At 38.1% G+C, this 72089-nt stretch overlaps 5 protein-coding genes across 5 annotated transcripts; 3 read left to right on the top strand and 2 right to left on the bottom strand.

The window, feature by feature from the left end:
• Positions 1-12884: 12884 nt before the first annotated feature.
• Positions 12885-13829, bottom strand: LOC128597505 (olfactory receptor 10K2). The gene has a single exon (XM_053607920.1). The coding sequence runs from the start codon at positions 13827-13829 to the stop codon at positions 12885-12887; it is 945 nt and encodes a 314-aa protein (XP_053463895.1).
• A 13768-nt stretch (positions 13830-27597) lies between these two features.
• Positions 27598-28542, bottom strand: LOC128595493 (olfactory receptor 10T2-like). Its single transcript, XM_053604159.1, has one exon. The coding sequence runs from the start codon at positions 28540-28542 to the stop codon at positions 27598-27600; it is 945 nt and encodes a 314-aa protein (XP_053460134.1).
• Positions 28543-44320: 15778 nt separating this feature from the next.
• On the top strand, positions 44321-45375 carry LOC128597370 (olfactory receptor 10K1). The gene has a single exon (XM_053607702.1). It carries the CDS (start codon positions 44389-44391, stop codon positions 45328-45330), a length of 942 nt encoding a protein of 313 aa, XP_053463677.1. The 5' UTR covers positions 44321-44388; the 3' UTR covers positions 45331-45375.
• Positions 45376-51020: 5645 nt separating this feature from the next.
• LOC128596482 (olfactory receptor 10R2) lies at positions 51021-58544 on the top strand. Its single transcript, XM_053606099.1, has 3 exons — positions 51021-51065; positions 51737-51772; positions 57549-58544. The coding sequence occupies exons 1-3, from the start codon at positions 51021-51023 to the stop codon at positions 58491-58493; spliced, it is 1026 nt and encodes a 341-aa protein (XP_053462074.1). The 3' UTR covers positions 58494-58544.
• A 9477-nt stretch (positions 58545-68021) lies between these two features.
• LOC128596481 (olfactory receptor 10R2-like) lies at positions 68022-68963 on the top strand. The gene has a single exon (XM_053606098.1). The coding sequence runs from the start codon at positions 68022-68024 to the stop codon at positions 68961-68963; it is 942 nt and encodes a 313-aa protein (XP_053462073.1).
• The last annotated feature ends 3126 nt before the right edge of the window (positions 68964-72089 follow it).

The raw sequence follows: 72089 nt of genomic DNA, 5'->3' as shown, positions 1-72089 counted from the left end.
TGAGCTATGAAGCCAGAGCACTCTGCCCAGGGAAACAGCTTGAGACTCTGTCTCAAAACAAATAAACAAAAAACCTATGCTTTCTAGTTTCCATATCTGATGCTCTGACATTCGGGCCCTTTCTGATCAGAGAAAAACTACCCATCCCAGAAATAACAAATAGGTTTCCTTTCATATGCAAATGAATCAATTCAGAGGTCATACCCCCCACTGCCTGCTTTCTCAGGCTTTGAGGCTGAGGGACACTATTACCTCAACCTAATCACCCCAGGGCCCAGCATCAGACAATTCAGGATACCTCCAGAGCCCAAAGAATTGTTCAAAGTAGACAAACCTAGCCCTGCTTAACTTCTTACCCACCCTTGCCTTTACTTTCCTCGAAATTACGATAAAGGCTCTCTCAAAGTTAACCTCACTCTCTCTGCCTACAACTGAGCTTGCCTTCTTGCGTTTTCTCCAGGGTGCTTCATGTGTGCTGTGACCTGCCACCCTACTGGCTCCCTGAAAGGTTATGGAGCTAAAGTTGAAAGATTGTTCCAAGGTGTGAGACAAAAGGGAAATGGAGGCCCAGTTTGTGCAATTAAAATGGCTTTATTCCACCTGGGTGGAGATGGGGTAAGATTTCCAACCAGGGAGAAATCCACACGTGGGTAATGCTGAATGGGAGTTTTAAAGGTCAGGAAGATGGAGGTTGGGACATTCCCTTTCCTGGGTTGGACATCTGTTGTAAGCATGGGGGTTGGCCCGTTTACTTTTCCCAGGTGGGACATCTGGTGGGAGAGGGTAGGGGGTTGATTCTTTTAGGTGGGTCCACAATATCTGGGTGGGATTTGATCCTGTTTTCTCCCCCAACTCGTGAACTATGAATGATAAACTGTCTTTCATTGGCAATTATCTCTTGATATGCTGACCTCATCATACCCTTATAAAAATAAAATCTACATTTTAAAACATTTTTAAGGAGAAGAGCCAAGTTGGAGAACTGATACTACTTGACTTCAACTTACTGTAAAGGTACAGCAATCAAGAGAATAAGGCATTGACAAAAGAATAGGCAAATTGAGAAAGGGGCTATCCAGACATGAAAAGGGACCTTAAACGGATATTGCTAAGGGAGCAATCTGAAAAGGCTATCCACTGTATGATTCCAATTACATGACATTCTAGAAAAAGCAAAACTGTTGAAATAGTATATTATAATTGAGGATATGTGATGTTATGAATTTGTGAAAATATGTAAAACTATACAACACAAAACCTGAAGTACAATATATAGTTCAATAAATACAAGAAATGTGCCACAATTATTTTAGATGTTAATAATAAAAATAATTGTCTGTGGGAGTCGAGGGACATAAGCGAACTCTGTATTTTCTGTGCAATTTTTCTGTAAGTCTAAACATGCTCTAAAAATAAAATCTACTAGAGAAAAACAAATAGAAAAACATCAAATTTTGATAGACTTGATATGTAGAGAAATAAGCCAGACATAGCATGATTCTGTTTGTGTAATCACTGAAAGAAAGGTCAAAGCTATGATGATAGAAGTCAGGATAGAGCTTACATTTGAAAATGTAATACTTAGGAAGGGACAAGATGGAGCCTTACAGGATTCATATAATATGTAATTTATTTATGGGGTAGGTTCAGTTTGTAAAATAATTTATCAAGTTAAGCACTTTTCATGTGCTTTTCTGTATATGTATTATGCTTTAATTAAAATATTTACCTTAATTAAAATCACAGGTAAGAAGTTCCTCTTTTGGGAATGGTGGACTAGAAAGTTTTGGCCAATCCACAAATTAGGAACAACTAGGAACACTATAAAAAATATTAGAAAAATAAGATTGAAGATATTAGATCCTAATAAGGGACTAGGATCCAGGAAAATCAGGAAAACTGTAGGTGTTATCTTGCGATTTGGGAAGATTTCTTCCTAATGAGAACCTGAAAATTCTGGAAGATAAAAGTCAAGAGGTTGACACACTGGTAGCAATAGTTCATGGACCACCGTCGGGTGGTGGGACAGGTGTATTCCTTACTCATCCTCACTAAGCAAGAAATAGATCAACTTTCATAAGGACTGAAGCTCTGTTTCAAATAGCTTTAAACTCTGATAAAGCTGAGTCAAAACTCCATTTAATATCCAACTTCCACAAGTCTCTACACTGAACAATAAATCATGGTGGTATTTGGGGTCTCTTAAGATTTTTCTAGGTTTACCAGCTGTATCCAGTAAGCCTCAGAAAGTCTGGGTGTTTTCCTTTACCAAGTACACAGATACCTTTATAAATGGCAAAGCTGTCTCTTGGGAAACATGGATCCAGAGCCTTGGGATATAATTATGGTCATATTGTAGTGTCTTTCCTTAAAATTACCCATCTTCTCTCACAATGAAGGAGTTTCAGGTTTGGAAACCGGTGTAGGATTGGCAATTGTGTTACAGAACATGAATTAAAAACTGGAAACTTACTTACCTGTCCATCAAATGTTCCATGTATGTCAAACAGCACTTCAATTGGTTGCATCTATTTTATTTCTAGAAATCCCTCATCAATTAGCCATTTCTATATATCTCTGCAGGTGAAAACACTAATCATCACTTTAAATTTTAGGATTGTATTGGTTATTGTCCATATCTCCTGGCTATCACCCTCTAGAATACTGTTATTCTTACTGATAGCGGTGAACTTAATTTCTTGGCAGCATCTACACCCTCATCTCTAGTCTACCAATGACAACTTCCATAGAACTCTTCAAAGATATTTATATTCTTCTCATTGATGCATTTATTGATGCATTTATTAATGAATTGGAGCGTGATCATTTTCAGATCTTTTGGGTAACGGTGGTTAGGGGTTGGCTGAGGAGTTGTCCAAAGTACTACTACTCCAACACATCCATTTCTCTGAGCCTTTGGATTAATTCCTTGACAGTGCGTGATTGCAAGAGGGACTTTACCTAACAATTGCAATCAGTGTAACCTGGCTTATTGTACCCTCAATGAATCCCCAAAAATAAAAAAAAAAAAAAAAAGAAAAAAATGGTGGTATTTCTAGATTGTTAGCTCTAAGTCAACGTTTAATTCAACTTTTGATTAGTGGCCTATTAATGCTAATTTTTATTTATTTATTTATTTTTATTATTAAATCATAGCTGTGCACATTAATGCGATCATGGGGCACCATAAACTGGTTTTATAGACCGTTTGACACATTTTCATCATACTGGGTAGCATAGCCTTCCTGGCATTTTCTTAGTTATTGTGTTAAGACATTTACATTCTATATTTATTAAGTTTCACATATACCCTTGTAAGATGCACCGCAGGTATAATCCCACCAATCACCCTCCCTCTACCCACCTCCCGTCTCCCCCTCCTCCCTTTCCCCTTTCCCTCTATTCTTAGGTTATAACTGGGTTATAGCTTTCATGTGAAAGCCATAAATTAGTTTCATAGTAGGGCTGAGTACATTGGATACCTTTTCTTCCAATTCTTGAGATACTTTACTAAGAAGAATATGTTCCAGCTCCATCCATGTAAACATGAAACAGGTAAAGTCTCCATCTTTCTTTAAGGCTGCATAATATTCCATGGTGTACATATACCACGATTTATTAATCCATTCATGGATCGAGAGACACTTGGGCTTTTTCCATGAATTGGGCTGCAATAAACATTCTGGTACAAATATCTTTGTTATAATGTGATTTTTGGTCTTCTGGGTATATACCTAGTAGAGGAATTATAGGATTAAACGGAAGATCTATTTTCAGATCTCTAAGTGTTCTCCAAACATCTTTCCAAAAGGAATGTATTAATTTGCATTCCCACCAGCAGTGTAGAAGTGTTCCCTTTTCTCCACATCCATGCCAACATCTCTGGTTTTGGGATTTTGTGATATGGGCCAATCTTACTGGAGTTAGATGGTGTCTCAAGGTAGTTTTGATTTACATTTCTCTGATGATTAACGATGATGAGCATTTTTTCAGATGTCTGTAGGCCATGTGCCTGTCTTCTTCAGAGAAGTTTCTCTTCAAGTCCCTTGCCCAGCCTGCGATGGGATCACTTGTTCTTTTCTTGCTTATACGTTTGAGTTCTCTGTGGATTCTGGTTATTAAACCTTTGTTGGAGACATAACCTGCAAATATTTTCTCCGATTCTGAGGGCTGTCTGCTTGCTTTACTTACTGTGTTCTTGGCTGTGCAGAAGCTTTTTAGTTTGTTCAGGTCCCAGTAGTGTTGAAACTTCCATTATAATGTTAAAGAGCAGTGGCATTTTAATTAGTGATATTGGTCTATAATTTTCTTTTCTTGTTGGGTCTTTTCCTGGTTTGGGGATCAGGGTGATGTTTGCTTCATAGAACGTGTTGGGTAGTCTTCCTTCTTTTTCTACATTTTGGAACAGGATGAGTAATATAGGTACTAGTTCCTCTTTAAAGGTTTGGTAGAATTCTGACATGAAGCCATCTGGTCCTGGGCTTTTCTTTTTAGGGGGCTTTTGTATGGTTGATGCTACTTCGGAACTTGATATGGGCCTGTTCAACATTGCCAGTTGATTCTGGCTAAGTCTTAAAAGGTGACGTGCTTCCAAGTATTGGTCAATTTCCTTCAGATTTCCATATTTCTGAGAATACAGTTTCTTGTAATATTCATTAAGGATTTTTTGAATTTCTGAGGAGTCTGTTGTTATTTCATCTTTGTCCTTTCTGATTGATGAGATTAGAGATTTTACTCTTTTTTTACTGATTAGGTTAACCAAAGGTTTATTTATTGACCTTTTCAAAACACCAACTTTTTGATTTATTGATCTGTTGTATGAATTATTTTGTTTTCAATTTCATTTAACTCTGCTCTAATTTTGGTTATTTCTTTTCTTCTACTGGGTTTGGGGTTGGAATGTTCTTCCTTTTCCAGTTGCTTGAGATGTCCCATTAAGTTGTTAACTTCCTCTCTTTCCGTTCTCTTGAGCAAGGCTTGCAGTGCTATAAATTTCCCTCTTAGGACTGCCTTTGCAGTATCCCATAGGTTCTGATAATTTGTGTCTTCATTGTTGTTTTGTTCCAAAAATTTGGCAATTTCCTTCTTAATCTCATCTCTGACCCAGCTATCATTCAGCATAAGGTTATTTAACGTCCATGTTTTTTGTATGAGTATGCAGATTCCTGTTGTTACTGAGTTCAACTTTTATTCCATGGTGGTCTGAGAAGATGCAAGGAATAATTTCTATTCTTTTAAATTTACTGAGGTTAGACTTGTGACTTAAGATGTGATTGATTTTGGAGTAAGTTCCAAGGGCTGATGAGAAGTATGTGTATTCAGTTTTGTTGGGATGAAATGTTCTGTAGATGTCTGCTAAATCCAAATGTTGGATGGTTAGATTTAAATCTAAAATTTCTTTGCTCAGCTTCTTATTGGAAGATCTGTCCAATACTGCAAGAGGAGTGTTGATATCTCCAACTATTATGGAGCTGAAGGAAATGAAGTTGCTTATGTCTGTCAGAGTTTCTCTTATAAATTGTGGTGCATTCTGGTTGGGTGCATATTAATAATTGAAATCTCATCATATTGAGTGATGAGAACAAATATGAAGTGACCATTCTTATCCTTCCTTACTTTTGTTGGTTTAAAGCCTACTGTATCTGCAAATAGAATTGCAACACCTGCTTTTTTCTGATTACCATTTGCCTGAAATATGGATGACCATCCTTTTACCCTAAGTCTATATCTTTTAAGGTAAGATGTGACTCTTGGATGCAGCAAATATCTGGCCTGAGCTTTTGTATCCAGTCAGCTAACCTGTGCCTCTTTAGAGGACAGTTTAAGACATTCACATTAATGAAGAATATTGATAAGTCTGGTGAAATTTGGGGTATTGAGTTTTTCAAAAGTCCAGTGGACATTTTTAATCCTTTGCCACTGTGGAAGTTGGAGTTTGATCAAAAGTTTCTGAGTGAGTTTACGTTTGTGGTAGAGGATTGGGATGGTCATTATGGAGGATAGGTCTGAGAATATCCTGAAGAGCTGGTTTGGTTATGGCAAATTTCTTCAACATATGAATGTCATTAAAGTATTTAATTTCTCCATCATAAAGGAAACTCAGTTTAGCTGGATACAGGATCCGGGGTTGAAAGTTATTTTGCTTTAGGAGATTAAAAGTCGATGACTACTCTCTTCTGGCTTGAAAAGTTTCAGCAGAGAGATTTGCAGTCATTCTAATATTCTTCCCTTTGTAGGTAATGGATTTCTTACGCCTTCCTGCTTTCAAAATTTTCTCTTTCATGTTAACTTTAGTGAAGTTAATTATGATATGCCTGGGGCATGTCTTATTCAGATTGAGTCATGCTGGTGTTCTGAAACTGTCCTGCTATCTGAATTTCAGAATCTCTTGGCATGTCTGGAAAATTCTCTTTTATAATTTCATGGAGAAGGGCCTCTGTGCCTTGCGAGGGCACTTCATTACTTTCAGGGATTCCAATGAGGCAGATATTAGCCTTCTTTGAATTATCCCAGAGCTCTCTGAGAGCTCTCTGTTTTTGCTCTCCGTTTCTCTTCCTCTTTGAGAGTTTGGGAGCATTCAAAGGCTTTGTCTTCAATGTCAGAAATCCTTTCTTCTGCTTGCTTCACTCTGTTACTAAGGGCTTCTGTATTTTTCAGATCTTTGAGGTCTGCAAATTCTTGCCTCAGTGTGTCAAAATCTTTGGTGGTTTTGTCTTTAAGTTCATTAAATTCTTGAGACAGCTTTTGAATTTTTCCTCAAATTTCTAATTCTGACTTTTGAATTGCTCCTCGAATTTCTAATTCCAATGTTTCCTCCATTCTATTAATCTTGTTTGCAATCCAAATTCTGAATTTGATTTCTGACATCTCGGCCAGCTCTTTATGAATGGGATCTTCAGTTACATCTGCCCTATCTTTCCTTGGGGGGGGGGGGGGTTGATCTATTCTGGTTATTCATGTTACCAGAGTTTTTCCACTGATTCTGCCCCATGATTGTTTTACACCATTTGATTTTTCCCCTGGAGCTTTGTTGAGGACCCATACAGTGCTATGGCCTGAGAAACTGGGGACCTGTTTGGTGTGGTGGGGCTAAGTGGTTCTGTCTTGTTTTCAGCCGGTCTCTGTTTGACCCTAGTGAAACAGTTACTCTGGGTTGAAGTCTCAGCTGTGGAGAAATACCAGCAATTAAGTCACCCCGCCCCCCACAGGCAACAATTGGAAAAGGAAAATCAAACCTTCCTGCAACCACATACCTTGGGCACCACCTGAATAATCCTCGGGCGATTGGCTCAGTTCAATAATTCTAAGTCAATTGTCTCAATCAGCACCTTCTCAGGTGGGAGAGTTTAAAAGGTCTCTGGCAACTGGATTGCAGGGGTCTGGTGACAACTCAAATATGGCTTGCTCCGGTGCTTTGTGGAGTAAGGAGGACCCACCCACCAAGTGATCTGTCTGGGAAGGTTGACGCCTCCTTCCCCACCTTGCACCTCTGTCACACCCAGTCACTGATAGCCCCGCAGGGCTGTGCTTCACTTGCCTGTAGTGAACTGCTACTCCAGGTGTTTGCACCTGCCTGAGTCACACGGAAACCTATTTCTGCTCAGCCAGGCTGCTGTGCTCTGCCTCTGTATAGCAGGGGGAGGTGAGGCCTGACAACTTCTGGCACTTGATGGAGGCTGCAGGGTGTTCACTGAGTTCCATCGCCGCCCCTGATTGATGTTACTGACAGAACATAACAGAACAACTTTGCAGGAATTTGTTTCTGTCCCTGCTAAATTTCCCTGCAGAAGAGAAGCTGTTTTGAGTTGCTAGAGCCTGGGCCTCAGGCCCTGTCTTTCCTCCTGCAGGTCTGTATTTGGTTAGCTGTCAGTTCTAGCCACCTGTCTTCCTTTGTCTGTGGACTGATGATCCCTTGAGGGCTGGGTGCGTCTTAGGCTCAGTAAAGCGGTCCTCTGGGTCAGTCCTGCCCTGGGACCTTCCTGGCTCTGCACGTGCATTTCTAGTCCCCGCACTCCACCCAGGCTGGTACTGCCTCAGGCAAACCCTTTACTCATGGAGCCTGCGTTTCCGTCCCAGATCTGTTCAGTGGTTGTTGCCACCTGAGTAGATGCCCAGCCTCTTCTGGTTGTCCAGGGAGACAGGGGGTGTGGCTTCAGAATATCTGGGAGTTAGCCCTATTTGCCAAAAGATGACTGCTGCTCTGTGCCTCAGGGCACCGCCGGTCTGGTGTGGTTCCCTCTCAGCCGACCATCCTCTCCTCACTCCCATGCCCCAGAGTCAGCACTGGCCAGTTGCAGTTTAGGCCCTGTCCACAACCCTCAAGAAATCACCCAAGAATCTGGCCTCCTGACCTCAGAATGAGAGTGGTGGGGAGTGCTGGGAGCTCAGAGTTGCAAGTAGAGAATATATACAGTTTTATACAGTTTTATGCCTGGCAGGAGAATGCTATGGTACCCTAGTAGGGGAGGTAGGTCCAGTTGTTAGAGGGTCTCTCCCGTGGAGTGTAGTGGGAGGACCTTTGAACTCTTCTCATTTGTTTGTGGGGCACTGCGAGCTGTTCCTATGGGGGAGGGGACTCCCATCTGCTTGGTGATGGATTTTGTATCTTTTGCTTGTATCCTTGGGGTCACAGCTCACCTCAGTGGGGTTGACGTACGTTCTTCAACCTTCTATCTTGGTGCAGCTCTAATCCACCAGGTTACTTGCTAAATTTCTGTCCTTTAACTCTCCTTCTGGATGGGAGCCTCTGTGGAAAGCTGGCTTCAGTCAGCCATCTTGTCTCTGCCCCCTATTAATGCTACTTTTAATGTCAAACTATTAATATCAGTTTTGAATACATGAATCAACATATTAAATTCTAAATCTCAAAGGAGTGCTTCTGTTGTAATGTGTTTGACTGGATTGAGGTTTATGTTTCTTCTCTCTTAGTCTAAAATCTTTGTAATTCTTTCTTACATCTTCTGTCCTAACTTCTATGGATACAAATTGGATGGTCTTTACTTTTTTTTTTTTTTGGTGTTTATGCTATCTGTTCACAGAGCTGAACTTGTACCTCTCTATCCAGCTTACACTGTGATATACCTTATATTAGGAAATATCAGGAAATATATATCACAAAATTTCTCACATCCTTACTCAGTGTTTGCACCTGGGATAATTGCCCCATCTCTTAACTTTGTTTGTAGGCCTATGACAGGATAGGAATTTAAATAGTAACTATTTTATATTACACATGAACTTTATGTTCACCCTGTATAGATACAGGTGAATTATAGATATAGTTAGGTCAACAAATGATGACCAGCATTATTCATAATACCTCTCCCTTCCTGAAACATCCAAAGGATCCTTGCCAATAAGAACAAAAGAAGGACAGCTGCAGTGGAAGAAGTGAAAAAATGACACAAGGAAACTTGTGAAACTAATTAACCCTCTCAAATCATGTTCATATAGGAAGTCCTCAACTAATGTTCTTAGAAACTGCAACTTTAAGTGAAATGACGTATAGGGAAACCAATCTTACCCTACACTAATTGATATAAACATGAGTTAAGTTCCTACATCATATTTTCTGGTCACAAAAAAATCATCAAACTTCTTAATAAAAACCCAAAACACTTTTAATATTAAACATAGAAATAAATATGGGCTATACATGCATGTAAGATTAATTTTTAAGAGCAAGATAATTATTTACCTGATTTTTGATGAATCAGTGAGTGACAGTGGTCATCATGGTGGTGAATTAAATCAAGGAATAAATGTTTGCAAAGCAAAAATTGTAAGGAGCTCCTCTTCCCTCCAGGCACTTCAAAACCAAACAATAACAAATTTGTCATGCTCTGAATGCTTTTCTACCACACCATTCATTTATGCATTTGCTTAATTATTGTAGACTTTACAAATTTTAATTTTACAATAATTTGTATCTATTTATTCATTCACTTCCCATCCTTTTAATTCCAGCTCACATGGCAGATGGTACATACTAGGTTGAGGGGGTCAATGTATAAATTCTGTAACTTTATTGTCTGTGTTCAGCTCTTCCACTTATTAGCTGAGTGACCTTGGGCAAATTACTTAATCTCTTTGTCTATTGCTTTCCACACCTATTATATTGTGATATAATATTATATACACAATAAGTTGTTGTGAATTATATTGACCTAATATATATTTTAGAGTAAGGTATTATAATAGTGCCTAAAATATATTTTCTATGAATGCAGTATCACTCCATAAATAGCCATTTTCCCTCATCATTTGCAGCATAATCTCTCCTTTTATCAAATGATATGAAGTACAACTTTTATCAGATGCTGTATTTCCATGTATGTAGCTCTATTATAACTCTTCTTTCATGTACGAGTAGCTCTTCAATTTCTTTTTTAAAAAGGAGGGACCCTCAGTTTCTGGAACTCCCCACCTCTTTCTCAAAAATCTTATGAATAATCCTTCCTTGACTTAACATAAAATTAAATAGAAAGTATAAATTAAGACCCCAGGAACTCACAAGGTGCTTCTCTCTGTTGGTCTGACAGATGGCTGTTGTCCTGTCTATGGCATAAGCCACCCTTTTTCTTACTTTAAGAAACTTGCTTTTGCTTTACTCTTTCAGCTCATTCTTGAATTCTTTTCCATGAGCCAAGAATCCATTTGGTCTTCAAATGGGCCCTAGTTTTTGGATCCACTTTCTTATATGCTAAGAGAGTCATTCTGATATTCATGGCCTTTTAACACACAGTGTTCCTATTCACTTGTCAAAGTTCTGGCATCTGATCCCATAACTCTTAGAAAGGGATGAAATTTGAAGGTCAATTATCTAAAAGCAAGAGTATATCTTTTGCACAGAGGACATATGGCTTAGTCTTCTATTGTTAAAGATGAATACTTATGCATTCTACCCTCTATTAACTAAAAAAAGTTATAGTCTTCAAGAGGACATGTGAGAGCATGGAAAAGGGGTATTAATAAAACAAATCCTGTGGGCTCAGTATCAGTTCTTTTACTCATTAGTAGGCAGGGCATTTTAATTATCTGAGTGCCAGTTTCCTCAGCTACAAAATGTGGATCATAATGTTTACTTCTCAGGGGTGCTCCAAAGAACTATTTTTTTGGCCGGGGCTGGGTTTGAACCCACCACTTCCGGTACATGGGGCTGGTGCCCTACTCCTTTGAATCACAGGTGCTGCCCCAAAGAACCATTGTTTTAACAGTGGTGTACAGTGCAGGTGAAAACACTTATCACAGTAAACTGACTCATATTAAAGTTATCAGTTCATTTCCTGAGCTAACCTGATAGGCCAGAGCAGGCGTCCTCAAACTGCGGCCCACAGGCCACATGAAGCGGTGTGAATTGTATTTGTTCCCATTTTGTTTTTTACTTCAAAATAAGATATGTGCAGTGTGCATAGGAATTTGTTCATAGTTTTTTTTTTAAACTATGGTCTGAGGGACAGTGAATTGGCCCCCTGTTTAAAAAGTTTGAGGACGCCTGGGCTAGAGGCCTGAAGTTAACAACAGAGCCCAGGAAAAGAAAACTTGGTGGCCTTCCAAATTAACTTTGATTTTAGTATTTGTAATCTTCAGGCCTTGTCCTTAGCAAGTCTCAAGCTTCCAGGAAATGGAACAAATGCAGCTGACTGACATTCTTGGCAGACCAGTTTGATATCCTATAATAAACAGGGCCAGTGAATGAAACATTCCTCTTTCTTCCCTTGCGCTTCAACCCCTGGAAGGTGTATGTTATTGATGAAGAGAATGGTGGAAGGAAAAAACTTAAAGGCAAAACAAATCAATCAGGAGACCTTTATTAACAAGAGAATCTTGAAAAGAAATAAAAGGTGAGGAGGTATCTCTATTGTGGAACTTTCTGTTTGCTCTTTATTCCTGTAGAAAGGAGAGAAGATTAAAATGTCTAATCCAAGTTCTGGCTTCAGTGCTCATACAGACCCCCCTCATGAGTTGCATGGTGAATAAACTCCTTACACAGAGTTTTCCATTTGGTAAATATATAATAAAATGGGTTTAAGCTTAGCTTGCCTTTCTCAGCCATTCTCTGTGATTGTAGGTCTTCTCTTTGACCCCTGCTCCTGCGATTATCTTTAAGGTATGTTGATCAAATTTGGATTTGTGCCAGTGCATAAAAAGTTAGAAAAACAAATCTCTCATTAATACACAGCGTATTTCTAAGTATGAATGGGTAACTTTAATTATAAATGGATAATTTTCTTTACTTGAACATTATGTGGTATATCTAATGCACCAAACGATTATCTTTAAGGTATGTTGATCAAATTTGGATTTGTGCCAGTGCATAAAAAGTTAGAAAAACAAATCTCTCATTAATACACAGCGTATTTCTAAGTATGAATGGGTAACTTTAATTATAAATGGATAATTTTCTTTACTTGAACATTATGTGGTATATCTAATGCACCAAACATTGTAACAGTCACTTTAAAAATATCTCATGTAAAAATTGCGATTTGATTGTACTGAAAGACTGAGTTTCAGGAAACACTCCTATCTACAGATAGGAGCTTCTCCAGTCCCTAGAACAGAGAATCAGGGTTGTACCATATTTTGAAGGGATAGTTTCTAGTCTGGCTGAGATTGGGTGATTGTATTTAACAGAGCCAGAATCCTAAATACATATATGCCTTCTAATAACAGCCATCCATTATTTTTCACTCAAATGAAAAACTGGGCAGTAACTCATGTGAGCATGACAAGAAGTTATGTTTTTCTGAACTTTATATTGGAGATGAAGGAGAAATGATTTCTGTTTCTGAATACAATGCTCAGTTGCTTGATCACTTCTGTTCCAAGAATTTTTCCCTATGTATCTTGCACTTTATTGTTTAGAAACAGCCAGATCCGGATTAATGTTGTGTCAGGGAGATTGCTCTTCCCACAGCTCTACGAAGAGCTGCTTTGAACTCTTTATTTCTCAAGCTATAAATCATTGGATTGAACAATGGAGTTAGGATAGTGTAGGATACTGAGATGAGAGCATCCTGGCCTGAGTAGTAGTTAGACTTAGGCCTTAAGTAGATAAAGGAGGCACAGCCATAGTGGACAGTGACAACAATGAGGTGAGAAGCACAGGTGGAAAAAGCTTTGTACCTGCCCAATGTGGAAGGAAATTGGAGTATGGCAAAGATAATGTGAACATAGGACATGAAGATCAACAACAGTGGGATAACAAGAACCAGAGTACAGAGTGAGAAGATGACAATCTGGCTAAAGTGGGTATGGTGAGAAGCTAGCTTGAGGACAGGAGAGATGTCACAGAAGAAGTGATGTAGATGGTTGGAGGAGTGGAAGGGCAGGTGAAATATCAAGGATGTGATGATCTGTGCAACAATGAAGCCACCAGCACAGGCAGTGGCTACTAGCCCCAGGCACACTCTAGGTCCCATGAGTACCGTGTAGCGCAAGGGGTTGCAGATGGCCACGTAGCGATCATAGCCCATGGCTGCCAGCAGGAAGGAGTGAGAGCAGCCAAGGAAGAGAAAGGAAAACATCTGGATGGCACAGCCCAGGAAGGAAATGGTCTTCTTCTGGGCCAGCAGGTCAACTAGCATCTTGGGCACGATGACAAAAGTGTAGCAAGTTTCAGAGCAGGAGAGGACAGTGAGGAAGAAGTACATGGGGGTGTGAAGGGCTCTGTTGAGCACAATGGTGGAAATGATGATGGCATTGGTGCCCAGAGTGAACAGGTAGAGGAGCAGGAAGATGACGAAGAGCAGCAGCTGCAGCCGGGCCAGGGAGGAGAAGGCCAGGAAGACAAACTCTCTCACCACGGTCTCATTGACCTGTTCCATGGACAGCACTTCTTTGGGGAAATTTGGGAGAGGAGTTAGTGTCCCAAGAGATTCCTGAAAATTATTAGAATCATGTGAAATTTATTGTCACAGAGCACATGCTCAGATTTTGAGTTCTAGCCTCATTATTCCCCTTCTTTCCTGTTTTTCCAAGATATGAAGTCTCTAAAATCACACACGTGTACCATAATTCTAACACCATAGCCAGGAAATTGTTGACATGTCTCAGATTCAGACCTCCTTTAATCTCTAATCTCATGATGAGTAAAATCAGCCTCTCACTCCTGGGCTATTTTGCAACTCTTGTCCATTTGACTTTTTTGCATACGCACTTTGTCAAAGAAATCTTTCCTGCAGTTGCAAGATAAGCTATTTGAATCCATGCATTTGTACGTAACTCATCTATTCCTCAATGGCTTTTCATTATCATTCTCCTAATCCAAAACTCCTATTTTTAGTTTTATTCTTTCTATAACTCACACCTACATTCTGTCCAATTCTGTTTGCATCATTTCTTGGCAGAAATCATCAGTTCTATATTCTTACACTCTCATGTACTAACTCTTGCTCTGTAGCTTTATTTTTCTCCAAAAGCCTTGAAGTTTTCTTCTTTTTTTTTCTATTCATCTATTCCAAGATGGAACACATTCAGACCCATCAAATCTTTCTTCAGGACTCTTTTCCATTTTCATTACTCCCCTCAACTCCTCCTAATATCATTATGATATTTTTCCCATTGGCACTTTTATGTCTCTTTAATCCATCTTTTACTTGATAGCAGACTAATCTTCTAAGATACAAATTGTATTACATTGCTCAATTCTTCAACATTTCACTCCTGGCAATAGCATATGTTTCAAATCCCAATGGTTTTCAAAGTCTTTGGTTGAGGAAACGAACTATGTTTTTGCATTTATTTATAGAGATTTATGGAATGTACCACTACTGTCCAAATGTGGTGTGCCCTTCTTGCCTTTATTCCTTATTAGTGTTAGTTTACTACTTTTGTTTATAGATATTTTGTGGTTATTTTTAAGCCTCAGTCAAATCTATATTTTTGGAGCCTTTTTTGCTATCTCCTGTTGAAAGGAGTTGTTTCTCCCTCAGAATGCATTAAGACATTGATTGCCAATTTTATGTAATGTTTACTCAATTTTAAAGTATTGTATTGAATTGTTTTCATATTTCTCTTTTCTATTAGGCTTTGCTTGCTTGAGGAAAAGATGTAAATTGTATGTATATTCACTTGAATTCCTGAATTCTCATCAGCATCTAGGGCCATATTAAGTACCTAGTACCTTCTCAATAAATAATTATTATATAAATAAAAAGCTAGTTTGTCAAGTTGCTATCCCATTCATCACACCACAGTCTTCTTTGAACTCACAGAATAAAAGAATCCTCAATGTTACCTTATCTTAGGCACAGAGTTTCCTCAATATCAAGAATATTAAGGACTTCTGCACCACACAGAACTAAGTTTTGCACATTCAACTTAATAGAAAAATCTCAGTTTACAACACAAAAATGGCACTAAAGAGAGCTTCTAGCCATTCGAATTCTCTGTACCTAGAGTTATTCCCAATTTCTAGTACATTTGCTGCTCTCAGAGCATATCAGAATGTAAATGAGAAGGAAATTATAAAAATAGCCTTACATTTATTCTATTTTAAAAAGATATTCTTAAAAATTATTACCTTAATTAATATTAAAACAAAACTTTAATGGCAATGTATTTTACCTTAGCTGAGAGCCATAGTATCAAGATTACCAGATGTCATAAAATAGGTATTAAGCAGTGTGATTATAACCAGGTGGCAGGCACTGGATATGCAGTAATAATACATGTACACATTAAAGCCCAGTCCAAAGCTTCAAGTTTCATGGGTGAGAAATCTTCAGAAGAAGACATTACTATTAAAAATGTGATGATGATAGGATAAATTTGCATCTGGAATGATAGGAGCACTCAGGAGAAACACACACCCTTGGAAAAGAACATTTATACACACACATATATTACTTATTTGTGTTTTAGGTTTATTTACATGTGTTATGGAAAGATTGAGCTAAAGGATGCTGTGGCAAAGTATTGTAAGACTGGGCACTATTTAGTTTCTATAAGTTTTCATGTATGTGCTGCCGAAGCGAGCACAAATTTCTATAAGTTTTAGTACAAATGTATAAATAATTAAGGTAAGTACAGTTGCTTCTTCTTGCCTCTGGGGGAAGAGTGTGAGGATGTTTCTGCTTCCATATTTTAACTTAAAACCTTCCTCCTACCCCCCAATTCCCTGAATGGAACAACTGTCCTTCTCTTCCTCTTCTCTTTTTTTCCTAGAAAGCAAAGGTTTTCTAAATTTTCTAAATTCCCCTCTGATTGCTTGCCTAGTGTCTAACATGACAGAGATCCTCAAACTTTTTAAACAGGGGGCCAGTTCACTGTCCTTCAGACTGTTGGAGGGCCGGACTATAGTTTAAAAGAAAAACTATGAACAAATTCCTATGCACACTGCACATACCTTATTTTGAAGTAGAAAAACAAAACGGGAACAAATACAATCACACGGCCTCATGTGGTCCGTGGGCCGTAGTTTGAGGACCTCTGGGAGTGTTTATTACTGACATGCTGTTGTCTTTTTAATTCCATATTTCACAATTTTCAGTACTTCTAATAGATTTCTACATATATGATCTAAAATTTTAACCAAACAAGGTTAAATTTTAACCAAACAAGGTTAAAAAGGTAAAATTGGGTAATACAGGAATGAAAATTTTAACCAAACAAGGTTAAAAAGGTAAAATTGGGTAATACAGGAATGAAATGGGTTTGAATCTTGACAGATGTAGGTTTTCATTTTAATACTGGCAAGTTCTAGTGATAATGACTTTAAATTCTCTAAGGTCTATTTTCTCATTTGTATGGCAAGAATAATTCCTGTCTTCAAGAGCTACTGTGAGAATTCATGGAGATCGTGTATATGAAAGAGACTGGTCCTGTATGTAGGGAGGCCTTAATAGACATGCCTCCTTCATTACTTGTTCATTACTTGTTCTAAATATTTTCTGAAGTGGTAGAAAGAGTATTTAACTCATGGCAAGTTGGAGAAACTGACTTTTCTGTCCTTAGGAAAGGGAAATTTCAGCAGGCTTGTCTGTCCCTTGAGCATTTCCAAGTTTGATTGACAGTAAATTGTGGTTCCATGGAGCTCCCTCCTGCGCTGGTTGGGGTGAGGGGCAGTGTTACCATGAAGTACTGTGCAAATCCATCAGTGCTTTGTTTCCCAGGCAGGTTATCTGCACCTGCTGGAAAACAAAGGTTTTCTAAATTTTCTATTATGCAGGTAGCAAGGGGGAGATAAACTTAGAAGATCAAACTATAATAATCTTTGTCACATACATACATAAACTTGGGAGTCTCTTATTATGGATGCTTATAACTATGGAGGATACATATTGTATAAAATGTAATTTTATCTGAATATTTAGGCATCAACCTTAACTATTTATTGAGATCCCAACAAATGCACTAGATTGCTTAATAATTTTCATATTTTACGAGTTCATGATTTCTATTACTTTCTAAGCACTACAGATATAAATAAAATTATTTTTCCTTTCTCAGCAAGAAATCAAACAGCTACCCATATTGTAAGACCGACTATTATAAACATTCTAAAGTAAGTACAACCAAATTTCCTGAAAATCTCAAGGAAAAACTAATTATCAGCAAAGTCTTTGAACAACAAATGTCAATAGTAATTGAAGGTCACCTGTAAGAGTTCTGATAAAAAAACTGGCTGATTCTTAATAATATTACTTATGCAGATATTTTGATTGAACAAATTAATCTTTATTTTAAATGTTCACTGGCCCTTCAGACTTGGAAAAGCATGCTACTGTTTTGCGGTATACACACACAGAAACATCCTACTTGTGGAAGAAAAATGTAAGTTTATGTAAGCTCATGAAAACAACAAACGCTAATTTACTCCCCTTTTTTTGTTTTCATTTTCTTAAAATAAACTTCACATTGTGGAGTTTACAAATGTTACAGCTTTGGATGGTCTTAAAGATTGAGCCTCGTCGTTTTCATTGAACAGATGAAGCACTGAGTTTCAGAGACTGCAATGAAGACCCCAAGACTAAAATTGAGTAGACATGTCAGCAACACAACTGAGGTCTCTGGCCTTTAAAATGAAGGTGATTCCTATAGTACTGCTCTGCCTCCTGAAGGCATGTGTTACACAGATAATTTCTGTTTTTATATAGGAATTACTCAGGTGTTCTTTTCTTGAATCTACTTATTTTCTAAATGCTTGTGATACTGTTTGCACCTGTTTCTGATTTTTTTTGTTCCCAAAGAGCAGTGTTTCGTACGTCTGTATATTTCTTAGGCGTAATTATTCAAAGAATACTCACTAAGTTCTCAGCCCTGTAGTAGGTATTGTGTATTTGTTTAGATTCCATCTAAGACAGCCCTTTCTGCAAAAGCTCATTATTTAATATTTTGTAATTAAAATATTATAGAATACCTTGTTGGATTAAATGAAAACTAAGAGAGTGTCTATGTGAATTTAGGAAGAGCAATGAGTCAATAAATTTAAAATATGTACAAAATTTATGTGTACTGTTTTGCAGAAATTCACTTTAATGCTAAATAATTCTGTTTAAATTTATTTATAGTCCACATCTTTAACTGTGGCTCTCTCTTTCTGTAGTTTGTGGTGGATTGGCCTGGGCCACCACCACTCTTTCTCCTCTCTTACCTGAGATGTTGGAACATAAGTCCTGCTGAGGGATAGATGTTGGTCCTGTGCATTGCCCAGTTTCCCAGTGTTGCAGGTTCCTAGTCCAAGCAAGATGATGAATATTATTTATAGATGGGCTCACATTTCCCCACTCTCTCTTAGAGAAGCCTGAGGCATAGAAAATACAGGAGACAGAATTAAAGTTGAAGTGTTGAAAGGGAAAAAGTAAAATGGGCTAGAGCCTACTGAACTCTATTCAGGGTAAAGAGGTGATGATGGTCTTGGGTCTTAGACCCAGACCAAAATCCAATGTTACCAGTCTCCTTCTGCCATTTTGTGCCAATTGACCAAAGATCCCAAGTCACAGCTAATAGTGACCAGAAAGCAGTTGGCATTTCCTCTATGTTTAATGGCAGTGGATAGTTCTTCCATGGGTCTCCTGATACCATAGCTATTTCCATGGAGATGTTTCACTGGGTTTAATTAACAGATGAGCTGATTGTGGAAAATGAAGGCAAGTCACCCAATGCCAAATTGCTCAAAATTGGGCCTGGGCATTAGGGCTTAGGGAGCAGAAGGCTCTAAACTACTCTTAGATGCAACTACTTTCAAAAATTTGAGTAAAACATTTTAAGCTAATTTCTTAATTTGTTATGTTATTGAAGGGGTAAAAGAGAACATTTATGCAGATGTTTCATGATAATAGGTATATCATAAAATATGTTTGTTAAGTTCAAAATCTGTTTTTGTACTCATAATTAAAAAATAGTTCCTTGGTAGGCTGAGAGGGTAGATTGAGCAATGGATTTTTTTACAGTGAAGGCTGTGGTCAGAGTAAGTTGAAAGGTGACTCATTTTACCATCCTAACTTCTGGCTTTCTATCTCCGTCACTCAGAAATGAATACAGTAGAACCTCCCAGCTGCCCACCTCCCTGCACTGACCACCTCTTTAACTTGACCTGATTTTCATAGACCAGACATGCACCACATGTACCTATTACTATAGTAGGCCTAGTTCCTTATGCTGTCCACCTCTGTATGTTGACCAGTTTTTTATAGTCCCTTGAGTGGTCAAAATACCAACATTCTACTGTATGGTGTTTTGTAGGAGACACTAAATAAACATGTGCTGATATAAACATATCAGTTAAATTTAAAAACCTAGGATTATTTTTTTCAATATTTTTGGTTTCCACTTTCTTCATGGTTAAGCTATCAGTTAACAGGATTTCAACATCACTTTCCCTGCCTGTGGCAATGGATGCTGAGGACCTCTAACAATGGCTCAGTGTAAACAGCAAGAGTTCACCAAGAATCTGGTTGATGAAGAAATCATAATGCTGAGAACAAAAGCCAGAAGTGATGTCCACAAAGAAGTGAGAAGCAAAAAGAGCGAATGCAACACATTTGAATCTCAGTGCTGGACGTTTTTTTTTTTTTTTTTGTTACTTATGTCTGGTAATCATTCCCACTGCTAATAGATATATATCCCAGTTTTATCTAAATGCTTCATTGTGATGTATTATCTAAATGAATGTTTCAGAGAGGAGCAAGTGGTATGCACTAACTCAGTCAGGCAGTCAGGACCCTGGAGTTTTCTCTAGCCATAATATTTGTTTTAGGATAGGCATATGATCCAACTCAGAACAATCAGGAACAAACATCGTCATTCTCACAAGATTTGTGTTCACATCTGAAGAAATGAATTTTCTCTTCATCTAGAATAGGTTTTGTGAGCTGGAGGTGCAGAGACTGTCATGTTTAGGTAAAAATAGAGCTAAGCCAGAAGAAGCAGAGCTGTGAGATACATCCAGATAGTAGTCTGAACTTTGAATCAAGCTGTAACTGAAATCCTTGCACCACTAGACTTAGCTTACATGAGTCAGAAGATTTATTTTTTGCTAATGGCAGTTTGAGCTAGATTATCTGTTATTGACAACCTAAAGAATTAAGGGGGGAGGTTTGACAGAGGGAGGGTAAAAGGTGGGACCACACCTATGGAGCATATGACAAGGGTACAAGTCAGATCTGTCAAGTGTAGAACATAGATGTTTTGGCACAATAATCAAGTAAATGAGGTGAAAGCTATGTTGATTGGTTTGATCTAACCACGTCAGATTGTATAAAAAAAAATCAGCACTTTGTACCCCACATATGCATGAATGTATTCATGTGTATTTGACTTAATAAAAAACAAAAGAATTCTATTTTTTTGTTTGTTTTTTAACCAGAGTCTTATTCTAGTGCCCTGGGTAGAGTGCCATGGCATTATAGCTCACAGCAACCTCAAACTCTTGGACTCAAGTGACCCTCTTGCCTCAGCCTCCTGTTTAGCTTGTACTATAGGTGTCTGCCACAATACCCAGCTACTTTTTCTATTTTTAGTAGAAATAGAAATTTCCTCTTGCTCAGGCTGATCTCAAACTCCTGAGCTCAAGCAATCCACCCTCTGAACATTTTACAGGCATGAGCCAATGTGCCCAGTCTTACGACCTAAAGAATTCTAAATAGTAAGACCCTATCTCAGTTCAGGATGGATTTGAGGTGAATAAAAATACAGACTATGGAGGTAAACATAAATATATTAGGTAAATGTATTAAAGAGTTAAAGTAAAAGTAATGATATACTAACAAGGTAAATTCAAGAGGAATTATGCCATTGAAATGTATTCAATGAGACTCAATATATTTATTAAATTTGCACTAAAAATAAAGCACCAAAGTTCACATTAGCTAATTCAAGAGAAAACAGTCATAATTAACAGTCATGTTGTTCAGGGATATAAAACATGCAAGAGATGTGATTTCAAATTTACATTCAAATATGTAAGTAAAATTGAAGAAGGACTATAAAATGTGGCTGTTTCATAGCTCAACACAGCAGTTCCCAACCTTTTTGGCACCAGTGACCACCTTCATGGAAGATAATTTTTCCATGTCTGGGTGGGGGAATTAGATTCTCATAAGGAATATGCAGATTAGATCCCTTGCATGCATGGTTTACAGCGGGGCTCAGCTCCTGTGAGAGTCTAACGCTGTTCTGATGTGACAGGAGGTGGAACTCTGGCAGTGATGAGCTGGGGCTGGGCTGTAAATGCAGATGGAAGCTTTTCTTGCTCACCTCCTCTCTCACTGTGCAGCTGGATCATAATAGGCCACAACTGGTAGAGCCCAGGGGTTAGGGACCACAGCCTTAAAATATTAGACTTACAGCCTACATGAAAAGCATAGTCTAGTCTCAGCCTACTCAGATCTCTGGTTTATGTGGACCATTACTCTACGTTTAAAATGTCCAAACCTTCATACAATTCTCACTCTATAACATCTTCAGGACCTCAGGAATTTGGAATGACAAATGGCAGGGCATAAGGACTTATTGTGACTTCTTTCAAATACATCACATCCCAATTACCTATACTTCTCTGTTTCACACAGACACAGAGTATAATTTCTATTATTTTGTTCCAAAGAACATTTGAAAATCCTCTGATATTTCAACACCACCCACTTTACTTTTCCCTTTTCTTCTCAATAGTTCCTTCTTTCAAAATTATGCTCAGCATTCCTCCACATTTTTATTTTTTCTTCCCTCTTGTGGTTTAAATTTCATCTACATCTCTCACTTCCTTGCTCTGTAGACATCTCCCCAAGGAGAACTGAAAGGGTGAAAGTCAAAAATGCCCCACTTTGCTCCCTTATTCTCCTTCCACATCCCCTAGTTTCTTCCTCCTGCACAGTCAGAAGAATAAACCTCACCCTGAAATGGTGATATTTGGAAAGGAGGAGAGAGGAGGAAGTAAGTAGTTTATTCTAAGTGTCAGGTCTGGTAGGTTCTATTTTGGCTCTGGGCTTCAGCCAAGTTGGCCCACAGGAGACCCCGTGTATGCTTAGGTGAAGGGCAGGTTGTGAAAGACAAGAAGGAGTGACGCTGCTTGGTGAGGAGAGGGAGGGTATTTGGTGGGCTCTCGCCTAATGTGCGCAATGCAAGGGTATATTTCAAAATAAGTAAGAGTAAAGTATAAATGTCTTACTTCACACCCCCCCCAAAAAAAGAGGAAGGAGGGAGATGAAATCTATCAAGTGCCCAGTAGCAAAAGCAGTTCACCTTGGCTCAAAGTTCAATCAGCCCAGAAAAAATAGTGCTTTTTGCATTTGGTTGAGCCATATGAAATTGTCAATTTAATTGATTAAACAAGATAAAATATCAGCAGTTTCATATGGTATAATCCAATAATTCATTTGGTTCAGAGAGGCTATCCTTTTGTAATTCTCCCAAAGATACCTGCAATAAATTGATTCACAAAAGTCCCTGATTGTTCATCTTCTTTGTAACTATGCTCTTTGTAATGTTACTTTGCAACCCTTCCCATCAAGAGGTAGTGTAGATTTCCTCAACCATTAAATCTGGGCTGGCCTTGTAACTTTTTTGGAAGTAAAGGTGTGATGGTCTGAATCCAGGCCTCAAGAGGCCTCACATATTTCCTCTCTTTCTCTTGGAACCTAGTCAGTACCATGTGAAAAAGATCAAGCTAGCCAAATAGAGGAAGGATATCCTAGACCATCCTACAGGGAGCAAATGCCCAAACATGTATGAGATTTCAGCCAAGACCAGCAGAGCTGCCTTCCAGAATCAGCTGATTGCAAACACACAAGTGAGCCCAGCTGAAACTAGAATCACCTAGCTGATTCACTGACTTATGATAAATGAAAAAAATGCCTATTGCTTAAGAAAAAAAGGAGTAATGTCTAGTACTAGTTTACAAGTGAGTATTTATATAAATTCAGTTTTCAAAATAGAAAGTAACTGATAACATGGAAATATAAAAAAATCAAATAATCAAAATCATTGTTGAAATTTATTGATTCAGTCACTGTATTTATTGTAGAGAATTTCACTGTAGACAGAATGCTAAAAAGCTTTATACATCTTTTCTGAATTACTATGCTATAACTTACACTATTCTGATCATTCAGGGGATGCAAAAAAGAATAAAATATGGTTCTTGTCTTCATGGAACTTAATGTGTTTATAGATTATGAAATGATTATAAGACAATAAAATCTGTATATTGAACCAACAAATAATTTATATGCATATACCACAAACTGTCCATTATTTCTTCGCCCTTGTCTTTTCAACTTAACCTTTTGATTTGATTCTTTCCTGAATTTTAAGTACCTTTTATTAAAGTGTAATATGCATGCAGAGAAGTAAACAAATTGAAGTATATACCTGACTTGGTAAAGTGACACACACATATATCCACATGAGATTTAGAGGTAGAACGTTACCCACCCTTTTGCCTGAGGAGTTATTATTCTGACTTCTAGGACCATACACTGATTTTGTCAATTTCTGAAATTTATGAATGAATCTAATCAGAGTATTTACAGTTCGGGGTTGTCTTCTTTTACTCAAATTATGTTTGTTAAGATTTACCCATGTTATTAAGTGTACTAGTAAGTTTTCACTGCTCCACAACATTAAAATTATATGAATGCATTTGAATTTATTTGTCTGTTCTTCTATTGATGGATATAGAGATTATTTCCAGGTTTGGACTATACTGAAAAGTACTATTAAAAACATACTGTACGTGCCTTTCGATAACATATGGCTCTATCTTGTCTGTACTAGTTGTTGAATTGCTGGTTTACAACATATTGTTGTAAATTAAGTTTTTCACCACAGCTTTTTTTCCCATTCTGTGTCCTCCTCTAGGTGACTTTGCAGTTGCTTCTATTAGAGGCAGAACAAAATTCCCTACCCCTGAACTTTGGGCTTGGTATTGGATTTACAATAACTAATAAAACATAGGCAGAGGGCGGCGCCTGTGGCTCAGTTGGTAGGACGCCGGCCCCATATACCGAGGGTGGTGGGTTCAAACCCAGCCCCGGCCAAACTGCAACCAAAAAAAAAAATAGCCGGGCGTTGTGGCGGGTGCCTGTAGTCCCAGCTACTTGGGAGGCTGAGGCAAGAGAATCGCTTAAGCCCAGGAGTTGGAGGTTGCTGTGAGCTGTGACGCCACAGCACTCTACCGAGGGCCATAAAGTGAGACTCTGTCTCTACCAAAAAAAAAAAAACATAGGCAGAAATGGTAGTTAGCCAGTTTCAAGCCATGGCCAAAAGAGGCATTGAAGGCTTTTGCCATCACTCTGACAAGAGCTTTCCCCACATAATTTCTGTATGTCTAAGCCAGGATCTAGCGTGAATATGCATGATGCAGATCTGACCCCAATCTACCAAAGGGTGGGGGGCAACCCTGGGAGACATGCAGGTTGAAGCAGAGCCATCGCTCGAAGCCTAGCTTAGATCAGCCAACCCTAAACTGACTTGCAGAAACGCAAGTAAAAGAGGAAAACAAATTCTTTATTATAGTGAAAAGCACATGACATAAACTTTACATCCTAAACTGACTTGCAGAAACGCGAGTAAAAGAGGAAAAAAAAATTCTTTATTGTAGTGAAAAGCACATAACATAAACTTCACATCGTAATTCTTGCTAAGTGTCCGCTGCCGTAGTTTTAGGTATATTTATGCTGTTATAAAATAGTACTGCAAAACCTTTTAATCTTGCAAATCAGAATTCCATTAAACAATGACTTCCCTTGTCTCAATAAAATAAGCCCCAGTCACAAAAACAAGCAAGGGTTTTAACTCATCATTCTTTGAGGTGCTTTTCTAAACAGCAAAAACTAAATTAAAGTAAAAATATGTTCTACTATACTAGATCCTGCCAAATAGTTTTTCACAGTGACTGTATCGATTTACAATCCCGACAGCATTGCGTGGGAATTCCATTTGCTCCACGTCTACTACAGCGTTTGATGCCCTTTTATTTGAGACATTCTGATGTGTCGGTGCAGTCATACTTGCTTTTTCCCCAGGCCAGAAGGACTAAGTGCCTTTTCATTTTTATCATCCAGATTTCCTCATTTTTGAAAATCTTGTTCAATATTTTGTCCACTAAGTAAACAAAAATATCTGTTTTTTTCTCTTAGTTCATAAGGATTATGTATACTCTGGATGTCAGCACTTTTTATTAATTTCATATACTTCAAATACTTTATCTGACTTTGAATTCTTTTTGTATTGTTTAAGCAACTTTACAAAACCATTCATTTATATACATTTTTTAATTTTGGAGGATTAAATATCTTTATTTGTGAAATATTTTGCGAGGTCATACAATTAAGTTTGCAAACCCATCCTAGAAAAAGTGCTGCACTGTGGAAGATCACTACAGTCACCTTCGAGGTACTGCCTTTGAGAAGCTATACACTGACACCAGAGCCTAGCCCACCCTTCAAAGCAATTTTTGGAACTTTTTCTGGAGTGGCCATCAGAGCTGTCATGTACAAGGACAATTACGTTCATGATCTCATCCTAGAAAAAGTGCTGTATGTCTCATCGCATCTGAAAAATAGAGCTACAGGTGCAAAATACATTCCACTGAGCCTGCTACGATTCTTTCATTCCTTTCTGATTCTTCCAATTTTAGTTTTTCCCCCTTTATATTCTGCATTCTAATCTCTTCTTTTATTTCTCAACAGTACATATATAAGAAAAATATCAATTCTTAAAATTCATCACATACATTTTATGTTTTAAAACAATGTGCTAGGTACTCTAAGTCATTTCCTCATTTAATTCTTGCAACAATCCTACTTTAATCTTTCTCAATTTATAGCACTTAAGTTGTTGGCTCATGCTCACGCAAGTATGGCAAGAAACCAACTTTGAAATGCAGGTTATCTATGCTCTAAACTTGAGTTATTAAACTGCATGTTGCTTCAGTGAAAGGATGAAAAATGAAAATTTATGGTATCAGTATCATATAATTTAGTTGTTTTACTGAAACACCTCTCTAGCAAAAGTCACAGTAAACTCACTCAAATGTATATGCTACACCTTTATTGGTGACTGAAATTTGCCAGGTGCATGTAACAACTCAGAGCTCTTGAAAAATCTGTTACTTTCATCCTGTATGTGATGGTAAATCCAATCTCAGTTTTCAGAATGAAGAAAAGAAAATGGAGAGATGAAAGAGACTTCATTTTTGAATACCCTCTATCAGCCAAGCATGGAATTGTCTTACATCTATTATTTATTTAGTGCCTACAACAGCCCACCACAGAAGTATGAAGGACCTGTGTTAGAGAAGGAAGAAGGAATAATTGACAATAACAGAAGTCGAGCCTGGCCCAAGGCACTTACCTAGAAAATGATCTAAATAAAGGTTCAAACCCAGGTCTCTGTGTGACTAGAAGTCTTATTTTTTCTATTCTACTATCAGCCTCTTAGAACTCAATCCTCCCCTCTCATTTTTCAACCACTACATTTATATTCTCTTTATTTAGAAATGATTTATTGCATTTTTTCCTAAACCTCAAAATGTATAGAGAGCATTCAGAGACTTAAAATTCTCCACTGTTTCCTTCAGTGTGGGAGGGAGATCCACTGGATACTTTCAAAAAGATAATGTAGCATTAATGCCAGGAGGGCTATGTCAACGAATGTGATGAAAATGTGTCAAATGGTCTATGAACCAAGTGTATGCCCCATGATCATATTGATGTACACAGCTATGATTTAATAAAAAAAAAAATAAAAAAAAAGAATTTAAAAAAACCAAAAAAAAAAAAAAAAGAAAGAGATAATTTCAAAATAAATTTCTGTTCTCTTTCTCAAAAAAAAAAAAAAAGAAAGAAAAGATAATGCAGCATTCACAGTGTGCATCTGAGAACACCAACATTTGCAATGAGTGAAAATAGCATGGTTTGAATTCTTGAAAGTTTCTATTTTCACATGACTTTCTGGAGACCAACTGGTATAACTATTACACTTTTAAACATGAAACAAATTTCCAGTAAAAAGTATCCAGATTACCTAGAGTCCTTATTTCTTTGTGGATGTGTATCTCAAGGATTCTACAAAAAGGACCAACATGTTTATAGAATGGAGGTGCTATCCAGGACATGTTTGTGAATAGAATTTCCTGCTGTTTCAGCGCACTCACAGTGTTTTGGGAAATGAGTATCTACTCAGAACCTTTCTCAGAGCCATCTTTACTTCTTTATTTCTCAGTGTGTAGACAAGGGGGTTGAGTAGTGGGGTGATCACAGTGTAGGTCACTGCCACAAGCCCATCCTTGTCTGAGGAGTACAGGGATGTGGGCCTCAAGTAGATAAAAGAGGCACAGCCATAGTGGACAATGACCACTGTGAGGTGGGAGGCACAGGTGGCAAAGGCTTTACACTGTCCCTCCATGGAGGAGATTTTGAGGATCGTGGAAACGATGAAGATGTAGGAGATGAAGATCAACACAAAGGGGACCAGTAATACCAGGATGCTGAGGAAGAAGATGACCACTTCCTTCAGGTTGGTGTCTGTGCAGCCCAGTTTTATGACAGGGGAAATGTCACAGAAAAAGTGGTTGATCCGATTGGAGGCACAGAAGGGCACACTGAACACCAGGATGTTGACAACCACAGAGATGAGGAAACCACAAATGCTGGAGGCTAGAACCAACTGCATGCAGGTGGCTCGGCTGATAATAAGTGTGTAGTTAAGAGGGTTGCAGATGGCAACGTAGCGATCATAGCCCATCACAGCAATGAGAAAACAGTTGGTACAAGCCAAGCCCACAAAGAAATAGAGCTGGGCAGCACACCCAGAGAAAGAAATGGTTGGAACTGTGGACAGTAGGTTGGTTAGCATTTTGGGTACAATGACCAAAGTGTAGCAGGTTTCAGAGCAAGAAAGAATGAAGAGGAAGAAGTACATAGGGGTGTGCAAAGCCTTTTCCAGGCGGATGACAGTCATGATGGTGCCATTGGCCGTCAGAGTGGTCAGGTAGACCAGCAGGAAGATAAAGAAGAGCAGGGTCTGCAGATGGCCCAGGTTTGAGAAGCCCACGAGGACGAACTCCGTGATCACACTCTGGTTCTGTCTCTTCATGGGTTAGTGGGAATTGATTTAGACAATCTGAAATTGACAAGACAGAATTTGACAAGAGTAAAATTATCCCAAAGAAACCAGATTTGTGTTTCTGTACCAACCTGCTAATAGTGGTCTGAAAAAATTAGTAACAAGTTGAGCACACAGATCAGGAATGGGGCAAAATGAGGTGGCACAAATAATGCTCCAATTCAAGGGTGTCTGAAGAAATCTATCTTTATTTTTGTCAGTTTTTATTTTTCATACTGCTAAATTAAAAAGTAACATAGAGCTCAGCGGATCTAACACTGCCGTCTTACAGAAAGGAGATGAGGCTCAGAAAGATTAAACCATTTGCTTTACCCACTTGAGAGGGAAAGTCCTTAGAAATCACCTATCTTCAATGCCATCCTATAAAAATCTTACTCAAAACAATAAGCACCCAAACAAACAAAAAGTGATCTATCCACTCCCTCATGTACTAGACTCAACTACTGCTTTTTAGATGTAATAAAGTATTTTTATTTATTTAAAAGTGTTAGATTCTGTTTACGCACGCTCAATTGTGAAACCTTTGGTATAGCTCATTCACTAGAGTTTCCCCTCCCATGAGTATATGAGGGTCTGTATTTAAAAAAATCTTATTAAAGCTTAAATTACTCTCAGAGCATTATGAGGTTTGCATTGAGATCTCCACCCTCTGCCCTGCATCAATCTCCTCCACGTCCATATTTTTCTCAGAACAATTTTGACCACTGTCTGTGAGAAGAAAGATGTATTTAATCTGAAAATCACATAATGCTTAAAGCTTCATACTAAACAATCATACTATACTAACTTTGGAAAAAAGATCATAAATCATCTAACTCAAACTTCACCAGATATTGTGAATGTCTTTATAGTAATCTAAGCAAGATTGTTTTTTTTTTTTTTTTGTAGAGACAGAGTCTCACTGTACCGCCCTTGGGTAGAGTGCCATGACATCACACGGCTCACAGCAACCTCTAACTCTTGAGCTTACGCGATTCTCCTGCCTCAGCCTCCCCAGCAGCTGGGACTACAGGCGCCCGCCACAACGCCCAGCTATTTTTTTTGTTGCAGTTTGGCCGGGGCTGGGTTTGAACCCACCACCCTCGGCATATGGGGCCGGCGCCCTACTCACTGAGCCACAGGCGCAGCCCAGCAAGATTGTTAATAAGGAGCTCCTGCCTCCCCTAACAGGCTGCTCTCTTGCTTGAATGATTGCTTAGCTAGAACTTTCTTATTGTGACATAAACTATGCTTCCTTGAAATATCTATCCCTTGTTCTTGATTTGTCCTCTGCAAATTCTCATAAGAAGTTTAAAGCCTTTCTGTAAATGATAACCCTTTAGGTATTAGCATAAAATGTTCATAACTCTTTATAGGTCTTCTATTCATCCTAACATATTTAGTTCTTTCAATATTTCTCATGGAGTTGTCCCTGGAATTCTCCTTCTCCTAATCGCCATCTTAGGAGTTTTAGTCATATATCTGCCCCCCACCTGTAGATTAGCAGGCTGGCTACAGCCGTCACACGTAACCAGCTTCTATCTCTGCTTCTACCCATGACATTACACTTTCTTTCCTCCTGTTCTTTGCCCCTCACAATTGATATTTATCTCCACTTATTATGTATACCCTGAGAGACTTCCCCGAGTAGCTCTGAATGGCTTTGATTGCTGTTTGAATTTGCCTGTCAGTTTGTTCTGGGATCATTCATTAGAATGGCAGCATAGAGAGGATGGGAAGGATGGAGGCTTTGGGGTCAGACAGCTCTGCCAGTCTATGATCTTGAGGAAATCACCTTATGTCTCATATTTTCATCTCTGAAATGACAGTAATAATAGTATAAGCCAAAAATTTTTTTGTAAGTACCAAATTCCCACAAATTCCCACAATAAAGTACCCATTCAATAATGCAGACTGTTAGTATCTAGGACAACGCTCCTCATGTTACAAACAGAGACACTGAGCCAAGAGAAGCCAAATGCAATGATGCAGATCGCATAAAACCTGAGTTAGGAACTGTGTTCTAAATGTCCAAACTTCCCCATCCAGGGCTTTGTTTTCTGAATTACCTGAGTCCTATATTGAATATTTCCTTTGCACTGTGCGTTGACACACCAATAGCTTAGGAAATAGACCAACATCTTCTTTACTCGGCATGAGCCTCCCTCGCTTTCCATCCCACCTTCCACCTGCTCCTGTCTCTTGCTCTTCCACCTTTAGTCTGTCATACGTTTTCCTGTCTGCTAAGATACATACCTTCTTATTTTCTCGTTTAGGTCTATTTTAGCAATATTCTGCTGTTTCACACTTTTTAAATTCTTCTCTAACTTGGCTCTTTCTCCCATTTTCACACAGTAGTTTTGTTCAGTAGAATGTTTCCACTCTCCATGTGACTTCTGTCTTGTCTTTCACTCTGGGTTCTAGGGCTGGGTTCCACTTCCTACGTGCATGGTTTCCACAGTTCTTCTGCCTCGGTACCTCTCTTTGGTATACAAATATTTTTAAAGAGGACTGACAGATGAAAGAGTCATCCTACAACTATGGGATAAGGGAGACACTTACATGCATAGGTAGAGTTTTCGCACAGTCCCAAGTTCCCATCAAAATCTACAGAGGTGAGAGAAATTAGGCAAAAGGTTTTTACAAATGTCAGGGAGTGTTTTTCCCTCTGATATTATTGGGGGAAGTCCAAGGACATGAGCCTCTAAAGATGAAAGACAGGTCTGCCTGGTCACTGGGCTGGAAATAACCGGATAAACCCCAGTCTTAGCAGCTCTGTGCCCCTGTTGGCATATGCCTCAGCAAAATCCCCTGGTTTTATATAACTGGGGCACCCCAGGGAATTGAGGCTTTGGAGAGAGGTTCTTCTTTGGATTCTAGGCATTGAAAATACATACTCACCCTTAAAGAAAGAAAAAGATTGGTTCAGATAAGTTACTTGCTTTAATTTGATCTGTGCAGAAGATGGATTGTCTATTGGTTTCATATTATAACTGAGTACATTGGATTCTTGCTTCTCCATTTTTGTGATACTTTACTAAGAAGAATATATTGGGTCATTTCTAAGGGCAAAGGGCTGAAGGACTACAATGACAAGCCTTTCTTTCTACACATTTTTCATATTGATTCTAATATTAATAGCAACTTTCTCAACATTAACTAGGAAGCCATTATTATCCATTCATTAGCTCACATAATCTCTCTGATAAACTTATCAAGTTGGACAATATTATTCTCATTTTTCAGAAGGAATTCAAGGAGACCACAGTAAGCTTGTTGAGCTAAGGAAAGTGAAATTGGAGTTTGATGAGCCTGAAGCAACTATAATTTGTGGCGCAAAGTGTCAGAGAAGAGGATAAACTTTGTAAAACTGGACAAAAGGCTACCAGGAGGATATTAGCCACACTTCCTAGGCCTCACACAGGATTGGGAGGTGTCAGAATTCTTACAAGCTGGGGTAGAAAAACACCATAGAGCCACTAGGATAATCAGTATATATATGAAACCTCACCCCCCCACTATAGTAATAAGGATAAACTAGTTTTAAGCAAAGGTTACTAGAACTTCCTTAACAAAATTTAAAAGCAAGTCTCAACCTACACATGCTTTGTTGATTTTCTACAAAGGTGCAAGACAACTTAATGAGAAAAGCCTTCTCAATGAATGACACAAAAGGGACTAGATAGCCTCCCTTAAAATTTAAAGATTAAACCTCCCTGAACACTACACATAAGAAATTAACTCAGAACATCTTTCCAAAAGGAATGTATTAATTTGCATTCCCACCAGCAGTGTAGAAGTGTTCTCTTTTCTCCGCATCCATGCCAACATCTCTGGTCTTGGGATTTTGTGATATGGGCTAACCTTACTGGAGTTAGATGATATCTCAAAGTAGTTTTGATTTGCATTTCTCTCATGATTAAAGATGATGAGCATTTTTTCATATGTCTGTAGGCCGTGCACCTGTCTTCTTCAGAGAAGTTTCTCTTCAAGTCCCTTGCCCAGCTTGTGATGGGATCACTTGTTCTTTTCTTACTTATACGTTTAGAGATCTAAAAATAGATCTGCTATTCAATCCTATAATTCCTCTACTAGGCATATACCCAGAAGACCAAAAATCACATCATAACAAAGATATTTGTACCAAAATGTTTATTGCAGCCCAATTCATAATTGTTAAGTCATGGAAAAAGCCCAAGTGCCCATCGATCCATGAATGGATTAATAAATTGTGGTATATGTACACCATAGAATATGATGCAGCCTTAAAGAAAGATGGAGACTTTACCTGTTTCATGTTTACATGGATGGAGTGGAACATATTCTTCTTAGCAAAGTATCTCAAGAATGGAAGAAAAAGTATCCAATGTACTCAGCCCTACTGTGAAACTAATTTATGGCTTTCACATGAAAGCTATAACCCAGTTATAACCTAAGAATAGGGGGTAGGGGGAAAGGGAGGGGAGGGAGTTGGGAGGTGGGTGGAGGGAGGGTGATTGGTGGGATTACACCTGCGGTGCATCGTACAAGGGTATATGTGAAACTTAGTAAATGTAGAATATAAATGTCTTAAAACAATAACCAAGAAAATTCCTGGGCAGCGCCTATGGCTCAGTGAGTAGGGCGCTGGTCCCATATGCCAAGGGTGGTGAGTTCAAACTCAGCCCTGGCCAAACTGCAGCAAAAAAAAAAAAAGAAAGAAAGAAAGAAAGAAAATGCCAGGAAGGCTATGTTAACCAGTGTGATGAAAATGTGTCAAACGGTCTATAAAACCAGTGTATGGTGCCCCATGATTGCATTAATGTACACAGCCATGATTTAACAACAACAACAAAAAAGATATTAACTTAGGATGGAATGTGCATCTAAATTTAAACAGTAAAGTGAAAGTTTTAAGACAAAATATTTGTGATTTAATGGTAAATAAATATTGTCTTTATAAAGCACATAAGAAACACAAGCCCAAAGACAAAAAAAAGATAGATTAGATATTATCAAAATATCAAAATTAAAGGTTTGTGTTCTTTAGAAAGATACCATTACTACAATGAAATATAAGCTGCGTATTGGGAGAAAATATTTGTAACATTTGTCCTAGCTGTTTGATACACGGTGAAGACACAAAGAACATTTATGAATTAATAATAAGAAAAATACTAATCTAATAAAAAGGGAAATACATGGGACCAGATTTTCTTTCTCAAATAGACACACACACAGTGGGAGAGAAAGAAATAACCAATAAATGTAGAACAAAGATGCTCATCAACTAACATCAATAACGTGCCAAAAAAGACCCCTGTATTTATCTTCTGTAATTCAAAATGTTGCTACTACCATGTGTCAAGCAAGAATGTGGAAGAACTAGAAGCTTCTTATGTGACTGTTGGGAGCAGAAAACTACAATTACTTTGGAGAACATTTTGGTAGTGTCTTAGAGAGCTGAACATTAACTCACCAAGTGACCTGGACTCTCCAAGTCTATTTGTTTATTTAAGATAAGTGAAACACATGTTCTAATAGGTAAATCTGCCTTCCTTTATAAGTAAATCTGTTCCCAGTCTGTTCATTTAAAGGTTTTTTAAAATTTTAATTACTTTAATACATTTTACCCACAGTAAACTGAATATATTTAAAATTATAAAAATTTACTGGATATAGTTAAATGTAAATTAAAACACATATCAACACGAATACTTATAAACAGATTTTTATAGCAGTTTTACATGTAGTAGCTCAATTTTTTAAAACATTGAAAGGAGGGGAATGCACTGAGTAAGGAAGAGGAGCAATTACTGATACTCAAAAAAGTGGATAAAATTCAAAATTATTATACTGAGTGAAAGAAGTCATACATTTTAAACGTGTTGTTTACTGTAAGTAAAATACATCATATTAAAGTAGTTTAATTTTTTTAAAGCAATGAATTTATTTATAAAACAAAATAACTGCTTGCCAATGTAAAATTGTAAATGTAAAAGTATTCTCAAAGAACATATAAGGAGAACAAATGAAACTTTCAGAGATAAAAGTTATACTAACAAAATTAAATATTCACTGGGTATAATAATCAAATATAGATGGAACACTGATAAAAAATGATCAGTGAACTTGAGAAAAAGCAATAGAAAACATCCAGAAAGAAGCTCAAAGAGGGAAAAAAGTGTAAAAAAAATAAAGGTGCTTCTAGTAACTGGTGGAGCATTAGAAAGAAATTAAAAAAGCATGCATGTGAAGTGTCAGGGGAAGAGGTAAAAAGTAGTTGGAGGACATAATTGGTGAAAACTTTTCAAATTTGATAAAAATATGAATGCATAAGTCAAAAAACTTAAATGAATTTAAGCAGGATATACATAAAAAAACCCAGCTAAGAATATCAAAATCTAATTGCTGAAACAAGCGATAAAGAGAAAATTTAAAAAAAAGCCAGAGAGTAAAATACACCTTGTTAGTAGAGGAAAACATTAATGAATACAAGTGAATTTTCAGAAGAAAAAGCAGTCATCTTTAAAGTAAAAATAAAAGATCTAGAATTTGATATTCATTAAAACTATTCCTCAAAAACAAAGGTATGAAAAATGAAGGTATCATAAGGACTTTTTTAGGTAAACAAAAGATGAGAGAATTTTTGATCATAAGAACTCACCAAAAGAAATATAAAAGGAAGTCTTTAAAGCTGAAATAAAATAACTGTAGGCAAATATTTGGATTTACTTAAAGTATGCAGAGTGCTGGGAATGATAAACTTTTCTGTAAATATAAAAATATTCCTTTAAAATATAATGTTTTTAAAGGATAGTCAAATATTTAAAGAACAAAAACAAAAACAAAATAATGTAATTAGGAATTTTAATATTTAGAAGAAGAAAATATGACAAAACTCAACAGGAAGAAAGTGTTCTGTTGTAAAGTAACATTATGAAGATTGACTGTGATAAGTTATAGATGCTATACCCTAGAAAACCACAGACTTTCCACAAAGGTATTTCTAATAAAACAATAAAGGAGATAAAACAGAATATAAAAAATTAATTACTTAATTCAATGGAAATCAAGAAAAAGGGAAAGCAGAAACAAAAAGTAAATGAAACAAAGAGACACCGGATAGTAACATAGTATATTTAAACACATTCAAAAGGAAACTTCTGTTAGCTATACACAATTTAAACACTTAAAAAATGATTGTCATACTTGAATAAAAAAGCAGTTACATAATTTTTTCAAAAGACCCGCTTTAAATATTAAGTTGCAGACAATAGTAAAATGCTAGAAAAAAACAAAAAAAATCTAATCAGTAGAAAGCCACAGTGACCATATTAACATCAGACAAAATGGAATTTAGCATAAGAAATATTAACAAAAGTAATATTATGCTGATAATACTACATATTGTAATAAATATGAACATTTTTAACTATAAAAAATAAAAGTCAACATTGGGTGGTGCCTGTGGCTCAAGGAGTAGGTCATCAGCCTCATATACTGGGGGTGGCAGGTTCAAGCCCAGCCCCGGCCAAAACTGCAAAAAAATAAAATAAAATAAATAAAAAATAAAATTCAACACAAAATCCTAATTGAATATCCAAAATCCTAATTGAACATCCAAAATCCTAATTGAATATCCATTTCAAAGTCAAAGTCAAAGTTTATGTTCGTGTGTGTGTATCATATATTTCCAGCACGGTATGTTGAAAAAACTTACTGTCACTGACTCTAGCACATGCACAGTTACACTACATGTACCAAATTTCATTTAAAAATATCCAAACTATAAATTTTGAAGAAGGCACAGGAGAAATCTTTGCAACTTGAGGTAGATAAACATTTATTAGACAGGAGATAGAAAACATGGCCTATTAAAAAGAATGATATATTAAATTACATTGCCTTTCTAAAATGACGTAATTTGATGGATATGTAATTCTTTGAAGATAACTGAAACTACTGAATTGCAAACTGTCAAAATGTAGATCTAATGGCATAAAACTATAGCTTAATAAAATTTTTATGAAAAGAGTTTGATTAGTAAAATGAAAAGGTAATCCACATTTTAGGAGAATATATGTACAATATATATCTGATAAATGACATGTATCAAAAATATTTCTTACAAAGGAAGAAAAGGAAGAAAAATTAATTGAATGTGGTCAAATATTTGAACATACACTTTACAAAACAAGATATACAAATAGCCAATAAGCATGTACGTAAATATGCTCAACATTATAATTCCTCAAGGAGATACCTAATAAAATGACAATGAAATATAACGCATGCGTAAAAAAAGACCGACCATACCAAGAGTTGGCTAGGCCATAAAACCACTGGAACTCTCATAACGTTCGTGGTGGGAATAAACTATGTCTAATCTCTTTGAAAAATAGTTTAGCTGTTTAGGTGTTTAAATATACACCTACTCTATGGCACAGACACGCCACCCCCAGGTATGAACCAAAGATAAATAAACACCTATGATTACACAATGACTTGGAAACTAATGCTCATAATAGTTTTATTCCTATTAGCCTCCAGCTAGAAATGATCCAAATGTCTTTCAACAGTTCAGCAGATGAGGGAATTAGACCAAGACAGTGGAATACAAACAGCTGGCGCAATACTGCTGTCAAAGTGGAGAATAGATAACTCTCTTTGGATTGATTGTTTGCGTGAGAGCACTGGGAATCCATGGAGAGGACGCGAGAATGAAGGGGAGAAACAGAAGCTGGACCACCTGCTCAGCAGGACCGGAGGTAATAAGGAAAAGTGCTCACATCAGAACTATTAAGAAATGAGTATAATTGTGATGGATGTGTTACTTGGTTCAATGTAAGCATTTCACATCGTATATCAGGCAGTATACTGAACCCCATAAAAGCATCAATGTACAAAGTTACGATTTAATAAAAAAATTAAAAAAGAAAAAGAAAAAAAAAGAAATGTGCCCACACTTGGGAAAGGGACAAAGGTGAGCATGCCTGGATCCAGGATTCCCCTAGGGCCATCCACCAGGGCAGGCTTCCAGACTGATAGAGACCTGACTGGAGGCCAGGCAGCTGGGTTGCTTCAGAGACAAGGGACAGCTGGCTTGGGAGCCTGGGTGCTGGTGTCATTGTAACATCTTAAGTCTGGAACACTACTTCTCCCAGGGGTCAGATCTGAGACTGCAGTCTTCTCCTTGCTCCTTTCAGATGGTGATGAGGCTGGAAAATCCAGTAACTCATATGCACCCCATGGGCAGAAGATGTGCACCCGCACCGCTGCTGCCACCACTGACAGACCTGGCCGTAGCAGGAGACCACAGGCCCATGTCCACTGCTGTGGCTGGATGATCCCACCCCCTGTACTTTCTGTGGGACCTAGATGGAGCATGCACCCACAGCCCTTAGCACCCACTGTACACTGTCAGGGCAGCTGGACGGCCACTACTGCTGCTACCTGGGAGGCCCCACGTGGCACAAAAGCCCGCGCAGCCCCCACCACGACATCTTGGTGCACTGCATGTGCAGAATGGCACTTTCCCATGCAGGTGCCTTGGATGCTGTGCCCTGTGTGCACTCTGCTGCTGCCTCATGTGAAAGGGTGTCCCCCATGGACCCGCCTTATCCTGCCCAGGTGATCTCCCCCATGGACCTGCTCTGTCTTGAGGTTCAGCTCTGCCTTACATATGAGCTGTGACCCACTGGGCCACCCTGCCCCAGAGGCCTGCTCCACCCTGCAAGCCCACTGTGCCATGCACATTTGCTATATCCCATGGCCCTGTTGCACCCTGTGTGTGCTGCATCCTGTGTTTGCCTTGCTGCACACATACCGCCCAGGCCTATGTGTGCACATGCTGCCCTCAGTGGACCCCCTCCTCCCTACATGCATGTTCTATTCTGCTGGCCAGCCCCACCTCGTGTGCACACCTTGACTAGGGCCTGGCCTGCTGCTATGGCCCAGTGAAAAGCACAGGGGGACAGAGCAGCAGTGCTAAAGCCTTATTGCACTTCTGGCCCTTTCTCACCTAGTCAAGCTTCCAGGGACCCAACCCTATCTTCACTGAGTAACAGGGGTCCCAGCAGAGAACAGGTGTATCATATCTGCCATCTGTTTTGAGCTCAGAGAAGAGGCCCCAAATGAGAAGGAACCAGTATAGGACTCAGGCAACATGAAATATAGGATCACAGCAGCACTACATTAATGACCTCCAACCAAAAGAAAATTGTGAAATTGCAGATATGAAGTTCAGGTTATGAATGGAAAGTAAGATGAATAGAACTGAGGAGATGGTAGAAAACCATCTCTAAGAAACCAAAATTTAAACAAAGTGAAAAATTCACTAAAGAGATTAATAACATTAGAGAAGAGGTAACAGAACACATGGAAATGAAAAAGTCAGTCATGAAGGGAATTTAAAAATACAGCAGAAAGCTTTAGCAACAGACTAGACCAAGCAGAAGGAGGAATTTCAGAGCCTGGACTCAGGATTTCTAAGTAGCCTAGTTAGTAAAAAATGTAGAAAAGAGAATGATGAATAATCACTGTGAGAAATATGGGATTATAATTAATATAAGAATTATGGGTATGAAAAATATGACATGAGCATCCAAAAATCTACAGTTTACATCAAAAAGGTCATAGCCTAAATATTTGCATCAAAAAGAAAGAAAGATCACAAATTAACAACATAATGTAACACAACAAGGAACTAGGAAAAGAAGAGCAAACCAAACCCAAAGAGAAGCAGCAGCAGCAGAACTCATACTTACACCCGAAGGTTTATTGCAGCACAATTCACAATAGCAAAGATACAGAATCAACCTAAGTGCTCCTCACATGATGAAAGAAAATGTGACACGTATATTCTGTAGTATATACAGAATATATATTAATATTGATTGTTTGCGTGAGAGTACTGGGAATCCATGGAGAGGATGCGAGAATATACTACAGAATATACTCAGCCATAAAAAGGATGAAATAGTGTCTTTTGCAGCAACTTGGATGGAACTGGAGACCATTATCCTAAGTGAAGTTTCTCAGGAGTGGTAAAACCAGATGCTGCCTTAGCTCACTTATAAGGGAGAGCTAAACAAGTAATACATACGGTCATAAAGGGTAGTAATGGAATCTGGAAACTAAGAAGGGGGGAGGATGAAAACTTATTGATCAAACGCTAAAGTTGAGAGTCAGTGGACAAATACTTCAGTCTCCTGACTAAAACTCAGTAAAGATTTTCCACTTGGTCTTAGCTGTGGTGGCTTCTCCTTCAGAGTCCATCACAGATGTGCCCAACTTTCAGTGCCTGTTTTGGCTAATTATGCTTGGGGCTCTTTCTCCCCAGGCTCTTGAGCTGAAGCCATCCTTGACAAACTGGATGACATTATTTTTACTAAATAAATTTGACTTCTAATTAATCCCAAGACAATGCCTCCCGGGCAGTAGACCTAGCCTCAGGAGTCCAGCCATCTTTGTACATGCTTCTAATAAACACGCCCCACATTGGTCACCATAACTACTGAAGATAGTAACTTATTGGCAGAAGCCAAGAGTCCTGATGGATGGAGGAGGCAAGCACTGCTGATGTAGATGGAGGCTGCTCTCAGGGCAGATTCCCTGTCTTCTGCTGTTACTTCCTTCAGGCTCTGATCTGTGGCTTAGATTTTCCCGTCAGGGGACCCCAGGTACAAAGGGCTGCTTGTCTCTGAATTGGAAGGAGAGCATGTAGGTATGTACTGCACAGCAGGAATGCTGACTTAGTCTGGGGCTTTGTGGGGCCTGGACCTGGGTGGTGCTTGAGAAAGCCTCTCCCTTGTCTTCCTAGGGAGATCAGATGGATTTCTAGTAAGTGATAGAGTTAAAAAGGAGAATCAGGGCGGTGCCTGTGGCTCAGTTGGTAAGGCGCCGGCCCCATATACCGAGGGTGGCGGGTTCAAACCCGGCCCCGGCCAAACTGCAACCAAAAAATAGCCGGGCGTTGTGGCGGGCGCCTGTAGTCCCAGCTACTCGGGAGGCTGAGGCAAGAGAATCGCTTAAGCCCAGGAGTTGGAGGTTGCTGTGAGCTGTGTGAGGCCACGGCACTCTACCGAGGCCATAAAGTGAGACTCTGTCTCTACAAAAAAAAAAAAAAATCCTGAAAGGGATTTAAAAAAAAAAAAAAAGGAGAATCAGCGCTGCTTTTCACCCTAGGTACTACAAGTGATTGGGAATGGTCCATTCAGTTCTCTAAATTTTTCTTGATGATTGCACTGGGCCTTCCTTCCTTCCTTCCTTCCTTCCTTCCTTCCTTCCTTCCTTCCTTCCTTCCTTCCTTCCTTCCTTCCTTCCTTCCTTCCTTCCTTCCTTCCTTCCTTCCTTCCTTCCTTCCTTCCTCCCTTCCTCCCTTCCTCCCTTCCTCCCTTCCTCCCTTCCTCCCTTCCTCCCTCCCTCCTCCCTTCCTTCCTTCTTCTCTCCCTCTTTTCCTTCCTTCCTCCCTCCCTCCTTCCACCTTCTCTCACTCTCTATCTTTCTGTTTCTCTTCTATTCCTTTTTTAAAGATAGGTGGACTCATGGATTAAATGAAACAGAGACACTTATATCTCTTTCCCCACTTTTACATTTCTCTCTATTGTGTGCTCATGGATAAATGTTTTTAGCTATAAATGGAATCTGATACTTAAACTTCATTTTAATAAGGCAATGTGGAGAAACGGAAGATTTTCATGTGTATCTAAAAGATAAAAATTCCACTTCTTTACTATCTGAGGCTGTGTATGTAATTTCTCTTAAAGATATAAAGAAATAATGGTATCTATGAAATAAATATGGGAAAATTCAGATATTATCTAAAGCACAGTTAGACCCAGTCTAAGCCTCTGAAAAAACTTATTGTATAGAGTATCCCTTCCCTCCCAGAGCTGGGTATAACTGCTGGTAGTGCCTTCTATGGTCGTGTTGCTCAGTGTGTGTTTGTTTTGAGAATATTTTCTTTTTAAATGTTTTTCTTATATGGCTTTTAAAAAAAGTATTAAAGGCTTGTTGCAAAAATGAAAAAAAAAGGTATCAAGTTAATTCATCAATTCTTTTCTTTTCTTTTGTTTTTTTGAGAGAGAGAGTTTCACTATGTCACCCTCGGTAGAGTGCTGTGGCATCACAGCTCACAGCAACCTCAAACTCTTGGGCCTAAGCGATTCTCCTGCCTCAGCCTCCCAAGTAGCTGAGACCACAGGTGCCTGCCACAACGCACAGCTATTGTTGTCATTGCAGTTGTCATTGTTGCTTAGCTGGCCTGGGCCAGATTCGAACCCACCAGCCTCTGTGTATGTGGCTAGTGCTGCACTGTGCTATGGGCACCAAGTCCATTGAATACTTTTCATAAGGTAAATATTTGAATTTCCAAAAGTTTGCATGTGATTACCCTATGGATTGCTCCCCACCTTTCTGAGAAAACCAGTACCCTCAAGTAGTTTGTATTTAAATCCCAATTACATGAAATCCCAGGGAAGCAGCTGAAAGTTAGATAAACAGGAAGCAGAAGTACCATCTTCAAGCATCATAACTTGAATTCAACCCATAAGTTGTAGAATATCACAGTTAAGGGGTTTCTGAGATCATCAGAGAATCTTTGACTCTCTGAGTTTGAGGGGCTCCTGGGAGTCATAGTACTCAAGGGCTACCTATGCTCAGAACACCTGTAAACTCCTGTGCAGGGATCTCTGATTCAACAGCTCCCAGGCATCCTACCCACGTATTCAGTTATCGCTTACCCTGACCCTTTGATTTTAAATCAGGAGACTATTCAAGTTGAGTACCTCATCCCAAGATGCACAAAACTCGACCTAAAACCTAAATCTTCTCAGTCTAGATTGAGAGATCTTTCACCTTTATTTTATAGCCCTCAGTATGTGACAAGATGAAAAATTTTATTTTTCTGCTCTCTTGTCTTTCTGTGACAGCACCGATGATGACACACTGTGGTGGCCCTTGATGCCATCTTGGGTAGATGGGGGTACCTTCTTACGTGAACTGAGGAGCTAGATCCACAGATTATGAGAAATCCATTACATCAAGCACACAATTCATTTAGGCTATGTAGTTGTGTTAGTATTATGCAAAAGTCCACTTGACTAGAATCAGTCTGGGCCTAAGTGACAAATAATTCAAACAATTTTCTTTCATATTGGGCAGATACAGGTGCTGCTTCAGAATCAGAGAATTCCCAGCTTCCATAGTCTGCTTTATACATCACATTCAGTCGAGTGAAGGCCTTGTCATGGCTAGATGTGAATGAGTTGGAAGACGATCCAGGTGAAAGTCTTTTCTCTGGTGATGAAACGTGATGACAGAAAGCTAAGCAATGATTATAAATGTAGATTTTCCTCACTATTTTGAATACACAGAAATCTATTTGCCCAGGAGGAGGTATTATGTAGGGAAACTTTTACCTTCCTTGACATAGAAGCATAAACTCATACACACACCCCCCACACATAATGAAGATGTAAGTGGTATACACTTTCTCTATATTTACATGTAATAACAGTACCTTTATAGCTATACTAATTTTAGTAAAACAAGTAATTGCTACTAACTTAAGGACAAGTTTGTAGTAAGAACTTAAAAATATAATTTCCAAATTCTCGAGATAGATGCAGTGAGTTTTAGAGATGTCCAGTGATTTAACTTAGGGTCCAGGAAACCAAGGGTTGCTATTGACTAGAAAAATCTAACATCAACAAAACAATTCTGGTGGTAGGTGCTAATAATTTCTCAGCACAAAATGATGTAAAAACCCTCAGAAGCATGTAAATAAAGACTGGATACAGCCAGTACCTGCTGGATGATTTTGCATCCAGAAATTATTTTCTTTACTTCCTAGATTGGGCCACTGAATAATTAAACCTAAAATGACATTAGAAATAATTGTTTCTAGCAGTTTGCAATGTTCAAAAGGATTCTTACTGATGTAACACTGTAAAGAAGATACAAAGCCTATGGTTTATGGCAGGCAAGTGGAACGTGGCAGACTTCCCAATTATACCACTCTGTGCCATTTTTATAAAACTCTATTTCTCTGAGATTCCCTGAGATATCTCAAAATGCCACAAATGCAATAGTCTCTCTTTAATACCCTAGCAACTATTGTCTTCTTAAAAATAGAAAGAAAAGTTTGTACCAATGTTACCTTTTATTCCACCTTGACCCATGTTCTGCCTGGCAGAACTGTTAGTGGTATTTCTTATTGGTCTCTTGTTAGTTTGTCAGAAGTTAAGCTAAAGCTTTTTGTTTGTTTCTCTTATCATTTTGAGGATTAAATATTGTTGTACTGAAAGTGAGACAGAATATATGACACTTTACTACATACCTCAGCATAAAGCCGTCAATAGTAAGTCTCCTCATGCCTGTACTCAGAGATCATCTGATTATTTCTTTCTCCTTTCATTTTACAGTTAGATAAACTGAAGTTCATGTTTATGTTTTAACAATAGTGATTCTTTCATTCTACATTCTCATCAGGTTCAGATGGCAAAATAACATTTTTTCACTTTTGGCAAGTTTTGGGGGCTTACAGTGAGCAAGGAAAACAAGATGGTATACAAAAGGGAAAACTATTAGGCGACTTCCCAACCCTGGAATGAGAAGCGTGTTCTTCAGGTTACGGAAAGCCTCCAAAGTGGTCAGCAGTTATTCTGCGGCACACGTGGCATTAATTCTTCTTTTAGCAGATGTTTAAAAGTTGGAATGAAGAAATTACACCAAACACCTGGAAATGCCTCCCAGCTGCAAACTTTGTGCTGAGTGTTCTGTGCATTTCTACTCTGCGTCCTGGATCCTGGCCTCTACCTCCGTCTCTGAGTCTTCTGCACACAGGTGCCATCCATGGAGCGGGTCAACGAGACAGTGGTGAGAGAGTTTGTCTTCCTGGGCTTCTCCTCCCTGGCCCGGCTGCAGCTGCTGCTCTTCGTCATCTTCCTGCTCCTCTACCTGTTCACTCTGGGCACCAATGCCATCATCATCTCCACCATTGTGCTCGACAGAGCCCTTCACACCCCCATGTACTTCTTCCTTGCTGTCCTGTCCTGCTCTGAAACTTGCTACACCTTTGTCATCGTGCCCAAGATGCTGGTCGACCTGCTGGCCCAGAGGAAGACCATTTCCTTCCTGGGCTGTGCCATCCAGATGTTTTCCTTTCTCTTCCTTGGCTGCTCTCACTCCTTCCTGCTGGCAGCTATGGGCTATGATCGCTACGTGGCCATCTGCAACCCACTGCATTACACGGTACTCATGGGACCTAAGGTGTGCCTGGGGCTAGTGGCCGCTGCCTGTGCTGGTGGCTTCGCTGTCTCCCTGGTCACCTCCTCGCTAGTGTTTCATCTGCCCTTCCACTCCTCCAACCGTCTACATCACTTCTTCTGTGACATCTCCCCTGTCCTCAAACTGGCATCACATCACTCCCGCCTCAGTCAGTTGGTCATATTCATGCTTGGTGTCTTTGTCCTGGTCATTCCTCTGTTACTTATCCTGGTCTCCTACACACGCATCATCTCTGCCATTCTAAGAATCCCTTCCTCTGTTGGAAGATACAAGACCTTCTCCACCTGCGCCTCTCATCTCATTGTTGTAACCCTTCACTACGGTTGTGCCTCTTTTATCTACTTACGGCCCAAGTCCAATTACTCTTCAAGCCAAGACACCCTGATATCTGTATCTTATACCATTCTCACCCCACTGTTCAATCCAATGATTTACAGTTTGAGAAATAAGGAATTTAAATCAGCCCTTCAAAGAGCAATGGGCCAGACTTTGTATCCTGTTAATTAAAGAACCGACTTTTTAACTACATATGTCTAGTATATGCCAGGCAAAATATGTCTCCCCCCCATATTTTCTCATTTAGTTGTCCAACTGTACTTAACATAAGGGCATTCAACAGAAGACAATGAGGCTAAAAGAAGTTAAAGACATTCCGGGTCTCGACTGCCAGTGATGCTTTAACAAGGCTAAGCGGATATGGGGGAAGGACTAACTAAGGAATTGAGGAACAGAAGCAGAATGTCTGTCCATCACTACCCTGTCTTTCCTGAAGACCATAGGCAACCTTTGTCCCACACATCCTGCAACAAACCTTACTGGCCCTTTTTTTTGCCCTAGTCCACCTTCATATTGAAATGTCTTTGTCTTTACATGAGGTTGTTAGTCTTTCCTGTGTTTGAGAGTGGAGCTTCTTTGAGCAGTCTCCTCCCCATGCATATGTGCCCTTGCACACTATCTTGTCTTGGCCCTCATGATTACTCCTTGAACATCACACTCATTTACTCTCTTCAGGAAAGCTACTAGCATGGAATAATTGCTGAACTATCTCAAGTGATTATAAGGAAGAGATCGGGTTAATATGAACAGTGAGCTAGCTAGAGTCTCAGAATGGGCAGAAAACCCACGGAAAATGCTCCTGCGACTCTCCTTGCTGTACAAGACAAAAGCAAGATTCCTTCATTAGCATGGATTTATCATCTAATTTCTGCCCACCTCTCTAGTATTACTGTTTCTAATGTTATTATCCCTTTCTCACATGTGCCCAATTACGCACTCTGGAGACTCAAAGTCGCAGGATTCCTGTATTCTCCCGTGCTCTCTCTCTTTGCAGTAGCTCCCCTCCTTTGTTTAGTTGACAAGTTTCATCTCACACTTTAAGACAATCCCAGCTACCACTTTCCCTCCTCTCCCTCCCGTGTCTGCCCGCTGCTCTCTGCCAGTGGGTTTTGGCTCTGCCTTCTCTGTGTTCTCATGACACCCAAGACATATTTTTATTATTTCTCTGACAATTTCAACAAACATTTATTCTTTCACTAATATTTACTAGAGGTTATTTTAGCTACTAGAAATTAATGGTGGACAAAATATATGTACTCTCTGCTCTCATAAACCTTATAGCCTGTTTCAAGACAGTTGCAGTAAACAGATACACTGGGAGGAAACCCTTCACCACTGGCCTAGTTTAAGTCTATTTTTCCTGAAGGAAAGATACATGCAAGGGCAGAGGAGAGCATCCGAAATGAAATCTAATTTCGATGGAGAGTGCGGGGCTAGTGTCCTAGGGGAACTGATATTTAACATATAACCTGAAGGGTAAGAGTCACCAGGTAAAGGAGATTGTTTGGGGAAATCCTTTCAGATAGAAGAAGCAACGTGTACAAAAGCCCCGAGGAACTGGATGAGTTGGAGGCCAGCAAAGAAAGCCGGTATAACTGCTCTTACAAAATCCATTTTTAATTGACAAATAGAATTATATGTATATATATTTACAGTGCACAACAAGACTTCTTGATATATATATATATATGATATATCATAGAAAGGATAAATAAAGCTTATTAACCTATGCATTACCTCAAATACTTATTTGTTTTTCATGAAAACACTTAACATCTATTCTTTTAGCAATTTTCAAAAATGCAATACTTTGTTATTAACTGTAGTTACCATAACATACAATAGATATTTTAAAACTTTTCCTGCTATCTGACCAACATTTTGAACTCTTTGACCAACATCCCCACCCCACCCCACCCCATGGCCTCTGGTAGCCACTCTCTGCTTTTGAGCTTGACTCTAAGATTTCACATATGAGTGAGAAGATACAGAATATGTATTTCTGTGCCTGGCTTATTTCACTTAAAGTAATGTCCTCCATGTTCATCACATTACTGCAAATCACAGGATTGTCTTCTTTTTTATTAAAGGTAGAATAATATTTCATTGGGTATATATCCCATGTTTTCTTTATTCATCCACTGATGGTCACTTAAGTGGGTTCCACATCTTGGCTATTTGTAAATAATGGTTCTCGTGCAATAAACATGAGATATCTCTTCAATATATGATTTCATGTTTTTCTTTGATAAATGCCAAGTAGTGAGATTGCTGGATTATATGTGGGAGTTCTGTTTTTAGTTTTTTGAGGAGCTGCCATGATGTTTTCCATATGGTTGTATTATTTACATTCTATCAACAGTGTGCAAGAGTTTCCTTTTCTCCACATCTTTGCCAACAGTTATCATTTTTTGTCTTTTTTAGTAGCCAGTATGAAGTAATAGATCTTTGTGGTTTTGATTTGCGCTTTCTTGATAATTAATGATGTTGAGCACTTTTTTTATTAAGTCGTAAACACATAGATCATGTATACATTGATGCCTTTATGGGGTACAATGTGCTGATTTTAAATACAATTAGGAATTCTTACATCAAACTAGTTAATATAGCCTTCACCTCATTACTTAATTATTGTGTAAGACATTTATACTCTATACTTAATAGATTTGACATGTACCGTTGCAATATGAACCACAGGAATGGTCCTACCATTTAACCTCCTTCCATAAAATCTCTCCCCTCCCTTCCTATCACCCTCTTCTTCCCTCCATCATCTTGAGCTATAGTTGTGATTTATCTTTCTTGTGAAAGTATGAGTGATTATAAATTGGTTTCATAATAGTACTGAGTACATTGGATGCTTTTCTTCCATTCTTGAGATATTTTACTAAGAACAATATGTTCCAGCTCCATCCATGTAAATATAAAAGAGGTAAAGCCTCCATCTTTTTTAAGGCTGCATAATATTCCATGGCATACATATACCACAATTTTATACCTGTTGGCCATTTGTATATTTTCATTTGAGAAATGCCTATACTATCTCAAAAGAGAAATTGCTCACTTTTTATTGAGTTATTTTACTGTTGAATCTTTGAGTTCCACTACCAATCCGTAGGTTGTCTCTCTCTCTCTTTTTTCTGTAGGTTGTCTCTCTCTCTCTCTCTTTTTTCATTGTTTCCTTTGCTATGAAGAAGCTTTTTTCTTAATGTAATCCCATTTGTCTACTTTTGCTTTCATTGCCTGTGCTTTTGGGGTACTACTACTTTATCTTGTATCTTTCCGCAATGAATTTGAATTTCCTGACAGCATAGATTTATATATTAGATGCAACCTTGTTGACCCTGTTCTTTGTACACTGTCAGGCATGGCAGAGACGTTTGTCTTATGAATGGTCATGCCTGTACTGCCATTTTTCTGCCCTGAAGCTGCCATCTTCATGCCCCACTTGCTGAATGTTAACTCTAGCCATCCAGGCAGCCAAGGAAACACATGGAAGTCATCTTCACCACTTTTTTTTTTTTTTTTTTTGTAGAGACAGAGTTTCACTTTATGGCCCTCGGTAGAGTGCCATGGCCTCACACAACTCACAGCAACCTCCAACTCCTGGGCTTAAGCGATTCTCTTGCCTCAGCCTCCCGAGTAGCTGGGACTACAGGTGCCCACCACAACGCCCGGCTATTTTTTGGTTGCAGTTTGGCCGGGGCCGGGTTTGAACCCACCACCCTCGGTATATGGGGCTGGCGCCTTACCGACTGAGCCACAGGCACCGCCCCATCTTCACCACTTTTTTTTTAAACTCTCACACCACACATTAAGTCAGATACTAAATCCTGTAGATTCTACTGGCTAACATTTCCTTAGTCACATTGCCTCTACATCTTCCCAGTTCCATCAGTCCTTTGAATTATTCTAACAATTTCAGGTACAATTTTTCATGGTGTTGCCAGAGAGGTCTGAGGGTTGTTGTGATGACCTGAGTAGTAAAGTAGACAGAGGACAGGCCTTAAAAACATTCTGGCCTGATAAACAATTGCAGACCTTCAACCTGTTTCTGCCAGCTTATAGAAACTGCAACACATACTTCCTTTGGGTCTAATAGTCTACCATTTGACGTAAATAGCCACATTTTACCTAATTTGAATGCTCACACTCCACCCCAAAGTGAATATGGGATGTATATTATATATAAACTTACCCTTGGCACATGTACTCAACTCTCTTAAATATGTATGGCTTTCCCCCCAAATGCTTAAAATGTGTGACTCTATTATATGATACAGGACCTGTGAGGCGTAAAAACCAACCTGCCCTTTCTCTTTTCTTTCTCTCTCTCTCTCTCTTTTTTTTGGAAATAATAGTCTCATTCTATCACCCTGGGTAGAGTGCTTGTGTTATCATCATAACTCCTTGCAACCTTAAACTCTTGGGCTCAAGAGATTCTCTTGCCTCAGCCTCCCAAGTAGCTGGGAATACAGGTGCCCAACATAATGCCTGGCTAATTTTTCTATTTTTTCAGTAGTGACGGGGTGTCTCTCTCATGCTGGCCTCGAATTCCTGAGCTCAGTCAATCCACTCACCTCAGCCTCCCAGAGTGCTAGGATTACACACGTGAGCCACCATACCCCACCTTCCCTTTCCTTTTACAAAGACAGTGCATCTTTAGTCCTAGCTAGAGACTATCTCTTTCCAGTTTACAAATTGCTATCACCAGTAAAGCCCTCCTTTCTACCATTTAGCTATCCTGGTGATCTCCTGGAGGACATTGGGAAGATTAAATAAGATAACATATGCAAAACACTTAGAAGAGTGTGAAGGATCACAGTCCACTGCACCCTTGTAGGTGAATCAGTCTTATTTGTGCTCCTTGAAGTTACGAGACCCCGAGAAGGGACATTTCCAGTACTTGGGCTAGATGTGAGTTTTGGGGATATTCTCCCCCAGCTCACGTAAGCAGCTTTGCTGAAAAATGCAGGCAGTCACGCCTTTAAGGAAAGAATACCCTGGAGGGCTCTCGCCAGGCTGTAGCTGGAGACAGAGCATCTGCCTCGGGCCATGGACTGTTGCACTTAATCCCCTATCTCTATTTACACAAAAACTTTCAGTTAATCATATATAGACGTAGGCATACAGAAGACACAACCCCGCCCTTTGTGTTCATCTCCATTGTTTATCTCTAAACAAGATATTCTTGGTTTAGAAAGGTATGTACGTACTTTACTGGATTAACTCTGATAAGGCATCTTTACCTTTTGTCTTCCTTGTTCTTAGATTATTTCTATCTGATGATTTTGGATATATAAGAATGTGAATAAGAACAGCCATTTGCTGCTGTGCCTGAGCCAGCACCAGCCATCCCTTAATAAATCATTCATTTTGTCTGCAGTGTCTGCCTCTGTGTCTCTGACTAGGCCAGTGGACAGCAACAAGAGTGTCTTACATATATTTCACATTATTTAAATATTGATCATCATCATCTTTCTAACATAAAAATATCATCAGATAATGTCCCAGTTTACATTCCTTCAATGCCTCCCAAACAGATTTGAAGGTAAATTTTCATTCTTTAAATTAAAGTTCCTACCAAAGTACCTGCTGTTTCAAATGATGACACGTATTTTTTTCATGCTTTTTTACCTTTATATGTACTATTTTACTGATATTTATCTTTATTATTATTTGCCTACCCTCTACTCAGATTTCCAATTTTCACTTAGGCATAAACTTCTCTAGGAAGTTATTGACCTCTATGATCTAATTCACATTTATTTGCTCTCTGCTGGCACGATGCCACCTGCATCTCCCCCTTATAATCCTCCATGACGGCTGACTGCAGTTCGTGCCCCTTCATAATCCGCATCATGGCATACTGCAGTGAGTTGCCTTCTCTGTCTCCTCCTTTGGAGGTTCATTTCTTAAGGTGGGAACTATTACTTATTTGAGTTCCTATTTCATGACTATGCCACAGGTCATGGAAGAAACTAGGAAGTAAGTATATACTCTGGAATAAATAACGACATCAGTGATTTCTTTGGGCTCTGTCACATCTCCCCGACTTGCTCCTTGCTGCTATCACTGCTGGATCTATAGTAACCTATCAGTCCATTGATCTGCCATTTTTCAAAAACTATCTCTCCCCTTGAAGAGAGAAGGTAGAGTTCATCAGTGAAAAAGAGTGCAGGACATTCCTGTTTGCAAAAAAAGAGTGAAAGTCAGGAACCCCAGGAGAAAGCCCATGGGAAGAGGCTACCAGGGCTTTCCTCTTGGTGGCGTCCAGTAGTCTTCAGATTTCTGATGAGTCCTCTTACTAGATAATCTGAAATAGGACACCAACTAATTCCACAAGTCTATTGTATGGTTTATTGATTTGGCAAAAGAGCCTGGAGGAGTGTTTTCCCCTTGGATCATAGCTGCTAATTGAGAGAAAGCAGAATGCATCAGAAGCAATGTGGGCATGACTCCCGAGGGTGCTAGCTAGTAAAATTACCAAGGAGGGCATTGACTTAGATGCTGATATCCAGAAACAAAACTTCATTAATTACATTCATTAGAGTTGTGGCTGGGCCAAGCAATGTAGAGAGTTATAAGGACCACCGTTCTGGGGAACACAATGGTAAGACTTTTGCTGTTGGCTTGAAAATTTTTAAGAGAACCGAAGATGTGTAATAGACCAGAAATGCTTTAGATGTGGCAAATTACAGAGACATTTTCTTAAATGGCTTGGACCATGGTTAGAAAATAACTGCATTCCTCTTTGCCCTAGAATTAGTAATTTGGGGCATGTGAAACTTATTCACAGTGGGACTTTTGTCTTTATTTTATATACGTAGATGTCTTAAAAAATTTATGCCATTTCAAAGATGATAGCTAGTTATACCTATATCTTATGTTATATTCAGAAATTATTGGTATTTTCTTAGACTTGGATCTATAAAAAATACATGACAGGGAAGGGCTGCAGGGTGGTTATAAGAAAAGTAGCTTAATAGGGAGATTGTGTCTAAGGTTGAGGTCTTAAGGATAGGAAAAAACACCATTAGAGATATTGCAGAATGGTCATAGGAGCTATCCCTAGCATCAATATTAAGAAGAAAGGAAGGAAGGAAGGAAGAAGGGAGGGAGGGATAAGAAATAGGGCTTCTTGTGTTCAAATCTGGGCTACAGTTTTTACTTATGCTGTCTATTAATCTTTATAATATCCCAAATTTCAGAAGAAAAAACTAAAATTCAGGAGGATTATTTGCCCAAGGAAAATACTTCAACAAGGATGTGAAGTCATACCTTTCTACTGCATCTGTAGTGCTTTCTTCACGACAAAAATCTTTATCCATCTTCTTTGCTCATTAGCAGTGTCTTTACCTGCTATATGAGAAATACCTATACATCAGTTGCATGGACTTATTCATGTATTAATTTGATTAATCGCTGATTTTACTACATAGATTTTTGAATATTTACTATTACTAGAAACTCTAATGCTGTTAGGGTTAGAGAGATGTATATAAATACATAGTTCCTGGTATGTAAACTTTTGTCAATTTAATAACATGGTCTTTTCCTTCTAAATTTTCGAATTGTACTAAACAAGAAAGATTATTGCCTAGAATTATTAAGTTTCAAATGTGAGGACTTCTAGAATGAATGTTTCACAAGGGCAGGGTTTTTATTTTGTTCACTGATGTATCCCAAACATCTAATGGAGTGTTAGGACTTAGAATGTAACCAGTAAATATTTGTTAAATTGAAAGAGTGCTTGGGAACCTGACTTGACAGAAAATGATTAGAAAGACCACAGGATCTGCCTAACTACAGACAAAGGTATTGTCACATGATATGGCTCACTGTGTGTTCACCATACTACATGAAGTTCCATATATTAAAAATTGAGATAAAATCTGGGAGTTATAAGAAATGAGTTTGTAGTGTCATAAGAAACCAAATTATCAGCTCCTTTTCCTTCCTTCCCCTCCTCTTATTACCCCCCCTTCTTTTCTTTTACTAAAGAACTTGGAATTTTATAAAGTTTGCAGGAATCATTATGGGGTTTTGAGTAAGGAGGAACTTGCTTACATGTAAACATTAATGTCTTTGAGATTTCTGCTTCTTCCCAGTTGAACCGTTTCAACATACACTTTTTATTTTTTCTCCTGTCATCTTCTCTCTTCTCCAAGCTGTTCTCTGTGCCCATAACATCATGCTTTCCATTCTCAGGTCCCTAATCTCTGCTGCCCACATAATCTCTCCAATTGCTCTTCCCAGGTTAAAAGGAAGAAAACAAGAAAAGAAAAAAAAAAAAGAAAATTAGAGCTTCCTTTCTTGAATGAATTTGTATAATCTCTTCTTTCAGGCCAGAGTATGAGAGAGGAATCAGCAAACAATATCAAAATTAAAGAATGCCTTGGTATATTCATTTTTCTTTTCAGAAACACTGATTCTCTTAAGAATCTGTAGTTCTGCTTCTAGAGAAGAATCAAGAGTGTCAAAAACAGCAGATATGGGAATCAGGGAGGCTGAAGAGGTAAAGAAACTTCATCTTCATCAGTTGGTCAGACTTTTGAGTTGTATTCTATATTCAGAGCTCTATCCGTAAGACAAAGAGGTAAAATCGTCACTCAGTATCATGTACATGAGCTGCTACAGAAATGAAATAAAAGACTTATTTTAAGTGAGGGCTGTTCAGACTGTGTGTACTTTGCACTAATCTTCTCTGCTTCTTACCTCTGCTCTGTTTGGATTTTAAAATTGCTGGTATTGACCATGCAATTGATCTCTATGACCCCAGTCATGGTATAAGCATAAAGCTTCAAAATCACTGTCTTAGAATGGCAGATTTGTCTACATGAGAAAGAGGCCAACAAGAAAAACAATAGCAAAGAAAACAATACCACAGGAGATAACTTTCTATGTAGCAGGTGCTGCTCTCAGTACTTACATAAATCAATACACTTAATACTTATGACAATCCATTTCCTAGATGAGAAAATGATAAAATACAGGGAGGTTAAATAAATTGTCCAAGGTCACACAGCTGCCCAACAGAAGCACTGGGACCCAAATCCAAGTTATCAGTCTCCAGATTCTGTGTTCTCATTCACTACACAATAATACTGCGTTTCTTAAACCTAATACTACTAGTTTATATTATAACTTCCAAATTTCCCTACTATAAATATAACTTTATATACTAGTCTGTTTTAGTAGGGTAAATTTTTTTAAAAATAGCATCATTTGAACAATATATTCTTGAATATATTCAAGACTCTTCATACATTTTGCTAAATTTCTTTGCATACATTTATAACCCATTTATAATTCTGTTACTAAATATTTTTGTTGCTTGTCACATACCCCATGTCACTATTGCTAATTTGATGAGTGTAAATGATGTCTCAGTTTAAGTTTCACTGGCAGTGTACTTTAAAGTACATTTTGATATGTTTAATCCTTTTTATTTCTGTTTGAAAAACTGTATTCTTATAACTGTTTTATTCTTTAGAGTTTGTTATTTTCTCCATCAGTTTGTAATAAGTTTTTATTAATGTTAACATTTTAAGAATATTTTTGGTAATTTTCATTTGTTGTTTGCTTTTTAATATTCCTGATTGTGTTTTTATTGTAAATAAATATTTTATTATACACAAATTATTATTTACATTTTAATATGTAGAATACAACTGACATTATATTCTAGAACTTATCAATATTAAATTTTATGTTGCATTTTCCCCTTTGGCTTAATAATTATTTAGTAGTATTTTATTTTATTTTTTTATTTAAGATAAATATTTAAGATACATAAGGGTTATAGTTGAAAATTATCAGGTAGAAGAGCTTCTAAAAAATGTGACTTCCATATGATTTTCTAAAGAGAAAATTAAAACATTTTAGTGATCAGTGCTCAAAGGCATAGATAATTTTTCTTATTTTTAAATATAATAGTTTGATGAGGATATGCTTTGATTTGACTTTTTTTTTGTTATTTTCAGTTTGGCTAATTTTTTTTTTTTTATTATTTGGGATTCATTGAGGGTACAAAGAATTAGGTTACACTGATTGTGGTTGTTAGGTAAATTCCCTCTTTTTCACTTCTAGTGCACTTTAAAGTAGATTTTGGGGCACAAAGTAGTTGTGTCCCGCCCCCAAGAGATGTTTCATACACCGTAACTCCCTATTCCACTCCCTCCTCCCCTCTCCCCACTCCCTCATTTTCCTATCCCCCCTTACATTAGATTATCTATTGTCTTTATATTAGAATTGAGTACATTGGATTCTTGCTTCTCCATTCTTGTGATGCTTCACTAAGAAGAATGTGTTCGAACTCAATCCAGATTAATACAAAAGATATAAAGTCTCCATCTTTTTTAATGGCTGAATAGTATTCCATGGCATACATATACCACAACTTGTTAATCCGTTACTGAGTTCATGGGCATTTAGGCTGTTTCCACCTTTTGGCAACTGTAAATTGAGCTGCAAATGTTCCTATGATAATAGGATTTTTTTCTTCTGAGTAGATGCCCAGTAATGGGATTGTAGGATATATATCACTTGTGTATATACATGTAAGTTTCTCCCTCAAAACTTAAAAAAAAAAGTTTAATGTACCACAGAATTCATCCATTTTGATTTGTTAATTGATGGAGTTGTGTTACCATCCCCACATTCAGTTTTAGAATATTTAGTCATCCTCAAAAGACACCATTTGCTTCTTTGTGGCCCTCATTCATATAGGCCCTCCTGTATGCCCTCATTCCAATGTTAGAACTAACATGTTTCTCCCTTTTTAAGTTTTCTTTTTCTGGACCTTTTCTATAAATAAAATTTGCAATGTATAGTCATTTGCATTTGGCCATGTTTACTTGACATAATGTTTTTGAAGACAATTTATGGTGTAGTATGTAGCAGTACTTCATTTCTTTTTATTGCTGCATGGTGTTTAATTTTATAGCTATAGCAAATTTCATTTATCCATTTATAATTTGATACACATTTGCATAATTTCCTTTTTTGGCTATGATAAGTAATGCTACTACAAATATTCACAATATTCAGTCTTGCTTGGATAGTAGTCACTTCTCTTTAGTAGAATTTTAGAGATGAAATTGCTGGGCCATGTTATAAATAATTTTAAATAATGGCTAAACCATTTTCCAAAGTGATTGTATAATTTTACATTTCCATCAGCAATATGTGAGAATCTCAAGTTTTCCACATTTTCACCAGCAGCTTTTGGTTTCAAACTTTTAAGTTGCATGGAAATAGTCATTTCCTCATGGTTTTCATTTATATTTCTCTAATGGCTAATGTTATTAAGCATCTTTTCAAATGCTTATTATCTATTTATATACTTTGTGAAATGTCTATTTGAATTATTTGCTGATTTTTTCCAGCTAGGGTATTACACTTGCTTACTTAATTGTAAGAGTTATTTATTTATTTTGGATACAAATCTCTTATTAGATATATGATTTGCAAATATGTTGTTTCTATTTGTGGTATGCCTCTTTATTTTTATAATGGTTCATTTTCAAGTGTTTAATTTATGGACTCTCAATTTGTCTATTGACCTAGTAGCTCTGTTCCCATATCATACTGTCTTGATGATTGTGCCTTTAGAGTAAGCTTTTAAATCAGCAGGTATAAATCCTCCATCTTTGTTCCTTTTGTTTTTTAATTTCCAATTTCTTTCTGTGTACATTTTATGATTATCTTAACAATTATTACAAGAAAAGCCTGGTGGTATTTATAGGAATTAGAATTGATTATATAGATCAATCTGGGCAGAATTACCTCTTGATTTTATTAAGCCATTCAACTTATAAACATGGTTATTCTTCATTGATTCAAATCTTTCATAATTTCTCTCAACCACGTTTGGTATGGTTTTCTGTGTGTGTCTTATACTTATTTTGTTAAGTTTGCTGTTAGATATTTTTTATGCTACTGCAAATGGAATTTTCTTAATATCATTTTTGGATTGTCTACTGCTAGTTGAAGCAGGAAAAATAATGAACCTTCAAAGATGTCCACATTTTAATCCTTGGAACTTGAAAATATGTTAGATCACATGGAAAGGGTTGGAATTAAGATTGCAGATGGAATTATCCGACCTTAAAATATGGAGATTCCCGGCAGTTTTCTGGTAGGTCCAATGTCATTGCAAGGATTCTTAAAAGTGGAAGAGAGAATCAGAAAGTCAAAGAAAGAGATGTAATGTTTTTGATACAAGAAGGGGACCATGAATCAATCAATGTGAGAAGAAACTGGGAAAGGTAAGTACAAGGCAAGAGTCATCCCTGGTGCCTCCAGAAAGGAACACAGGTTTTCATATCCCAGATTTTTACATCCGTGTTAACGTATATGTTTACTTCTTCCGCTCTTCTCCACAGGTCTTGGAAGAAAATTTTACCATGGTCGCTGAGTTTCTGCTGCTGGGATTTTCAAGCCTTGGTGAAATTCAGCTTCCCCTCTTTGTGGTTTTTCTTTTTCTGTATCTAGTTATTCTCAGTGGCAATGTCACTATTGTCAGTGTCATCCGCCTGGATCAAAGCCTCCACACACCCATGTACTTCTTCCTGGGCATCCTCTCAACATCTGAGACCTTCTACACCTTTGTTATCCTGCCCAAGATGCTCATCAATCTACTTTCTGTGGCCAGGACAATCTCCTTTACCTGTTGTGCCATTCAAATGTTCTTCTTCCTTGGTTTTGCTATCACCAACTGCCTGCTATTGGGTGTGATGGGGTATGATCGCTATGCTGCCATCTGTCGTCCTCTGCATTATCCCATTCTTATGAACTGGCAGATGTGTGGAAAACTGGCATCTGCCTGTGGGATTGGAGGCTTCTTGGCCTCCCTTACTGTAGTAAATTTAGTTTTCAGCCTCCCTTTCTGTAGCGCCAACAAGGTCAATCATTACTTCTGTGACATCTCACCAGTCATACGTCTGGCTTGTACCAATACAGATGTCAATGAATTTGTCATATTTATCTGTGGGGTTCTTGTACTTGTGGTTCCCTTTTTCTTTATCTGTGTTTCTTATCTCTGCATTCTGAGAACTATCCTGAAGATTCCCTCAGTGGAGGGCAGAAGGAAAGCCTTTTCCACTTGTGCCTCTCACCTCACTGTTGTTATTGTTCACTATGGCTGTGCTTCCTTCATTTACCTAAGGCCTTCAGCAAACTATGTATCCAACAAGGACAGGCTGGTAACAGTGACATACACCATTGTCACTCCACTGCTAAATCCCATGGTATATAGCCTCAGAAACAAGGATGTCCAGCTTGCTCTCAGAAAAATGTTGGGCAAAAAAGGATCTTTACTATACGACTGAAATGTTATTATATTTTAATTTCCATAATAAATAATGCCTTCTTTTGCCACATGCATGTTGTACTAAGACTCTTTAAGATGCTTGTCATAAAATATACTTTTCTCTTCACAACTTCTTTAAATCCAGTCTGCAGACTAATGTTTTTCAGCTTCTCAGAATTTCAGCTGAGCTCACAAATTTAAATGTCCAGTCTACTGTAATAACTAAAAGTCTAAATTTCCTTAAAAGCCAAAAATTTCTGCCTACCTTAAATACTGATCTTTGCATCAGGAAGCCTACATTGGCGCTGAGAGAGGTTGACTTATGTATTAGATCTTTCAACAACCACTTCTCTCTCCACTTATTTCAGTAACTGAACCTTCAAGTATTGCATTGTGATGGGAGGCACATGTGGGAGAAACTTCTTACCTATCATGCATTGGTAATGGTGGTCTCAGGGCTTTGCAGGTGTTGCACACTGACACTGTCTCATGTGAGGAGCTTTCCTGAATGTTAGAGCAATTCCGTATAGGGAGCTACCACATTTCTTGTGATATGGTTGAAGCTGCCTCTGGCTGACAGCTTGTGAATTTGCCTCTTAATTCTGAGAGTTCAATGCTTTTCTGGGTCATATGTCATCTAGAGGTCTTGTTGGACAAAGTCCTTTTTCAATTGATTCCAGAATGATGATTTCTCCCAAATGGCTAATATCTGATCCAAAATAAAATGTTGAGCATCCTCGCCATCTAGAGTCTTTCTCTATGCTCTGCTGTCTTAGACTCCTACATTCATTTTCTCAGGTTATCTTAGTTATCAGTTCACTCTGTGCCTTTATCTCTAGGAAAGAAATATCAGTCCTGAAGTAGCTCCCTGCTCTTGGAGAAGACAAAACATCAGGTAGTCTAATAGCTTGCTCCAAAGACTATATTCCTTCTCCCCTTTCTGTTCTCAACGTATTTCATTTTTGAGAGTGGTGAATGCATTCTCTTCCCTCAGCTCTTGTGCCCCAATTGAAACTAAGACAGAAACGCTCACTTTTTTATATCACATGACACTACTACCTGTTTTTCCTTTCCTTTTCTTTTTTTAATTAAATCATAACTGTGTACATTAATGCATTTATGGGGTACAATGTGCTGATTTGATATACAATGTGGAATGCTTACATCTATAGAATAAAGTGTTATTATAGGGCTTATTTGTAAATATTGAATTCAGAAAGTTACTAGTTGTATAGTCAAATAGTTGGCCTGGACAGTAGAATAGCCGTGGATGATCACACTAGGTCACACATTGCAACATGCACTTCTTTAAAGAATCTGTTTGAAGCCATATACCCAATGTGTGAAATTGTCCTTGTCATATATGTATATGGGGAAGATACTCAATTACAATTTAAGGAGTTTTCAGTGTATCTCCAAGCATTCATGGACCCAGTTCATGAGAGGCCATGATTTTAGCCAAACTCATGTAAACCACTTAACTCATTTTTTACCACTTTATTGCTGTCTTTCCCCCTTTTAACATTTTGCCACAATGTTTTGTTTTTTATCTGTTTGAAAGGTTGTATATCTCTTCATGGCACAGATTTTACATGCTTTAGCATTTAATTATAATGGCAGGAGAAAGTAACTTGCATCCCTGCTGCTACCTTCTACATCTCCTTAATGAATGGATTTAACTTTCCTTTCAATACTGAATTTCATAAAAGCTTATCATGGCATAAACAGAGAAGCTATCCTGATCAAGACAGCACATACAATTAGCTAGAGTAGTGCCATTTTATGTCATACTAACTTAAAAACTTAGGAGGATCCATTGTTTAGGCTAGAATTCAAAGTTTCCAATTGGAGAATATGTAGACATCAGGAAACCCAAACCCTATGCTAGAGAAGACAATGGAATTTAAGCTGGAAGCTCTAGCAATAGACTTTAAGCATAACACTTTGATCAACTTTCATAAAAAGTGGCTGAGTATAATGTTCAGCAGTAATGTATGTGTATAGAACATTTTCTGCAGCATGCAGGTATTAATTAATATGGTTTTTAGTTATTTTTTCTATCTTTACAGATGTAATTTCCTATTATTCTTTTGATGTATGGGTATCTTGAGTTCCTTTTTGTATTAATAGAAACATGGAAGAATTGAAATTATCTTTTAAAAAAGATTCTGATAAATAATTAATAGAAAAATATCTCTACAGAAACATAATTTGCAGTGATAGAAGAATGGTCACATTGGCCATTATCATACTACAGCCACCATTAAATAAAAGATGGTGGAAAAAACCTGAATTTGTCATATTGGACATGAAATCTTCCCATTTAGGGACTGTTATGTGAGATCCCCATGGAGAATGGTCTTGTGCTGGCCTAGGAACCAAAGAATTTCTATTTGAAAGGACCATAACCTTTTGTCCAATAAGTAACTCTGTCAACCTCTAAATCCCTCTTCCATTTTCACCTGTTACATGAAATATTTCCTGATTTCCATTCTTCAAAACATCACAGCAATTTAAGCTTCATTACACCGCTGAATGAGCTCTGATCAATTGAGGTGATTGTCCTCATTTGATGTCCACATTTTATTTTCCCTACCAGATAGTCATCAATGGGAAAGACAGCTCTTCAAGGTTGGTCACATATTGCATCATGACATCCTCTTGATGTCATTTACACCCCCTCAGTAAGCAACACTCAGTAGTTGATGAATAAATGTCTCTTAACTTTAATAATTGACTGCTCTGCTTAGCTAAGTAGAACATATGAAAGTATTACAATATTTATGTACCCCAAACTTTAATAATTTAAAACAATAAAAATCATTCATTTTTCTTATATTTATCCAAATTGGGGAGGGTTTATGAGGGTGGCTTATCTCTGCTTCATACAATGTCAACTGGGGTGCTCAACTAGGATTGAAGGACCTGCATCCAAGATGGTTCACTCACATGGTTGACAAGATGGTGCTGGCTTATGGCCCACAGCTGAGTTAAGACTGTAGCCTGTGATGGTCAATTCCTCTCCATGTGGCCCTTTTCATGAAGTTCCTCGGACTTTCTCATAGCATGATTCAAGAGTAAGTGGCCTAAGGTGTTTCTCAGTGCTTAAGAAATATCTTAAGATGTTTATTCTGAGGCAATAGTTTCTTGATAGCCCCTGGATCCAGTCAGGCTATAGCAGGTGACTAATGCCAAACTTCCCCCAAATAGATAATAAGTTATCTCTGTTTTACCCAACTCAAATAGCATTTTCCAATCTGGTCTCTGAACCTGTACCAACAGTGGCTTCATGGTCCTTCCACCTTTCATTAATAAACTCCTTAAACCCTTTCAGATTCTTCATACCACCAAGTCCAAAATAAATGGCAAATGCTTTTAGTTTTGGTTACACTAGCACCTTGCTTTTGGGCACCAAATTCTGTTCTCATTATTTATTGCTGTAAAATAAACTATCCAGAACTTTAGTTGCTTCAATTAATAATAATTAGTAATTTTGTACAAGAACCTGAAATTTTGGCAGGGCTCAGTAGAGACAGTTTGTATCTGGTTTATGTGGGTTCAGCTTGAATGATTCATCTGGGCTGAAGAATTCCCTTAAGATTGCTCACTTGTGTAGCTGGTTTGTTTATGTTTGCTATTGGTTGTTGCTCAGTGGGGGCCATGGGCCATTGACCTTGGTTTCTTACCTCATGGATTCATCAAAGGCTTCTTCAGATTTCTTGAGGCATGTTCAAATGTGGGCATTCTAAGGTACAGCAAGTAGCAGCTTCCAGGCTTTATAGATCAGGGTTTATAAACTGATACAGCATCACTCTTAATATAATCTATTGTCCAAGAAATAGTAACTGACCTATCTAGACTTAAGAGAAAAGGACATCTATACTATCTCTCCAGGTGAGAAATATAAAACATATGTGTGGATGTCTTTAATCTTCTGTACGAAAAGAAGGAAGATAAAGTCTGTGGGTAAATCTCCTTACAAAATATTTCTTGAAGATCCAGCCATTGTCCCAATCTCTAATATAACTGAAGACGAAAAAGCCACCAACGAGTTCTTAGTTAATAACTTTGTCTTTTCCCCACTTCCCCACCCCTGCAGCATCTCTGACGTGACTGATCCAGGAGCAGCTCATGTGCGCCCTCAGAGAGGCATCTGTGAGTGTCCAACATCTGCCCATTTGCAGATCAGGTGTGGGAAATCACTGTCAGAAAGAATCAATATACAACCTGAAACAAAGAGAAGGCTGATGGGCTCCACTAAAACTCACACCATGACACTGTCACACTTTCCTCTATAACCCAAACTTTATTTACTTACTCAACAAATATTTACCAGACAAACTCACATTATATTCCAGAACAAACCAGTTTCTTATGTGTCAGAAAGACTCGTGTTGCCTCTGACATTCTAATATTCTGCATTCTGTTCCTCACATCTTTCTTCTTCTCTTCTAGCTTTCATAAATAGGAATGTGTAATGCTTCAAAGAAGAATGTTTTTCTCTAACTTGAGAATGAAAATCTAGAGGCATTAGGTAGGGAACTTCAAAGGAGATGGTTTCACTGAAATCTGTTTTAGCACAAGGTACCTGGAAAAGCTTGATCTCTCTAACAATGTCCCTGGAGAATTTGTAAGAGAAAGCCAACTAATCCTCATGGTGTACTGGAAAGGGCCTCCTCTTTGGCCAGTGGATTCTTATAGGGTATTACTATGGTTCTACTTGCTAATTATGGACAAGTATTGGGCACAATGTGGTAATTAGCTCCCTGTGGAGGTGAGGGTCTCAATTAATCAAGGCATTGAGCTTGTGATTAATGTAAAAAGGAACAACCATTATTGGTGATACTCATTGAAGCCATACCGCAACCCCTAGTGGAGAAAGGAACAGGTGCTACTGTGGAGTAATGTCATTTTCTTATTCTGGTCTAAGGAGTTCCTGGAAGATGCAGCACAACCATGGGACATAATGGCAGTGGGGATACTGCAGGCAAATTTCCCTAGAAACCGTCTCAGAAGTGTCCAGGAATGTCTGAGAAGGAATAAATTGCACTCTATAGGGTTCTAGAACTCTGATTTGAAGAAACATTAAATATTAATATTTATTTAGATACTTTGATTGATTTACTGAGAATAAAAGTGATAGCTGAGTCATTTATTTGTAGGTCAAACTTAAAAATTGTTGTGTTTTCTCACGAGCTGGTCATCTGTTTACCCCTAGTTATAAATAGAAGAAAATAGGAATTGTGATTAAATGACAGAAAGAGCATTAGATACATGTATGCTAAGACAGGAACAGCAAACTTTCCCTGGACACATAAATTTTAATAATTGGCGACTTTAAAAATGTGAAGAATGAGTGGGGTACAGATGAAGGAGAAAGGATATTAGAGGCTGAGAGTTCTCTCTCTCTCAGTGAGTCTTGAAGCACAAAAACATATATAGGAAATGGTATTTCATTGTGATTCCTGTGTGACGAAGATTTAGAAGATGAGGTTATAAATGTAGGTGGGGACAGAGAATCAGCTTTCTTATCCAGCTTAAGGAAACCGGCTTTTCTCTGCAGGTCATGAGGAATTGCTGAGCAGGATATGGTGAAGAATCAATTCACCATTTCCACTTATTAAGAAGGTAATTTCTTGATAATCTGTTTATAAAGATTTTTTCTTTTTTTTTTTTTATTGTTGGGGATTCATTGAGGGTACAATAAGCCAGGTTACACTGATTGCAATTGTTAGGTAAAGTCCCTCTTGCAATCATGTCTTGCCCCCATAAAGTGTGACACTGAATTTATTACTGTACTAATAAATTCAAAATTTGTTGAAAAAAAAAAAAGAAGGTAATTTCATTACCCAAGCACCCTGTGTTTTTTTCTTTTCTTTTCTCCCCCCCATTCTCTCCCCTCTCATTTTCTAGAGCTCCTCTCTCAACTTGTAACACTTTCCTTTCCAGGCTCAAGACACTATCTCCTATTTATCAATGATTTTTATGTTGCATCTCAGGCTGGGTTAAATAAAGCCAAAAACTTCCATGATGAATTTTAATTTCAAATTTTAGTTTCCATACAAGTTCCAAGGATGAATTTGAGATAAATAGATAGCTGACGAAGTGAGGGCTTATAAAGTAGCTATCGAGTAATGTAGCCTTTTATTTCAGGAACTTGAGCTCCCTTTATAGACCTCATCACTGGTAATACCAGGGAATTATCTTATAAAAGAGAAAATGCTCAAAGAAAGGATACCAGGAAAGTGGAAGAGTACAGATGATGTGTAAGGAAGAATGCTAGTGGGGACTTTGTCAGATACATGGTGTGTGTTCGTTATGTGTAAAGTTTAGAGATAAGGCAGTTCAAAACTATGTAGAAACAGAAATAGAAGTAAATCTCTTGGTCTTAGTCCTATTTCAAAAATTTGTGAAGATCTATATTTAAGTAAAAGAGGAATAATAATAGCAATTTAATTACTGGCAAAAAATTGCAAACTCCTCAAAAAAGTGTTTTTAAAATTAAAGCCAAAAAGTTTAGCTAGCAAGATAATGGAGAAGACCATTTGATAATCCAAAATGAAAATATGACAGCAGAAATTTTAATGGATCTTTTATTCTGCTTTCAGAAAATGATGTCAGAGAGATCTTTCATTCCCCAATATTGAAGCAGAATGTTAATGTTACATGCTAGACTAACATTAATGTAACAAATTTGGAAAGTCCCTGGAATCAAATGCTATCTACCTGAGAGTTCTGAAATGACTTACAGGAAAATCCAAGGTCATTGGTCATTTATTTTTCAAGTTTTCAAGAACTTAGTGTATATAGGGCACTGTTGCATGAGTTGGAGATGTGGTTTCTGGTATCTGTCAAGTTACAATTTGTAGAGTCAAAGACAGACTTATAGTACAAGTGCCAAAGTGAGTATGATTTTAGTGATTACTATGAAAACCTAGAGAAAGTGGTATAATGCAATTAGTAATCTGTAGGAAGGATCTGAAAATTAAAAAATGAAAAGCAACAACAAACATAAAGCATGAACTATTTCCAGATTTAAAAGATAGTATGAAAAATGACCTGGTTTTTCAAAATTTCTCAATGCTGAAGTGCTTGTGAAGGCTTATGTACATACATTGACAATTATGAGCCAAAAGGTAGATTTGGGGAAAGTATGAAAACCTAGAATATTTTACAGACAACTGAGGGTCAATTAGCTTGTTAATGTGAGAGGATTTTTCCTGTAGCACCACTGCTTTTGTGGAAGACAGCTCTTATAGGGTTCCCCAGCTCAGAGTGGGGGGGAAAAAAAAACCCAGGAAGTTTATTCATAATGCTAGTGTCCGGCAAGAGATAATTTTTTACAGAAAAGAGGAATGGATCCTAGAAGTATTTGGGAACAAAAATAGATTGAATGTGTAGGATTATAAATTTTTTTTTTTTTTATTTTTTGGGATTCATTGAGGGTACAATAAGCCAGGTTACACTGATTGCAATTGTTAGGTAAAGTCCCTCTTGCAATCATGTCTTGCCCCCATAAAGTGTGACACACACCAAGGCCCCACCCCCCTCCCTCTGTCCCTCTTTCTGCTTTTCCTCCCCCCCCATAACCTTAATTGTCATTAATTGTCCTCATATCAAAATTGAGTACATAGGATTCATGCTTCTCCATTCTTGTGATGCTTTACTAAGAATAATGTCTTCCACTTCCATCCAGGTTAATACGAAGGATTGTTTTTTTTAAATATGTCTTATGAATTTACAGTTTGGATGACTAAGGGTATTTTTGAAACTATTTATTGAGATACAGCTTAAGTAAAGGAGCATATTTGGGCAAGAGGTAGGAGGATAAGAGTGTTTTGATTAAAAAATATATAATTGATTACCAATAATAACTGTGTCAGAGGCCTTAGGGAAAATGTCCAAGGGTTCCTAGTTAGGAATTCAGAGGCACATCCTGAGAAAAGCAGTCTTTTGGCCTCTAAGACAAGTTTATTAAGGGTAAGACATAACAATATGGGTGACCAATGAATGCTGACATGAAACTAAATTATTCTAACCATGTATTTCTGTGGGGACATGTCAGTTCTAGTATCCTATCACAGTTTATAGAGAAATCATAAAGCTAGTTCTAAGACAGTAGTACTTAAAAACCAAATTAGTATTAATGAACAACTGAAGGAAAATGGGTATATAATTTGTTGTAGAAGGGAACTGTGTTATTTAAAAGCAAGCAACACGAAGATGAATAGATGCTTCCCTAGATGGGGAACATACTCCGAGCAGGTGTGTTTGGGAAGCGAACTTTCAGATGCTGGCGCTATTGCTAGTTGATTTATGCGCTAGTAATCAGGACAAAATTATGACCACTTAAAATCGTAATTAAGGTAGATAAAGACTTTTTTTTACAAATTAGATTACAGTAATCTGTTCTTATTTACAGAGGATATGTTCAAAGACCTTCAATGGATGCCTGAAACTGGTTAGTACTGAACACTAAATATGTTCTTTTAGGTTTTCTGTATTTTTTACTATGCATACGTACCAATGATAAAGTTTAATTTGTAAGTTAGGGACAGTATGAGATTGACAATAACAACAGTATAGAATGATTACCGTGCTATGTCAGCTTCAGTATCTTGTGTGTTGGAGTCATTATATGTAAAATAAGGGTTACTTGGACACAAGCCTTGTGGTACTGTCATACCGTGATGCTCAATCTCATAACCTAAACAGTTACTGGGTGACTAACAAGTGGGTAGCACGTAGAGCATGGGTAACACTGGACAAAGGGATGACTCATGCTCTGGGCAGGACAAAGTGGGATAGCTGAGATTTGGTCATGCTACATGGAAAGGCACACAATTTGAAAGTTATATGTTGTCATTTCTGAAATTTTCCATGTAATAGTTTTGGACTGTGATTGATCTCCTGTATTTGAAGCCATAGAAAGCAAAATAGTGGATAATGGGGAGATTATTGTAGTAAAAAATTAAGTGGAGATTACACAAGTCTCCAAGGAGGGGGCCTGAAGGATAGGCTTTATTTGAGCTCATGACTGTACACTTTTTTTTTTTTTTGAGACAGAGTTTTATTTTGTCGCCCTCAGTAGAGTGCCATGGCATCACAGCTCACAGAAACCTCTATCTCTTGGGCTTAGGTGATTCTCTTGCCTCAGCCTCCTGAGTAGCTGGGACTACAGGTGCCTGACACAATGCTCACCTATTTTTTTTTTTTTGCAGTTTGGACAAGGCTGGATTTGAACCTGCCACCCTTGGTATATGGTGCCGGTGCCCTATTCACTGAGCCACAGGTTCTGCCCATGACAATACATCTTATGTGAAAATTTGTTCCCCAACTCAATCATTGGCAGAGAAATAGCAGTGTGGTTATATATCACTGTAGAATAATTTCTGGTTGATTTATAATTCTTATTTCTCTACCATGCCTGTTTCCCATTCCAGCAAGACTGACTAGCTACTTTATGAGGAGAACTCTCCCTGATTCCTCAGTTCCAAAGGTCTTGGGAGCTGATCATATTGGCTTTATTCTCTGGGATTGATGCTTTATGGCTAACTCCTCCTTTGTCACTGAGTTTGTACTGCTAGGTTTCTCCAGCCTGGGGGAATTGCAGCTTGTCCTCTTTGTGGTCTTTCTCTGCCTCTATCTTGTCATCTTGAGTGGAAACATCACCATCATTTCAGTTGTCTACTTGGATCGCAATCTCCACACACCAATGTACTTCTTTCTAGGTGTGCTTTCTATCTCTGAGGTTTTCTACACAATTGTTATCCTCCCCAAGATGCTTACCAACCTGCTGTCTGTGCTCAGGACACTCTCTTTTGTGAGTTGTGCCACTCAGATGTTCTTCTTCCTTGGTTTTGCTGTCACCAATTGCCTGCTCCTAGGAGTGATGGGTTATGATCGCTACGCTGCCATCTGCCAGCCTTTGCGCTACCCCCTTCTCATGAGCTGGAGAATATGTGGACAACTAGCAGCAACTTGTATTGTTAGTGGCTTTCTAATATCCTTGATGGGAACAAATTTGGTATTTAGCCTTCCTTTCTGTGGCTCCAACAAAGTCAACCACTACTTTTGTGATATTTCCCCAGTCATCCGTCTTGCCTGTGCTGAAAGCTATGTCAATGAACTGGTCATCTTCATCTGTGGTGTCCTGGTGCTTGTTGTGCCCTTGATCTTCATCTGCTTCTCTTATGGCTTTATTGTCCATACCATCCTGAAGATCCCATCAGCTGAAGGCAAACAAAAGGCCTTCTCCACCTGTGCTTCCCATCTCATTGTGGTCACTGTCCATTATGGCTGTGCTTCCTTTGTCTACCTGAGGCCGTCAGCCAAATACACATCAGGTAAAGATAGGCTGGTGACAGTGACCTATACCATCATCACTCCATTGTTGAATCCCATGGTATACAGCCTCAGGAACAAAGATGTACAGCTTGCCATTCGGAAAATGTTTGGGAAGACTGGGCTTCTGCTTAAGACTTTTTAATCAAAATACTTTACTTTTATTAAAATTTTAAATTATTTGTATAAATTTAGGGGGCACAAATGCAGTTTTGTTACATGGCACAATGGTGAAGTCAGAGCTTTTAGTGTAACCATCACCTGAACAGTGTATTTCTCTTGATTAAGTAATTTTTCGCCCCCCACCTCTTTTCTACCCTCCCATACTTCCGAATCTCCAACATCTGTTATTCCACACTCTGTGTCCAGGTGAATACACTATTTCGCTCCCACTTATGAATGAGAACATTTGGTATTTGACTTTCTTTTTTTTTTTAATTTTTTATTTTTAATTAAATCATAGCTGTGTACATCAATATGATCATGGGGCACCATACACTTGTTTCATGGAATATTTGACACATTTTCATCTCATTAGTTGACATAGCCTTCCTGGCATTTTCCCAGTTACTTTGCAAAGACATTCACATTCCACATTTGGGAGGGGGATTGAAAGGTATTTGACTTTCTATAATCAGAACACCTTTCAACAGTGCATACATAATTGGGCCAATTGTGTTACTAATTCTTTAAATCATGGGAGTATGTGTTCTATTTATCTGTTTAGCTGTGTGGCTTTGGATGAGTTAGCTGACATTTTAGGCCTTCCTGTTCTCTTATGCAAAGGAGGGATAATATTTTCTTCTCTGAGTTGTAAATATTGAGGGAGATAAAATACCTAGCAAGAAAGGATAACTCTCCCGCTCTCTCTTCTTCCTCTAGACTTATAGTTCTTAAAAAGATCTTAGCAACCATCACCTCTTGCCCTATATTTACTTTTCCTGCCCCAAATCCCTGAATATACTCTTTGTTTAAGGTTTTGTTCAGCTTAAAAGGAGATGTCCAGGCCATAAGGTGGCTTATAGCTATAAACAGGAAAACTGTTATCACACTAATAATTAAATGATTAAAGGTTGGACACTGATTAGGTCATGAATTAAGCTACAATGCTTTTCTGAATCTAAATTTTAATACGTGGAATATAGAAATAATGTAATTTTCCTCTGCTTCATAGGAGTTTTGTTTGTATCAAGTATGAAAGAAAGTATGTGTAAAATGTAAAATTGTATAAAATGTAAGTTTCATGTCAAGCAAGGCTTTGCACAATGCTGTGAGGACCGTTTCTTTTAGATTGTATAAAAAAGTCATTCCGGGTGCCTTTTCTTTTTTTAAATTTTTTAATTTTTTTTTATTGTTGGGGATTCATCGAGGGTACAATAGGCCAGGTTACACTGATTGCATTTGTTAGGTAAAGTTCCTCTTGCACTTATGTCTTGCCCCCAGAAGGTGTGGCACACACCAAGGCCTACCCCCCTCCCTCCTTCCCTGTCTCTGCTTTTCCCCCCCCATGACCTTAATTGTTAATTGTCCTCATATCAAAATTGAGTACATAGGATTCATGCTTCTCCATTCTTGTGATGCTTTACTAAGAATAATGTCTTCCACTTCCAACCAGGTTAATATGAAGGATGTAAAGTCTCCATTTTTTTAAATAGCTGAATAGTATTCCATGGTATACATATACCACAGCTTGTTAATCCATTCCTGGGTTGGTGGGCATTTAGGCTGTTTCCACATTTTGGAGATTGTAAATTGAGCTGCAATAAACAGTCTAGTACAAGTGTCCTTATAATAAAAGGATTTTTTTCCTTCTGGATAGATGCCCAGTAATGGGATTGCAGGATCAAATGGGAGGTCTAGCTTGAGTGCTTTGAGGTTTCTCCATACTTCCTTCCAGAAAGGTTGTACTAGTTTGCAGTCCCACCAGCAGTGTAAAAGTGTTCCCTTCTCTCCACATCCACGCCAGCATCTGCAGTTTTGAGATTTTGTGATGTGGGCCATTCTCACTGGGGTTAGATGGTGGTATCTCAGGGTGGTTTTGGTTTGCATTTCGCTAATATGTAGAGATGATGAACATTTTTTCATGTGTTTGTTAGCCATTCGTCTGTCTTCTTTAGAGAAGGTTCTATTCATGTCTCTTGCCCATTGATATATGGGATTGTTGGCTTTTTTCATGTGGATTAATTTGAGTTCTCTATAGATCCTAGTTATCAAGCTTTTGTCTGATTGAAAATATGCAAATATCCTTTCCCATTGTGTAGGTTGTCTCTTTGCTTTGGTTCTTGTCTCCTTAGCCGTACAGAAGCTTTTCAGTTTAATGAAGTCCCATTTGTTTATTTTTGTTGTTGTTGCAATTGCCCTGGCAGTCTTCTTCATGAAGTCTTTCCCCAGGCCAATATCTTCCACTGTTTTTCCTATGCTTTCTTGGAGGATTTTTATTGTTTCATGCCTTAAATTTAAGTCCTTTATCCATCTTGAATCAATTTTTGTGAGTGGGGAAAGGCGTGGGTCCAGTTTCAGTCTTTTACGTGTGGATATCCAGTTCTCCCAACACCATTTGTTGAATAGGGAGTCTTTCCCCCAAGGTATGTTCTTGTTTGGTTTATCGAAGATTAGGTGGTTGTAAGATGTTAGTTTCATTTCTTGGTTTTCTATTCGATTCCAAGTGTCTATTTCTCTATTTTTGTGCCAGTACCATGCTGTCTTGAGCACTATGGCTTTGTAGTACAGACTAAAATCTGGTATGCTGATGCCCCCAGCTTTATTTTTATAACTAAGAACTGCCTTAGCTGTACGGGGTTTTTTCTGTTTCCATACAAAACACAGAATCATTTTTTCCAAATCTTGAAAGTACGATGGACCACTCCCTATGAAACATAGAACACATGCCACATAAATGAATGGGAAGGACCATCACCATGTCCCACCTGGAGATGCCATCATGGCCTTCCACACTGAATTCATTAAGACGAGTGAGCTACTCAGTCCCAATTTTATTGTCAGACTGTGTAATATTGAAGAAAGAGGACTTTGTTGGGCATCTGGTTGTATTTATGTATAGAAATTTCTCCATCAGTATCTCTGAGGGATGCCAGCCTTCACTGACCTGGCATCAACAACTTCACAAAACTTATACTCAACTCTTTATTTTCCTGCTTTTCTGCTGATGTTTGCCTCTCTGATCTTCCTGCCTTCTGTCCCTTGTGTCACATGATAACCTTAACTCTTACTGACACATGTTTGAGACAGGATGACAATCTATGCCTTTCCA

This window comes from Nycticebus coucang, chromosome 10 (assembly GCF_027406575.1).
Source record: "Nycticebus coucang isolate mNycCou1 chromosome 10, mNycCou1.pri, whole genome shotgun sequence".
Taxonomy (NCBI): Eukaryota; Metazoa; Chordata; class Mammalia; order Primates; family Lorisidae; genus Nycticebus; species Nycticebus coucang.
This window is presented reverse-complemented; position numbering and strand designations above follow the sequence as displayed.

Bases quoted from the DNA above. Each gene is read 5' to 3' on its own strand.
- LOC128597505 (XM_053607920.1), bottom strand. From the start codon at position 13,829: ATGGAACAGGTCAATGAGACCGTGGTGAGAGAGTTTGTCTTCCTGGCC.
- LOC128595493 (XM_053604159.1), bottom strand. From the start codon at position 28,542: ATGAAGAGACAGAACCAGAGTGTGATCACGGAGTTCGTCCTCGTGGGC.
- LOC128597370 (XM_053607702.1), top strand. From the start codon at position 44,389: ATGGAGCGGGTCAACGAGACAGTGGTGAGAGAGTTTGTCTTCCTGGGC.
- LOC128596482 (XM_053606099.1), top strand. From the start codon at position 51,021: ATGGCATACTGCAGTGAGTTGCCTTCTCTGTCTCCTCCTTTGGAG. The intron at 51,066-51,736 runs GTTCATTTCTTA...CAAGCAATGTAG, and splicing joins CTCTGTCTCCTCCTTTGGAG to AGAGTTATAAGGACCACCGT. The intron at 51,773-57,548 runs GTAAGACTTTTG...TCTTCTCCACAG, and splicing joins CCGTTCTGGGGAACACAATG to GTCTTGGAAGAAAATTTTAC.
- LOC128596481 (XM_053606098.1), top strand. From the start codon at position 68,022: ATGGCTAACTCCTCCTTTGTCACTGAGTTTGTACTGCTAGGTTTCTCC.